This window comes from Halichoerus grypus, chromosome 12 (genome assembly GCF_964656455.1).
Source record: "Halichoerus grypus chromosome 12, mHalGry1.hap1.1, whole genome shotgun sequence".
In the NCBI taxonomy this organism is placed as follows: domain Eukaryota; kingdom Metazoa; phylum Chordata; class Mammalia; order Carnivora; family Phocidae; genus Halichoerus; species Halichoerus grypus.
In genome coordinates this window covers 61,987,106-62,057,638 of record NC_135723.1, presented here as the reverse complement: position 1 = coordinate 62,057,638, position 70,533 = coordinate 61,987,106, and the positions used below count along the sequence as shown (strand labels likewise).

Below are 70,533 nucleotides of genomic sequence, written 5' to 3'. Positions count from 1 at the left end.
TTCAAGCTGGCCTATCTGAAATGAGAATGGAAACAGGATTTCGCCTTATTAAGAAGGTCTAGGAAGTCAAGAATCAGAGAATCAAACATCTTGCAGGACCACAAAAGCTAAATGTCTGCCCCGTGTATCCTAAATCCCGTTTGAACAGAGGTAGGAAGTCGAAATATGGCAGGACATAAGATTCAGGCCATGGAAGAATCAAAGAAATGGCGGACATGAGATTCTCGGTCCCCTCCTGCCCCCTGCTGTGTGTCTGAGATAATGCCTGTTGCCGTCCGGGAGCACCAGCTGGAAATGGGGTCTGGAGGCTGGAACAGATGGCTTCTACCCTCCCCCACAAAACACAAACATATTTCCTAACCTTCGGAGGCAGAGGTCAGGAAAGTAGCCACCAAGCTGAGACCTAAGACAGAGCGAGAGCCTGTGCTAGGAGACAGGAACCGTAAGGGCGGGAGCCTGAGTCCGGGGCCACCGTGCATGATTTATGACATTGGAGAGCAGAGCACAGCATTTCCAAGAATCAGATTGTCAATCAGCCTTTTATCAAATCCCAAAAACTGGTAAATGGGGGTCAGGGATTACTAATCCCCAAGACCATCTCCTGGTTCCCAAAATGATGCCCACAGGAAGTAAGCTGCTGACGCACAACAGCACCTGGCGGAGGAGAATCCTCCCAGAGCTTGCTCTCCAAGGTAGCTATGGAAGGCAAGGCATGAGGAAAGTCCCTCCAGAGTGAAGCTGAGGGCAGCTGGGGATGGTGAATGGTGGGTCGGGAGAGGAGGTCAGGGAGAGAACCACAAGAATCTGGGAACACCATCCTTTCCAGAAGAGCTGAGAACATGTGCTGCCTGCAGTGGATCTGGACAGCTATTTTCAGCTGAGCCAGCCCGGCCCAAGTACCACTATCTCCTGAACCTGGTCTGGGCCATTCAATACTGGGAAGGCACTGGAATGGGGTGAAAACCCCAAAGAGCTTCCTGGGAGGTGGGGAAAGGACTTACATGATCAACTCTAACAACCAAATGAGGAAAAGTTCCAGATGTTCCAGAAACATCCCTGGCATTTGATGGTGCTGCCCAGGAAGGTATGCCGTACTCAGCCCTCTGGGCAGCAATGTGTTGCCCTGCGTCCCAGTCCTAGTGCCGCCATCAGAGACAGGGCCCTGGAGGATCTGGCCCTAGGAGCAATCCTTCAGCATGTGCTAATAAGAAAAACTCAGCTTAACAGAATCAGCTTTAGAAAATCAACTCAACAGAGCCAGGAAGCTACTCTTGATATTTCCCAGTTTGGATGGTATTAGGTAACCTGAAGAAGTGTAGAGCAGCATCCTTCTTCAGAAAGACTGGAGAGCTTTCAAGGAAGGAAATAAACCCACTCTCGAAGTCTACTTTGGAAGTTTCGGGGGGCATTTTTGATCATCACAACAATGAGAGCTGGAGTGCAACTGGCATCTATCAGGTAGGGGCCAAGAACAGTGGACATCCTGCGATACAGTCCGCACACTGAACCACTGCCCCACACACTGCACTGTTCTCCAACATCCTAACAGACCTTTGTGTTGGCAAAACATGCAGGTCTTTACTTAAAACCTGGGCCAAAAGAGGTTGACATTTAAACCTGGTCCGAGAACACAACTCCTGTTTATACTTAAATGAAAAGTATTAGGGACGTAGATTTAAAATATGTTGCATTTCCCAGGAAAGTAACTGCTTTGTTAATCAAAGGAGGATTAAACCCTTGTCAAAAACTCTATTGGGGCCCCTGGGTGGCTCAGTCAGTTAAGCATCTGACCCTTGATTTCAGCTCAGGTCATGATCTCAGGGTCCTGGAATGGAGCCCCGAGTCAGGCTCCATGCTCAGCTGGGAATCAGCTTGAGGATTTCTCTCCCTCTGCCCCTTTCCCTGCTTGTGCATGTCAAGCACGCAATCTCTCTCTCTAAAACAAAACAAAACAAACCCTACTGAGATGTGTTCCTAATCTTAGATAATCTTGCAGCGGCTGTATTTGTGGTGATAAGATGCACAGGGACAAGAATCTATTTCTGTATGTCTGCTAGGGTTGTCAGCTGAGGGCAGTTACTTATTGAATATATATCATTACACTTTAATGCCCCTTTCTTTCTCCTTTATATGGCAGTTAGACCATTATATTGCTTCTTAAAAATTTAAGTAAATATATATGCATATACATATAGACACATACATACTATGAATTTCATTTTAGGAAAGTAAAATGCGTGCATCAATCATAATGCGCTCATTATGCCGCAGAAATCAACAACGCTGTGTTAATCTCTGTGATTTAAAACAACTAAGGTTTAGGGGCACCTGGGTGGCTCAGATGGTTAAGCGTCTGCCTTCAGCTCAGGGCATGATCTCAGGGTCCTGGGATCGAGCCCCATATCAGGCTCCTGGCTCAGCGAGGAGTTTGCTTCTCCCTCTCCCTCTGCCTCTCTCCCCTGCTCATATTCCCTCTCTCTCTATCTCTCTCTCTGTCACATGAATTAAAAAAAAAAAATTTTTTTTAAAAAACAACTAAGGTTTATTTCTGGCACAAATGGCACGTCCACATTGATCTTTGCTCCAGCAGAGGGAATAAGAACATGACAAATCTCACAGGGCTCTTGAAAAGCTTCAGTAGCAAAGGGGCCCAGCTCACTTGTGTTCACGGGTCCTTGGCTAGTGCGTGTCGCGTGGCCATGCCTGACTTCAAGGACTGGGGTGAAAGCCATCCAATTTCTTCCCTATAAAGAGAAGGATCAGAATATTTAGGAGAGCCCTAACAGCCACCCAAATTGTGATGAGAAAAGAATGTTAGATTTCATAGGATTGGTAACTGCTGCATTAGGAAGATCCTATCCCATGCAAATTATAAAAGGAAAAAAAAAACCACAAAACATTGGCTCTAAGGTCAGTCTGCCATCCCAGCAATCATGAGAACTTTGTAGAAGAGGTGAGATTTGAAAGGTGGGTGCCTTTTGATTATTTGGAACTGAGGAGAATATTTCAAAAGCAGACTGGGTGGAAGATGGGAGCCGGAGAAAGAAATATGTCGAGCCCTTCTCTGTACAGGCAGGAGTGGGACACTCTACGTGAGATTTCTGTGTAGAAGCCATTTGCCCTAAGTCACATACTTTGAGATTCCAGTGCAGGCCAGAGGTTTCTTTAAATTCCCCAGGCAGCCACTGAACAAGAGAAGAGGCTGAGCAAAGGCACTGTGCTGCAAAGTGCATGGGGCTTGTCAGATGGAGAGAGGACTGTAGCCTGGCCTTCGGGATCATGAGTAAGGCAAGCAAGTAGGGATTAAAAAGTGTCCTGGAAGTCACTTATCTCCACAAATGTCCCTGGTTAACTCCTGTGCAGTAAAATCTGTTTTGTGCCCATCAGGCATAGAAAGATGATTAAAGCACACCCCCGCCTGGGAGAGTTTCCAGGCTAGTAGGAGGTTTTAGCTCCTAAGGCTACAGGTCTTGGGAAGGCTTATTTGATCAAAGAACAGTGCAGCCCCAGGGCACTGGCATGGAGAATGAGCTGATAGCCATGCAGGACGAGCAGAGCCTGGGCTCCCAGAGGGGCCCACTTGCCTCGGTGCCACTTGTCAGGTGACCACCAGTGGTGATCACTACCAGCAACGGCAGAGACTTGCCTCCTACTGGTTCACACCAACCCTGGTCCTCTAGAGGGACTCTGGGCTCTGAATCCAGAGACTAAATGAAATACTTCAGTGCCTTAAATGTGGAAAGTCTAGAGAATGTTCCAAGATCCCAAATACAGCGTTTGTTTGGAAGTGTTTGAAAATGCTTGGTGGTTAATGCCACGGTTTCACAACGCAGAGTACTAACCACTATACGATCACGGCAATGCCACGGTTTTAAATAACCATCCACAGCGGGAGTTGACACTGACTGAGACATGAACCATTATTTAAAAAAAAAAAAAAAAAAGGTTGTAAAGAATTAGAACATCTGTCCCCATGGATAAGTTTTTGGAAACTTATCTGACATTAAGTAGCTAGCATGTTTTATTTTCACTACGGAACCTACCTGGATTTATCTAATTGTCCGTCGTTTGTCTTCTCGTCTCTTTCCCTCCCACTAGAATGTACGAGCTAGTCATCACAAGACTTTGCCGTATTTGCCGCTGTGTGCCCAAGGCCTAGAAGAGTGCCCAGTTCAGAGAAGGCACTCAGTCAGTATGTGTTTGTGGAATGAACGGTCATCTCTAACGTGCTCAAATCTAACCGAACCTTCCGGGCACGTTTTCCTGACCCTGAGAATAGACATCATCTTTCCTGAACCTCTTCGATGGCACATGTTTTTGTTTGGATTCTATAGAAGCAGAGCCTGGAGAATCTGGAGCAAGTAACTTATCGAGGGGGTACCCTCTGGAGAAACTGTAGGGGAGTGAGGAAAGCCGGGAGGGGCAGAGGGAAGGGCTGGGCAGAGATGTCTTTTCAGCTGCATCAGCCCCCTCCGGCCCCTGCAGGGAGCTCTAATGTGTACACGGCACCACATAGCTTGTCCCACCCAGAGGCAAGGGGCCCGGCTGTCATACCCCTCCATTATTCGGTCGCTGCCACAGGCCACGCCAGAGGGAAGTGTGGAGGGAGGGTGGTGTTACCCCTCGGGCATCCCTCAGCGATCATCTGGGGAAGGGGGCAGGTGGGCGCCATTAGCAGCCCACACTTGCGGCAGCTGGACCTGGGTGGGCAGAATAGCACCTACCAGGGCACATCCCCCCGTGTGCCTTCCTTCAGCAGATTCATTAACTTCCTCACAAACAGCAAGCTCCTTGCGATCAGAGTCCTTATCTCTTTCACCTTCGTGTCCTTGAGGGAGGACATAGCAAACACCTCAGTGGAAATCTGAAGAACGAATGAATGAGTAAATGAGTGTATTCATGTTTACGACTGAGTGTGAAAATCCTTAAGCCCGTATTCACTTCCTAAATGACACCAAACATATGTTTCTTATATTTATGTGGTCTTCAGAAATAAGCTTTCTGTATGATCAAGAAAAAAAAAAATGTAAGCTAATGTTTCACAACCGAAAGTGGGTAAAACCCACTGCCAAATCCTCTCTGGACCACATTCTCTCCACAGGCGATTTCGGATATAAGTTTTTCCTCCAGATGTTAATTATAGTAAATATTTTAACTTGCTCTTGCCCCTCATTATCTCATTTATGAGTCATTGTGTGGAAACAAGCCTGGTTGGCTGAGAAATCAGCGCTGGGAAGGGCTCCTGCAATTTCCAGAAGGGAGTACCTCTGCCTTGTTGAGAACTGAGTGACCAGCAGGGGGCAGTGCAGACCCACGCACTGATTTTCCTCCAGCCATTTTGGCTGGAAGAGGAATTGGTTCTCAGTGCCTGGGCTTTTTTATATTTGCTCATTTGGGTTAAATGACAGGTTGGTTCATGACCTGTTTTAAGTATTTCTCTGCTCGAGATGCAGACGAATGAGGAGGCAGGGCCACCCACCAGGCACTCTGCAAATAAGGTAGGCACAGACTTCGTGGTGTTTCTAGAAACAGAAAAAAGACCAGTGTGGCTAGAACGTCTGGTCAAAAAGGCTGGTAAGCAAACTTCAATTTCAAATACATAGAAAATCTGGGGCGCCTGGGTGGCTCAGTTGGTTAAGCGACTGCCTTCGGCTCAGGTCATGATCCTGGAGTCCCAGGATCGAGTCCTGCATCGGGCTCCTTGCTCAGCGAGGAGTCTGCTTCTCCCTCTGACCCTCCCCCCCTCATGCTCTCTCTCTCTCTCTCTCTCATTCTCTCTCTCTCAAATAAATTAAAAAAAAAAAAATCTTTAAAAAAAAAACTTTCAAATACATAGAAAATCTGGATGAATTGTGAGATATATATATATTTAGAAATCTAGCAGAACTAATGCAAGAAAAGGAAATCTCCAGGTGTTGGAAATAAGGAGAGATTTAAAAGATAAGCGATGAGTGCAGCAAGTCAGGGGCAGGGTCATGATGTTTGAGAAGCAGAGCCCAGGACACCTATCTTCTGCACTCTCGGTGCTTCTATGTTGCCTGCTTTGTGGGCCATGGCCCAGTCTTGGATCCTGGTGTTGCTGGGGGACTCAGTGCAGCTTGGGTCGCACTCCTTCAGCCTTTCCAATGGTTCTGTGAGCCTCTAATGCTCCCTATTAAAACTCCTCATACTTAGAATACCCACAATAGCTTCTCTTTCCTGACTCCCGACTGATAGTCAGTGACATTACAGTAACAGAACTCTCCGAGTCTCCTTCCTAGTCTGCCCACCTGTCCTCCTCATCACCATGAATGGTACCCCCATCCCAGCCATTGCTCAAGCCAAGAACCTGATCATCGTCTTTCCCTTATCATGCCCAACCCAAAAGCAACTCCCACTGGTTTGAGCTCCAGATGTTCCCAATCCAGTCATTTCTTACCATGTCCACTGCTACAGCTCCACTCCAAGCTAAAAGATCATCCTTATCTGGACAATGGCAGCAGCCTCCAGATCAGCCCACAATCCGTTCTCTACAAGGCGGCCAGAGTGATTGGAACTGCACGGCCTAACTCTCCAGCTTAAAACTCTCCCAGGACTTTCCATTGCACTTAAATATTCCAGATTTTTTTTATCATGGCCTACAAGATGCTACTTGACCTGGTCACTGCGGGCTTCTCAAACATCATGACCCTCCCCCTGACTTGCTGCACTCATTGCTTTATCTTTTAAATCTCTCCTTATTTCCATCACCTGGAGATTTCCTTTTCTTGCATTAGTTCTGCTAGATTTATATATATATATCTCACAATTCATCTCACAATTCATCCAGAATTTCTATGTATTTGAAAGTGAAGTTTGCTTACCAGCCTTTTTGACCAGACATTCTAGCCACACTGGTCTTTTTTCTGTTTCTAGAAACACCACTAAGTCTGTGCCTACCTCAGGATCTTTGCACTTTTCAGATCATCACTCTTTTGATCTTTGAATGACCATATCTTTGTCTTTTAGGTCTCAACTCAAGTGTCACCTTCTTGAGAGGCCTGTCTGGAGCACCCTATTAAAATCTTCTCTATCCCATTACTCTGTTTTGTTTTATATATAGCACTACCTGAAATCATCTTATTATTTGTTTGCCTATATACTTTTTGCTTTCCTGATTAGAATGTATTCCCTCCAAGAAAAAAAATCTTATCCTTCACTCATGGTTTTATCCCAGGAATCTAAAGCGCATAGAACTTAATAGACATGCCATTAATATTTCTTGCACAAGTGCTCAAACTCAGTGTGACTTCAGTACAAAATTCTATGAGAAAACATCAGAGAGGCATTTAACCAGACTTGGGATCATGGGAAGCTTTTCAGAAGAAAGTGAAGAAGTCTTTGCTAATACTATTTCTCTGCTTCTAATGGCATTTTTTTTTCCCTCTCTCTCTTCATAGCCATTTGTTCATTAACACTCAGGCTCAAGAAATTCTCTTGGAAAAGTTTGCCTACCAAACCCCTCCTCCAGCTATTATCAGGTGCCTCTAACAGTCAAGATACTATATGTTACAAGAGACTGAAAACCTGACACCATCTCACATGGTGGGTAGTGTTGAACTGACCACGAGGATTTTGGGGATCTAGCTAAAGGGAAGTTAAGTTAGAGATACATTCAGTTTGGGTGATAATTAAATAGCATACTGTTGCTTCATTATATAGTTAGATTATTACTAAGTCATATAAGAATGCTCTTATATTTCATTCATCATTACATCCCAAAACAGAGAACTTGAGATCACATCATAATATGAAAGTGTCTGGCATTGTGATTAGTTGTGGAGAAACAAAATTTGACGTATACGGAGCCAGGCAATAGTCTGTGAATATAATCATCCAATCATCAGCTTTGTAAAATTTTAAATGGGGGATTCTGTTCTCATTGGTACTGAGTCCAAATTATCAATAATAAAACACATAATTTGATGAATCATGTGACTGAATTATATTTCAATTATCTATATAGAAAATGATAGAAAAATTATTATCCAATAAAGATAGAACCAAAGAGCAAATAACCCAAAAAACAGACAAAAGTGTCATAGAGTAATTAATACAAATATTATATAATTTTTTTGGATTTTGAAATATTTGTGATAGTTGTCAACTTTTCTCATTCTAAAAAGTCATTTTTATACCTGTTTTAATTTAAATCTTTACTTTTTTTATTAAAGAGGGCCCCCTCCCCAAAATTGTGTTTCAGACCCTATAAATCCTAGATCTGCCTTTGTTCAAGTCGGATAAATTGGCCACTCAAAGATTTGACTCTCAAGTAGGTCTAGTATCTTGGAACTGTCTGTGGTGCTGGACTTAAAGTTCACTCAGCTCTCTCCATGGTACTTACTGCACAAACCCCCCACCCCCCATGCCAATAGATTGTACCTGGAGATGAAGAGTCGGGATTATCAACTGATGTCATGGTTAATGAATACGAATGAGTGCTTTTGCCCATGGAGAGAGTGTCTAAAAAGGAGAAAACCACAGATGACTCTCAAGTGTCAGGGAAACCCAAAGGACCAAAGGACAAGGACACCAAAAGGGTATCATCTCAAGGAAAACATTGAACACCAAGCCATGCCTGACTCTAGATCAAAGGCAGAGAGGAGGGACTCAGGGTGAAGGAAAGCAAGTAAAGAGAATAGAATAAACTGGGGGTAGGGGATGTCTGGAAGGGGAACAAGAGAGAATGACTGAGAGGGGTGGCCTGAAAGCCCAGAGGGCCAGAACAAAGACCCTTTCCATTGAGTTGGTGGGACTTCACTCCCAAATCCCCATGTGAAAGTCTATATGAGTTGGAATAGATGTAAATTATGGTTTTGTACAAGTCTTCTGGCATTCATGAGTATATGTGGCTATCAGAATATTTTTTCAGTTTACCTTTGCTTCTGCTTTGGAATGGGCACTCAGTTTCTTGGAAAGCTGGGGTTATTTGGACAGTGAGAGAAGGTCAGTATCTAGCCTTCTTGAATGGATTTCATCCAACTTCACCTGCTGAGGCTGGGCCCCCTAAGCATTTGGATGCTGCTGTGGGAATTGTGATCTGGAAGGCAGTGGAATCTTAGAAGCCAGCCAATTTCCATGGGGAACATGAGAAATGCTCAACAAAGGACCAGAGTAGGGCTGGGTGGGCCAGCACTGATGCATGTTTATTACAGTGGCCTGGGAAGAAAAGTCGATTAAATCTTATGGTGCTGATGTCTGTGCTCGTCCTCCCCCTCTTAGGAAGCTAATCATTGTCCAGGTCCAAGGTTCACAAAAAGGGACTGTGATGTCCAGCCAGTGTCCTTGGTAGGCCGTCCAGAACAGTGGTTCTTAAAGTACTGTCTCCAGACCAAAGCAGCTACAGTAGCAGCACCTGGGAACTTTTTAGAAATGCAAATTATCAGGCAGGTCCTACCTCAGACCTACTGGATCAGAAATTTGGGTCCAGCAATCTGTGTTTTAACAGCCCCTCAGGTGATTCTGATGCATGCTAATGCTTGAGAACCACTGAGTACCCAAGAGGAATTGCTCACACTACCAGTAGCAAAGAGCATCATCAGGAATAACCAAGGTTGAAGGCATTCTTTTAAGAGGCTTGGGAGGAAAGAGGGCTGGAATAGTTGACAGATTTGGTGGAAGAGATAGGACAGGATTTAATAAGTGTTTATAGACTGAGTAGTTTGATGATTTTCACAGTTGCCAAGAAATTCAAGTCTAATACAGAATTCAAGGCTTTCAGCTTACTTTTGGCTCCTTATCTTTGCTTCTTGAATATGATCTCCCTCTAAGAATGAAACCTATAGAACCTCAATTTAGCATGGTCAAACCAATGAAGAAATCTTCTGCCTGAGTGGTCAGCAGTCTGACACACAAAGAAATTGATTTTCACCCATTGAGGATGGGTTCCATTTTGGAAGCAGATCAAGATATCTGCTAAGTGGGTCATATGATATAGCCTGGTAATATCCTTTAGGGTTCAAAGAAGAGGTGGACCTGGAGAGAAAAGAGCAGGGGTAATCTTAAGGAAGCAGAAACAGCTGGGGAACAGCCCCACTAGACACTTTGTGCATTTGGCAAGTGGCCTCTCTAGTTGTAGGGCTTGCATGTTATCTGGTTGGATTTATCTTTTCATTGTCTTGACTTCTTCATCGTGGCCCACCTGATCACTGGAGGGAGCTGGCTCTGCAACAGCCGTAGACCTCAGGCCTACTGTAATGGGCATTTGTTATTTTAAGGCTTTTAAATACTACTGTTAAGTTTAGAAAATTTCCAGATTTAGGAGCCTGACTTCCCCAAGGTAGAATCCAGAAACATCAAATTTCCAGCCTCCTTTGCAACCAGAACACAGCCAACCCAATGGACTCGTGTGAGGCTTTGACTCAGAAGTGAGAGCCTTGAGGAAAGAGGCTGCATGTGGAATCTGATCTGCTGGTTAGGATGGCAGCCAAGCTGTCCGCTCTCAAAACTGGTAACTATGAGGGTGGGTCCCTGGCACAGAGGAGACCTCTTCTGGCCTGGTGGCAGCAGCAGACAGCAGCTTTGTCATCAGGTCTGTGGCTTGTTCGGGCTTGAGACACTTTTGCTGGTTTCTGCAGCCTCGAGAGAGTTCTAGGAGATGCCCAATATCTTTCCCCTAAGCCCCGTTTCTGATTTGTCAGCCAAAATTATCTTCTGTGGCTAGCAACTGTAAATTCTGACTCATATAAAAATGGGCACTGGAGGTTATAACAATCAGTAGACATTCAAGGAAATGGAGGTTACCTGGAATTGGTTAACTGGTCTGGCATGGGCTGATGGCTCGGAATATCCAGATGAGGGGGTGGGACTCTGGCAGTCAATGATGCACCTGTGCTTACCTGGAATGAAATGCTCATATAGGCAAGCTTTGAGGTATCTGGTAGGCACGCTCATAAAACAACATAAGACCACAGGGCATCAAAAACCGGGGGGTAAATTACTTCCATTTCTAGGCACTCAAAACATCTAACAGGCCTTGATTCCACTCAGTGTGCATGATCCTTGCAGGTCCTTTTGAGGCCACGACTTTGCTCTTCCAAGCCCGTAGTTCTAAGCTCATTCATGCTTATTCTCACACTTTCCCTTGGAATCCAGAAGGCCACAGGACTGTGTGGACTGGATTACTCGGGGTGGTCAGATTTCCTCCCCTTCCACCTCCACTCCTCACTGCCCACCACTTCTGCCAAGTTACAGCCACCAGGCAAAATGATAAGACATTTATTGAGTCATCTACAGCACATTGACATCCTTAAAATCCCGGACAAGGTTATGAGCACAGCATTAATGGCGGCAGCGGGAGCAGTGAGGTCTTCAGGGTTTATCTTTATTGTGGGAGATGAAACACAGGGGGGCCTGGTTCCACAAGCGAGCCTGGAGGCACATCTGGGATGCTGGGGACTGGCCCACTTTAGCCCTCACAATGGGCAAACCACAGAACACGGACATAAGACAAGACAAAAATGGCCAAGCACAGACACATCCCAGGACCTCACAATTAGGGAAAGAAGAAAGGAGGACATAGCCCACTTGAGGAATGTCCCAGATCCTTGAAGGATTCCCATGGAGGTGACAGAGAAATCACCATCTACATGAAATTCTCCCCCTCCTAACCCCAAGAGCAAACTGAATCAGTTGACAGAGGAAAGCCTGGACTCCTGTGTCCATCACAGCCCACTGGCCTCCTCCCTGCCCCCAGTGCTGGTGGTTTTACAAATGGGGCAAAAGTTAACCCAGGATGGCTCAAAGCAGTTGACAAACAGCATGGGGTCCCTTTCAGGGCTCTTCACCCCAGTAACCAGCCCATACCTGTGTAGTTCCCAAAGCCCTTTTATACACAAGGATGTCTCACTTCAACCTCTTCCTGGGCTGGGGAGCAGATTGCAAATCATGTCCTCCCATTTCTCAGATTAGGAAGCAGAGGCTCAGAGAGACTGAGTCTTGGAGCACAGAGCAGGCAGAAAACCCCAGGCTAGAACACGGTTCGCCCCATGCCATATCGACTCCATTGCTCTTCCTGCAATTTGGAGTCCTAAGATCTTCTGTAGCCAGAGCCCCTTTCTTGCGCAAGACTGAATGTTTTCTGTATGGATGCTTTATTCCGGCTCACGCGCAGGGCTGGGCAAATGCTGGTGGGCCCATTGCCTCAGTCAGGCTCGTAAAGCATATTGGATTCCAACACAGTCCAGGCACCGTGCTAAGCCTGGTGGTAAGTGATTTCTTATCAGCCCAATGGGGAGGTTTGACCTGCAGAGCTGTTTTTATTCCCAGCTCTAGTGCTTTGTGAGTCTCCCTAAAGCTATATGGGGAAGGGGTCAAGGCCAAACAGCAGGTCACTGGCAAAGCTGGGAGAAGCCCAGGTTCCCCATTCCCTGTTCAGAGCTCTTCTGACAGGCATCCAGGGTCACTGGGCTCAAGGAGGAATTGATGATGACAAAGCACTCACTGCTTTCACTTTGGAGTGGCCTTGAGGGGGTCACGGGTACTCACAGAATCACAAAGAAAGCCTCTTCTAGCTTTCCTTCCAGGAAGGGAAAGGGTCAGATGGAAGAGGTGAGTCAGCACACTTGGTGGCTGATGATGTGTATTTCAAGCCTTGGGCCCAGCTCCAGCTCCCTGGCCCTGTTCCCCAAAGAAACTGGTTTGGGGAGGGGTGAGGGTAAGAAAAGGAATCACTGCAGACCACTGGATAGGTCAAGGAGGGTCACAGAGACACCCACTGAGATAGAAAATGTGGCCTGGCCTTAGGTATGGTAGGCGGTTAAGAAGCCCCCAGTGCTGGGGACCACCAAGAAGTTACTGAACCCCCCACCACCATCCCTGAATCACACACTCTCTCTTCTCACGGGTTTCTTGACAGGCTCAGCATCCCTAATTTGGAATCCCATTTCCCCCAGTGTTGGAGACTCTCTCCTAACATGGTCTGTCCCCTGGCGGAACATTCATAAAAAGAGGTTGAAAAATCTCTTCATTCCAAGAAGAACTCAGCTTCCCCTGGGTGACTGTTGCCCTTTAGAATTGCATAAAACAAGAAAAAAAAACCCTCCTGGTAATGATCTTCTAGAGCCATGGAGTAGGATAACTCCGCTCCTCTCCAGCCTGACCATTCCCAAAGCCCTCAAACCCCTCCCCGCTCACCAGCATTTCTTACCTTTTCCCAGGCAGACAAATAACAGTCTTTGCCTGGCGCCCATTCCCAGTAAGTAGATGACTGGTGTTTAGACAGAGAATTCCAGGGACGCAGTGGGCTAAACAAATCACCTAGTTCTACTACCCATTTTACAGATTTGAAAACAAAGACTCAGTGAGGGAAAGGTTTTGTCCAGACCTTATGCTATCCCCCCACCGCCTATGACCCTGCAGGCCAGCTGCCTAACCTTCTGGAACATTCAAAATACATGGGGTACATCTGTTCACAAGACGGTCAATAATTCGTTCAGATAGGGAAACCAAAAAACCAACAGGAACCTGGAAGCTCTACAAGGATGCAACCCAGGGCTCAGGTGGCAGTACAGCACATGGGATTCTGGGCTGATGATGTTTTTGCTGTTTTGTGATGACGTATGTATAAAATCAAAGTCTCTTTTTCCACAGTGAAGCAGAGCTGCTGGTGGGGACGGGGACTAAGAAATGAGGTCCACTCAGGGCACCGCTCCTAGGATCTGGAGGTGGCTACTGTCCAAGCAGCCTTGGCACCCTGCCCAGGCTAGGGACCCAGCTGGATCTGCACATCACGCCCGAGGCCCCTGTCCAATTGTCCCTGGCATGATCCCTCTCTCCAGCCCACCAGCTTCCCCTGTGGTGTCCCAATGGAAGAGACAGATGTTTCCTTTCTAAGAAAGGGCAAATAAACGGCATTCTCCCCTCCCTCCACATATACACAAACATGTACACTTCAAAACCTTAGGTGATACACATAACAATGATGCATGCCCTTTTATCATCTGCTTAGTTTTGAATGGGAGAATTACTGAAGTACAGAGCTTGGATAAGCTTTAGAAGCCACTGCATCTTACAAATGGAGCGACTGAGACCCCGAACAGGAAGCTCTGTGTCCACAGTCTCAGCAGTAGGAGCCCAAAGGGGGCAGATTCTAGGTCTGCCAAAGACCCAGGGTCCACAGTGCTTCACTGGCCAAGGACACAGGGCTCATCTCTAAACCACGCAACTAACTCCTTTTCCAGTCATCTCGAGGATCTCTCCAAACTTGGACCCGCAAATCCCCCAGGCCCCTTCCTCTTTATAAAACCAAGCTAAGCAGCATTTCCTCTCCACCCAAGTTCCCCAAGCATTCCAGAACACAATCACGAAACAGGTCTGCAAACACACGTGGACAGGAACAACACCGAAAGTTGACATGGAATGAAATGGGCCCCCCACACGGGCCATGGCACTCTAGCACTTTCTTCCACCCTCCCCCCAACCTGGTTCTGCCCCATTTTGAACTCTTAGGCTGTGGCCAAGCAACTTGCAACAGAGAACTAGGACGGGAACTGGGGAGCTGCCATGCCTTCCATCTGCAGCTTCTTCTAACAGGCATGGTGGGCGTGGCTCCCCTCCCAACACCCTAGGCCACTCAAGCATCTGTGGAGATTCAATGTCAAGAACACACGGAGGGAAGTCTTTGCAAAGGTCTCAGAGATAGTTCAGTAGCTGAGCCCAAGCCCAAGGAGCTGGTGGCTGGGGCTCCTCATTGTCCATGAGGGTGGGGGGAAGGGGAGTTCTGGGGGCCCTGACTCGGGCACATGGAGGTAAGGTGCTTCAGGATTCACTGACATCACAGGAAGGCGGCTGGTTCATCCTATTCATGGCTTTGACTTAAGGAGAAATGAGGAGGGGGAGGGCTTAGGGCTCCTCCTTAGGAGGGGAAGGGTTCCTTGTGGTAGGTATGGGTGGGGAGCAGTCTCTCTGAGGCATGAGTCTCTCACCTCCCGCAGCTGATGCCTGGGGATGGGAGGGGTAGAAGGGAGGCTACCAGAGGAACCCCCGCCCACCTTGAGTCGGGAGTAAAATAATGGAGCCAGTGAAGGTCTTCTTCCACGGGCCTCCAAACTCTTTCCATCTCCTTTCCAATCACATCCACATTGCTGGATCTTGGCAATTTTTCTTCCACCAAATGAAGAGCACCAGAATATTCCGGGACCCTTAGCCCCACACCCAAAATGAAGTCTCTGATTGGAAGAGCCCTGGAGCTGTCCACCGCCCTGATAACCAGGAGCTGGGCACCTGGACACCAAGATGCTGGGTGTGAAGGGTGAGGGAGTCTCAGCTCAGGTCTTGCCTCCACTAAAGGATGCTCTGGGTACACAAGCCGGACCTCTGGCATGCCTCAGGGACTGGGCCAGGCCTGAGAAGGGCCTCAGGTGGCAAGCAGACTCAAGGAGTCCACACTGAAAGTCAGACACTGTGGGGGCTGTCGGGCAGGCCCCACCCCAACCCCCCCAAAGCAAGGTCGTCAGCCTCAGCTCACAAGGCCTCACTCACAGGGTCAAGGAGATCACTAAGGCTGGTGGAAACAGGGTAGGGTGAAGCTGGGGACTTGCTTGAGGTGAGCAGGGGCAGTGGGGTCAAGGGGTAGGGATGAGACAACTTTTCAAAATTTGTGGAGTATTTACAGGTCTGGTATCAGGGCCCAGGGGCCCATGGTGAGTGGGGCTAGCGCCAAACGGGGAAGGACAATACCCGAGTGCGCCCTGCATCCTTCTCCCACCTCGGGGAGCCCGGCCTCCAGCCCAGAGCCTGCCCGAAGTGAGAAAAGAAGCTCAACATGCGTGGGCCAGCGCCTGCCCGCAGCCCCAGCCTGTGTACAGAGGAGAGAAGGAGGGGAGGCTGGGCTCAGGTGGCCAGGTTGTCAGCCGGGAGGCCGGACATGCGGATCTGGGAGCTGCTCTTGCTCAGGATGGAGAGCTGGGTGCCCCCATTCACCCCGCTGCTGGCCAGGGACGGGTGCCGGTGCTTGAAGTCCACGGTGAAGTAGCGGTTCACCTTCCAGCTCCGCCACTTGCGCTTGATCTCCGCCTGCACCTGCAGGGAGCAACGTGGACGGTCACTTCCGGACAGACAGCGGTCACTTCCGGGCAGACAGTGGTCACTTCCGGGCAGACAGCGTCTCCAGCCTCATCTACCTGACTGCTCTGCCGGGGCCCCTCCCAGGCTGCCACCACCACCTCCTGCAATACCCACCGACCCAAATGGCCGCTCGCAGCCCTCCAGGCCACCAATGGGAAAGGAATGCCTCTGAGGAGCTGACCTTAGCCCCTTTTCCCGTCACTGCCTGAGCAAGGCCTTCGAATGGCTTCTTGTTCACTCCACGGGCCTTGGCACTCCACGGGAAGTGACTAGCTCACAGGGTCTTTCAGGGAATCTTAAAAAGCAGGTGCTTGGGGCAGACAGATCAGGGAAGGAGTCCCCCTCTCTCAGACCATTAACAGTGGGCTGCGCATCAGAATTACCTGGAGAGCTTTACAAATCCAGATGCCCCGACCACATCCCAGAACAATGACAACAAAATCTCTGGGGTGAGGCATCCATATGTTGTAAAGCTTCCCTGGGGATTCCAATATGCAGTCAGGCTCGAGGATGGCTAACTAAGGTGCTCTCTGGGTGAACACATGCCCATGTTGCTCTTAGCATGGTATGCACACGGCATGGCCAGCTTCAGCCTCCACACACCCCCTCCACAGTCCAGCACCTCTGCGTGGAGCATGGACTGCACGACTGCAAGTGAGTGGTCCTAGCACCCAGCCCTCCAGTTCCAGCTGCCACCTCCCCCACAGGTCTCCTGGCAAGCTCCACGTGCTCCCACTCCCTGCCTCCCCCAGCTGCTCCCTGCTGGGCTCCGTCGCCTCTCCTTATCTGACCTTTCTAGAGGTTGTCTTGGCAATCTCTAAACCCAGCTTTCTTGTTTCTCAGATGCAGAAAGGGGAAGCACCTGCTGAGGTCACGCAGCCACAACCCAAGCACAGGTGCAAAGACTCCTACCCACTCTCCACACCCGTCTCCCCCAATCAGCCCCCACTCCTGTCCCAGCACCTCTGTTCTGGACTCTACTCAAAAGCATCACCCTAAAAGACTGGAGCAGGAGGCCCTAAGACCATAGCTCTGGAAATGGAAACTGCGAGAAGGTTCCAGGCCTCTCCCGGCGTCTCTCCCAGGTCCCCAGAGTCCCCACTCTACAGGGGATGGGTTTGGACGGGCAGGCGGGCCTGCTGGGATCAGTGCTGAACTTTGGGCAGCTCCCCACTCAGCACCCCTGCCTGGCACAGCCTCATAAACTATAGGTACCATTTTCTGTGCCTCGGCCTTCCTCTCTTTCCATTTCTCTTTACTAAGGTGTGTCTTACAGTGCAAGCCCTGCCAGGCAGGAGACACCTTTACAGGTCCAGTTGATGCCTTGCACAGCAGGCAATGTGGGAGAGATTCTGGCACAGGGTGGAGGCTGACAGGAAGGAGACCCTACTGCTGCCCTCCCCCAGGAGCCTGGCATTGCCCTGGTCAGGAGACTCCGCTCTGGTGGGCAGCAGGCTGTGCCCCTGTCTGCTCCCCAGCAATTCCCACCTCCATTGCTATGAAGCCAGAGGGCCAGAATCTTACCTCCCCATTCAGAAAACAGTAGAGAACAGCCACCACAAAGCCCTAGGGAGAGAGAGCAAAAATAACCTGAGAATGCTCGCCAGGGACCTTGTGCACAGGGAGCATAGGAAGCAGCGGAAATGGGGAATGACACCAGGAAGCAGAAACATACAATGACCTGGAATGGGGGGGGCGCCCTGCCCAGGAATCTGTGGTAAGATGGGAAATTTCTGCTGCACCAAGATGGCCACACCCAGGAGGCCAAGTGGCTACACCCCGGCTTTGGATCTCACATTCCCTGGGTCAGATCCTTCCCATTTCCAAGGGCCAGCTCTATCCAACTTTCTGCAAGAAGCCTTTCCTGGATGTCCCCAGGATGTTTTCTGGGCTCCCTAACCAGCTTGCAGGACCCTGAGGGTGGCACCACTCCAGGATAGAGCAGACCTGTCTCTTTATCCCCACTCCCTCCCCAGCCCACCCTTCCTTGGCCAGATACTCTTATACACAGCATACAAAACACCATGAGTAATTGCTTGACACAAAGTAGGCAGCTGGCTACCCGGCATATGGTCTTTACATGTACTCTTTGTATTTAGAATTCCTGTGCTAAGATAGGAATCCTGGGCTCTGACTCCCAGGCTGGGGCTGCATCCACACTACTCCCAGCCACACCAGGCTAAGAACCCTAACAGGTAAAATGGCCTTGAATTAAAATTGGGGGAGGGAGAGATTAAGTCAGATACACTGAATAAGCTTCTGACCATCAAGAAGCTGGATCAAAGAGCTGGGTTAGGGCAAGGTGCTCTATCTGGGGATACGCAAGGTTGCCACTGCTACCTTCACTGACCCACTTGTGCAGCCATCTGTTCATTAACTCGCTAGGCATCCTCACACCAACTCGCTCGCTCCTTCACTCACATGTTTACAATCCCATCTACTTACGCCTTCAGGCATGGATTCATGGTCCCCCCACTCGCTATTCCCTGGATCATTTATATTTCTGTTTGCTCATCCACATCTTCGGCTCTCTATGGCCAGGTCCTGTGCTGGGGACCCCAACGTGGGTAAGACAGAGCTCCAGTGCTCATAAGAGGCACGGTCTACAGGCTGGAGTCAGGATGTGGACATGGAGGTCTCTGGAGAGCACTCTGCTCAAACCCCAGGCTGAAGGTGAGGGATGGACAGCCCAAGGGAGGCCTTGCTCAAAACACCCAGATGTAGCCACAGGAAGATATCAGTGTGTGTTCTCATAGGAGCCCACAGGGTAGACAGCAGAAGGGGCTCTCCCAGCTCCCTTCTTTCTAGTGCTATTTCAGAGATGGAAACGCAAGGTTGAATCTAGGTTAAAGAACTTAGAACCACTGGCTGGTTAAGGGCCACAGCCCTGGCTCCCCATGAGCCCCCCACCTGCCATACCCACCACACCTACCTGGAAGGAGCCCAGCCCCAGCTCAAACACAAGTCTCTCCCTCTTGCTGACATTCTCCGGGGAGAAAGCAAATACCGTGTAGTGGATTCCAAATAGCGGGATGAGCAGCAGGGTGGACCGGGCTAGCCGTCTGTCAGGAGAGAGCAAGACATTGCTCTTGGGGCTGCCAGGTCTTGCTACTGGAGCCCTGGAAGGCAGAGATGCTAGTCCCAGCTCCCCGTTCTCCCCCAGAGCCGGGGCTCCTGTCCACAGACTCAGGATTCTCTCCCAGGGCGTGGGGCCTGGGAGAGATGATGGCCAACAAAGCAGGGCTTCCAGAACACCCTGGGAGGTTCTGGGCCCACATCCCATCCCTCTAGGCCATGTCAGTTTCCTGTAGAACCACTAAAAATGCACATGTGAGTGTGTGGTTTACAGACACCCCTCGTGGGAGGTGCAAAACCCTTGGGAAAAGTGAAATTGGGACCAATATGGAATTCAGAAGGTTTGTGACATGATGGACCCTCAAGCAAAGCAAACCGTCTCCTGCTCTGGATGGAAGTTCCACGTGCCTGAAAAGAGCTGCCCCTGGGGGGCCACAGAGGCAGTGGGTTTTTCTGAGTTGGGTTGTCAGGGACACTCATGGAGAGTGATGGGGAAGTACTGATGAGGGAAGGGGTGGGGGGCACAGGGGGTGGGCCACAGAAGGAGAGACTCAGGAGGGATCCAAGGAAGGATTTACTGACTCTGGGAATAAACAAGCACCAACTAAGCCAGAGGAACCTACCACCTGGGAAACAGTCAAGGGAAAGGAGGTTGTCTGCTTGGAACTTGAGGGGGAGGGGAGAGATAGAGCCAAAGGGACCGCCTTGTGTCCTGAGGCTGCTCTTCTGGGATTCCTCTGCTTTCCATTGGCTACTAGGCCCAGTGAAGTGGAGCTCTGCTCTGAGGGGCGGGGACACAGAAGCCATGGTATGGGGTCCAAAGGGTCCACATTGCATGTACTTGTGGGTCCTATTCTGTTGGAAGGGGTGTTCCCAGAGGGTCTCCAAGAGTGGGACCCCATCTTTGCCCACCACAGGGTACCAGCTCCCTCTGGATCTCCTGGAAGAGCCAGCCCTGCCCTTGCAGGTGTGGTGTGCCCCCTGGGCCATAGGAGTGGGAGTGGTAAGTGGGAGGTCCAGCTCCCCTCCCTCTCAGTTCCTGTCCATGGGGGTGGGCAGCAGGGGGTGGGGGCATGGTCCTTTGATTTGGGACAGTTACACATGTGCCCTGCCCTCTTCCCCATCCCAGCCTTTCTGGGAGTCAATGTTCTGTTGAATGTGGGGCCTCCAGATTTCAGGAGAAGGTGAATCCATGGGGTCTGCGTGAGGGCCTTGGCTTCCCAGTTTCGACTGAGAGAGAAGGAAAGAGTGAGGGGGAAGGGAAGAAAGAGAAGCAGAGAAGACACAGAGGAAGGGGGAGGAGAGACCTAAGAAAACCTTCAGGTGGACCAAGGCTCAGCCCTGGAAGGAGCCCAGCAAGGAGCCCCACGCGGGCTGGCGCCCGCCCCTTCCACCCCTGCCCACAGGCAGCCAGTTCTGCAGGGCCCGGGTGCCCTGGACCAGAGCTGACGCCAACCGGATGGGAGCAGGTCCCACTCTGAGCCCAGGTGTGGTCCTCGAGTGGTCTGTCCTCTCTCAGACTGTGGCTCCTTGAAGGTGGGCATGGTGCTTCCCTTACCAATTACCTTCCCCGCCCAGCTCGTGCCCGGCTGGGGGCTCACACTCAGAAGGTGCCTGCCCAGGAAGGGACAAACGAACACGCAGGCCATGGGAAAGCCTCGGGGTTCTGAAACCTGACTGTGACCCGGGGCTCGGGCCCTGCTCACCTCCGTGTGCCCCATGGCCGGCACCAGAGGCAGCAGGGGGTGATGGCTGGAGAACGAAAGCCCGAAAAGAAGTGGCAGGTGGCCTGGAAAGGCAGGCACGTGGGCACCTGTGGGCCCCTCTACGACCCTGCCCGAAGGGGCTACCTTACAAACAAAGTTTAAGTGAAGGGGCGCCTGGGTGGCTCAGTCGTTAAGCATCTGCCTTCGGCTCAGGTCATGATCCCAGGGTCCTGGGATCGAGCCCCACATCAGGCTCCCTGCTCCGCGGGAAGCCTGCTTCTCCCTCTCCCACTCCCTCTGCTTGTGTTCCCTCTCTTGCTGTGTCTCCCTCTGTCAAATAAATAAACAAAATCTTTAAAAAAAAAAAAAAAGGTTTAAGTGAAGGGGCTCAGGAGGAAAGGTGGCCCTGGGACATGCCTGTGGTCCCTGCTCTCCTCCCTCCCTCCCTCCGTGGGCCTGACTGCAGGGATTCGTCCCTGCAGTTTGACGGTTCTTGGAAACCAAAAGGCCAAACCTCTCCAGCTTTCTTGGCGAAGTGGATGGATGGGTTCAGTGTGTGAGAAGCAGGGACCTTCCAGACATGAGCCCAGGCCCTTCCAGTCCCTGGCCAGGTGGCAAATGGCAGCAAGGGCCACACTTTCCCTCCCTGGTGGCCCTGCAGCAGCCCTGGAATAGTCGGGGACTTCTGCCAGGGACCCAGGGCATCCCAGTCACCCCTTTGGTAGATAGGGAAGTGGGGAGGGGCAGACAAGAGGGTCCAAAGTTCTGGGACCTCTATACTTCAGAGCTGACCAGAGGCCTTGGAATGGGAACACGTGGTGTGAACCTAGGGACCCCTTTGAAGACAGTCACAGAATCACCCTACAATCTGATTAAGCCACAGAGACGGTGACACAGGCCTCGGCCTCTGTCCTTCTGCCCCAAGGAGGCATCGATGGGCAGAAGAGCCCTAAAAAACACAGGCAGAGCTTCTGATGGTCAGAGCTGCCCAAATTACGGTGGGCTCCCCCACTTCAAGGGATTTCCAAGCAAAGACTGGTCTTCAGTTTGAGATGCCCTGGGGCCTTAGTGCTGAGGACTCCCTGGGTTCAGATCCTCACCCGGCCAGGGATGTGACCTTGAGCGAGTACCTCCCCCCTCTGTGTTCAGTTCTCTCATCTGTACAATGAAGTTATTACAAGGACCCACCTCATAGGGTCACTGTGGGGATTAAGCCACTTGGCACACATTCCTTGGGGTGAGGGGTCCTGCCCCACGCAGGGGAACAGTCTATAGGAACTCAAGCTCTAAGGCTCTTAGAAAGAATCTGGTGGTTGCAAAGACTGAAGCCCAGAGAAGTGGGGGATTCAGAGAAAACCACATATCGCGGCAGCAGCAAGGAGGCTCCCAAGCCTCAGTGCTGGGCAAGCCCCACTGCTCCCACCGTGCCCACAGCTCCGTCCCCACAACACCCCCACCATCCCACCCCGATGGCTTGAGGTTGCAGAGAACTCACAAGACACACAGACACCAACATGCAACAGCGCAGAAAGCTCGCTCTGTGCCCTCATCCAGCCGGCAGGTGCAAGCTCCGGGCGGCGGCAGCATGCGGCCCCCTCCCCTCCGGGACTCCCGGCCACAGCCACACCACGCACACTTACAGAGTTATGGTGGACAGTTCTGACATCTTGCAGGAGTGCTGCTGAGCCCGCTGTGGCTTGCAGTAGCATTTCTGCACGCAGCTGCTGGGTATGACAAGATCAGCACTTCTGTCAGCTGGGGGCATCGGGCAATGAAGGAACTGAGGTGGACCTAGAGCGACGCGCGGCTCAGGGGAGGGCAGAGGAGCCCAGGTGCGATGACAGGGCGGGCGCGGTGACACGGAAGAGAATGAAGAAGCCAGGGGCCAAGACATGGTCAGCTCTGGACATAGAAACGCATGCCCAGACGTGGACAGGTGTGTGCATGGAGACATACGCACACAGCGAGCACTCGCACTGGGTCCACAGCAGGTAAGGGGAGCTGGAGGACGTGTGTTCTGAAGGTGGGGGCGGGCCTGGGTCTCAAGCAGGGGCCTGGAAGCTGTCCACTAAGTCAGCACCAGGCTCAGAGCATGGCCTTGCTGGGGGTCCCTCAGCAAGATGGGCAGCTCGAAACACATGCCTGGGCCGATCCAGTCTGAATCAGGCCAGTTCTGGCCTTGGCTGTTCACTGGTCTTTCTCCTCTACACCGCTCACTCTTCCGCCTGGACCTCCTCCTCTCTGAGCTCCCAGGCAGCTCAGCGTGGGCAAACTGGGGCAACAGAGGTGGGATGGATGGAAGAGATGGCTAATTAACCTAAATCTGCGCTATCCAATAGGACAGCCATGACCCATCTGCAGCTATTTGAATTAAAATTAAATTAAATTAGAAATCCACTTTCCTCAGTTAGCCTAGCCACATCGCAAGGGCTCAAGAGCCACACGTAGTTAGTGGCTCCCATGTTGGACAGCACGGTCTAGGGCATGTCGATCCCTGCTGAGAGTTCTACGGCACAGTGCTGGGCTAGACCTCCTGATCGAAGTCCAACAGGCAGGGGCTGAAGGCTGACAGGGGCACGTTTTGGGCACTGGCCCGCTGCCTGCAGAAACAAGTCATCTTAAAGGAGGCATCCACAGGGGAGCCCCGGGTGAAAGGCTTGCTCTATATTCTACTGGGTGAGGCAGAGAGCTTGTACTTCCTCAGAGAAGTCAGGCTGAATTTCCATCTGTTCTAGCTCGTCATAGGTCCTGCTTATGCTTGGGTGGGGACAAGCCGCAGAAACTTCTTTTCCTTCTCTCATAAACATGTAAGACCGGGATCGAGTGCTGTGTCACCTAGTCAGACGGCAGAAGAGTGGCGGCCTCCACAAACCCTCCTCGGGCACCATGTGGCATGGAGCCCCTAGTACCTGCAGGTGACCTGAGCTGAGGGGATCTAACGCACGTGAGAACAGAGACACACAAAGAGACCAGACCTTGGGCATTCACCGATTCATAATTTGTGATTCCAGCTCTTTGAGAGTAAGTCTGAAGGGCCTTGACGGGTGCAGACATGTCATTTTGCTGAGGCAAGAATCAGAGTCACACACTTAAAAGATGAGGCAAGCCGAGGTCCCCGCAGGACCCTTGCCTCTGTCAAGTGGGTGGTTTTCGTTTAAAAACTGGCACCTCTCGGTTCACACCGCACGGTGGGGTGGGCACTACTGGCCCACCTTACAGATGTGGGATGTGAGGGACGGCATGATGCTCTCCTGCCCAGACCAGCGGCATTAGCACCACCTGCGAGCTTCTCAGAGATGCAGAATCTTAGGTGCCACCCCAGCCCTGGAGACTCAGTATCCACCTTTTAACAAGATCCTGAGGTGATCCACAGACAACTCAAAGCTTGAGAAGCACTGTTGTGAGGAAGTCATGTATTTGAGAAGTTTCTTCATGTGTCCTCAGTAAATGTCAGAGGTCTGTTTCATATACATACGAAGAGATGGATGGACACATGTAAGTATGTTTTTCTCACAACTTAAAAGAACTTAATTGGACATTCAGGAATGGGAGCCATGCTCATCTCCAGATTTATCTCTGCCTGGCCCAGATCGAAAGTTGGCTACTTTCTCCTATAGCCAATGGCCTGATTCCTCAACTGTGGCCTGGTTGGTGCCCAGGAGCCTGAGAGCCCAAACCTCAGATGCGGCCCCTTTTGTGCCAGGCTTAAGCCCTCACCCTGAATTCTAAAGCTTCAGCTGCAGTCCTCTGAGACCGCTCCTCCTTGAGCTCCCAAACGGTTGTCCCTGCCCTTCCTGGGCCCTGGCCACAGTAAATACAGACTCCTCTGATTTCTTCAGAGTATGCTAAAGGCCACTTAGTGGCAAGTTAGCTGGGAGATCAGACCCCCGGTAAAGATGTGGGTCTCTGATGGGAGGGGCAGGACAAAGTAGGGGGGCGCTGATGCCTGGGAGGGCTCTCAGGAGAAGGATCTAGGGACAAAGGTAAGTGCCCTTCCTCCCAAACACTCCACTTCTCCCAAAACTTCAATGGCTCTGTGCAAAAGGGCCCACTGAAAAGAATACAAAATGGTGGCAGAAAAGCCAGAGACAGGTGTGACAAAGGCAGAGATGTTGTAACCTCCAAAATGTTACTACAATTGGTGAAAAAGGGGAAAGTAATTTAATCAAGAGGAAGACATAACCCTAGACTGGCTGGTGAGCTCAGTTCTGATTTGGACCCAAGGGAAGATAAGAAACAGGCAAAGGTGCTGGGTGGGAATGGATCAGAAGGCCGGAGAGCCCCACAGCAGGCACAAGGCCCATGCCTCCATCTGGAAACCAGGCAGCCTTGGCTCACAGGCCTGGTTCTGCCAAGGCTTTGCTGGGTATCTGCAGGGAGGTCAAAGCCGCCTCTGGGTCTCAGCACTCCCGTCTATAACCCAGAGAGGAAGCACATGGTTTCTTGGATCCCCGCTTTGGTCACAGGCTAACCTCCATGGATGCTTTGGTGCTTTTCGTGTGCAGAGCTCCCTGGGGCGGCTGTATGTAGCCCCGGGGAACAGCCGACAGAGTGCTAGACAGAGACCCCTGTGGGGGAGCTCCTGGAGGGCAGCACCCCTGTCTATTCCGCCCTGCTCCTAGTGATCAGTGCAGCGCTGGGTCACTTGGCAGGCCCCCAGAACATCTCAGTCTGAACTGAACCTTCTCCATAGGGCCCCTCGTGGTACTAAGATGCCGTATGCGCCCGGAACCCTGGCCCAGTGCCCAGGGAAGCACTGTACACCACGCTGGTACTCCGACCAGAAGCTCAGCTCAGTAGATCTTGGAGCTTCCCTGCCCACTGCTACCCCCTCCCCTACCACTGAGGATAAGCTCACGCTCTGTGCCCCCTCCCCAGCCCAGCAGGGATGGGCGGAGTCAGGGCTCCTGAGCTCAAGACTTTGTCTAGACACTGACTTGCTGGGTGGTCTCAGGTGGTGCCACTTTCCTTCTCTGGGCCTCGGTTTCTCCATCTGCAAAATAGGAGTAACCATTCCCCGCTGCTGATCCTTAACAGGAGTTGTGAGGGTGCTCCTAGACGGAGGAGGGGTGCTTTGGAAGTGGAAAATGGAGCCCCACGTGAACTGCAGGCCTTAGGCTGTGGGCTGAGTTCCTGGACTGACAGCTTCCTGGCTGCATTTCTGCCATGACAGAGCCTATCTTTAGAGTAGTTGCCATCCTGCAGACACTGGGTATGAAACAGCCCTGCTGACTATCAACATCACGGTGTCTCTTCTCTTTTCCTTCCTTTACCCCAAGAGGCCATGCAGACCTGCTCTGCGAGGTCCCCAAGGGAAATACATGTGGGGTTTCCCTCCCCCACGTCAGAGCCGAGAGGTGGCTTCCAACGCCCATCCTGCATCGGGGAGACCGCTGGGAGGACAGCCAGCTCCTGGAGGCAGGCGGTCTCAGCACACTCGGTGCCCGCCCGGGAAGCTCACTCTCCACTTTCTGAGCCAGCTGGCTTCTCACAGAGCTAAGGGCAGGAAAGGGCAGACTAACCCTGACCCCAGCCTCAGGCTGAGCCCTAGCCCCCACCCCAGAACAAAGGGAGCCAGAGCACATGCCAAGCCCTGACCCAGGCCCACACTCCATGCCTGGCCACTGCCCAAGGCCTGAGGCCAGCCCCTCATTCTGTCAGGAGCATCAGGTGAGAGTGTGGGTGGCTCAGCGCCGCCGCCCCCTGTGGAAGTCCAAGCCCCCAACAGAAGCCATGTCTCAAACCCTTATCATCTGAGCAGCTAGAACCAACCTACAGGAAAGGGAGTGAATGCTGGTCTGAGGGCACTGGCAGGGGGTCCTCTCGGGCTTTCTTGGGGACTCCCAGGCTTATATCTGTTCTGGAAACAGAGGAAAAAACCAGAAAGCTGTTGTGGGCAGATCCGAAGGGGCTTCTCAGCCCCGCACATACCTCTGGTGGCCCAAGGGGACTCGGGCACAGCCCTGAAACCTCCTCTTCCACCAGGTCCCACCCCTTCCCATCCCCCCCATAGTCTCCCCTCTCCGACAGCAGACACCTCCCGGGCCCAGAGCCTCCAGGTGGGGCAGTTCTCTACGAGGCTGGATCCCACTGGGGCCTCTTCTTCCAGGAAGCCTGTTTATACACGTATTTAGCACCATCTCTCGTCTGTAACCTCCTGGAGGACCGGAAAGACGGTGCAGTCCAGCTTAGAGCCAAGGGCCCTGCGGTACCAGAGCTATGGCTTCGCCTGTTCCCACTGCATTCATTTCACTTCACTGACAACTAATTCTCTCAGCTGGAAAATGGGGACTATCCTGAACAGTTGGTGACTCGGCCCACCAGATTCACTGGGTGTTTGTGAGCATTAAATGTGCATGGACTGAGCGCCAAGTGTTGCTAGGAGCTCTGCAGTCCCCAGCAGCATCGTCACTTTGATTATCCCTCACTGGGTCTCCCTGACCCTGCAAATGCTCAAATACGTTGCTAAATTTCATAGGATCAAGTTGGTCCCTTATCCCGCGTGAGACCTCCCCACTGGCTTGCAGACCATATCTGAGCTTTCCACCTCTGGGGCTTCAGACGAGCAACGGAAGCAAACCAACTAGCTAGTTCTTTAAACATTGGCACTTAAATGTATAAACCATTTGACAAACTGTCGTCTATGCATCAGGAAGCCCGGAAGACTCTACAGCTCCAGGTCTGTGGTAACTTGAAAGCTCCCAGCCCCACCCTTCTCTCCACCAGAGCCTGGGGCTTCTTGCTGCCTGAGCTGAAGTGTGTGTCCGGGGCCATGGAGTGTCCTTATTTAGGCTGCAGCTGGGCCCCTGTGTGTATCCCTGCCCAGGCGGGGGGAGAGGAAGCGGGGAGAGCCTCCCAGAGAAGAGATCCCAGGAACTGAAGAAGAAGAAACGCTTCCTACCAGGAAGCAGAGAGTGGGGGGGAACCAAGGCTAGAGCTCAAAGGAGAGAAGAGGCCGGCTTGGCTACTGCTAGCCTCAGATGTCTGAAATAACCGCGTGGGAGCAGACACCAGGGCATGAGGGCTGACGCCAGACGGGGAGGTGAAGGGAGCACAAGGGCCCTGTTTTGTGGTCCTGGAGACTAAGGCAAGGATGATCCTTCGAGGGCAGTTAGTTGCAGGGAGCCAGCCCCACGGATCCCCCAGTGCCAGGTCTCAGAGACTTTAAGACTTATATGCATGAACAATTTTTGACGACATAACACATACATATAAGCATGGGTTGGTAAAAACTTGCAAAAACATGGGGGAAAAAAAGAAGTAAATGGATGGGAAAAAAAAGACAGTAAATGGATAGCAAAAAAAAAAAAAAGAAGGTGGAGGGTCTTTTCCAATGTAATATAATCATCCTAAATGCAGGGAAAACAAGGCTGACCAACCCAGGCCCTGGGCAGATCCCTCACTCCCACAGGAAGGACTTCCACAAGGGGAGGTACCCAAGTTGAACCTACAGACCAAGGGCAAGCTCTGCCTCCCTGGGGAAGCCCCAGGGAGCAGAAGGATCTGGGACTCGTCTCTGGATCCTGCGTCCCCTTCTACCCAGGACAATGGTCAGCTGGGGAGAACCCTCTGCTGGGGTCTCTCTGCTGTCCCACTTATCCACTGGCAGCCATCAAGGCTCTGAGCCCCCGGGGTTGGGGTCACCGATGAAGGCAGGACCAATCCCCCACCAATGCCATGAAAAGACCTCGGCTCCTTCTAATCTGCCCCCTTCTTAAAAAACTGAGGAGGCAACGCATATGGTTTCTACCTTGCCCACAGAAAGAACCCTAGACTGCCCTCCAATGTTCTGTGCCCATCTGGCCCTTCCAGCCAACCACAGGGGATCAACCTTGCTCCCTGGCATCAGAAGTGTCCCCATACCCCATACACCCAGCTGGTCATTCTCCTGATCATCAGGCAAGATGGGTGAAATAGAAGGTACTTAGTCTGGTTCAGAACAGGTGGAGGGCTGGGGGAAGGCTGACAGAGCAAGTGGGACATGCTGGTAGGGATGTAACTACAAAAATACTTGTAGAAAACCAGCCAAATGGTCACAGAAATGGAGAAAATGCTACACACAATGTTAAGGGTTGCCCGCAAACCTGATTGATCTCACACATATCAGCTCTCCCTCTGCTCAGGGAGGAGGGAGTTGCAGGAGGAAGACCAGACCCAGAGATAGAGCTGCCCTGAAACAAGGTGGAGAAGAGAAAGGACTCCCCCATTCTAATACCCAGACCAGCAAAAATGTCCATCCGGCTTGCTAGTGGGGGTTGAGCAACTTGTACACGCTGGACTGGCGGTGGGGACATCAGGCAACAGTGCATCCAGTGGCATTCATGAACTTCCCATAGACCCAAAATCCCCAAAGGAAATCCAACTGCTAAACACCTAAGACCCTAATTACCCTAAGGAATCTGGTGTTTTCCATCTTGATTCCTAGTGTGACACAGGATCTGACCGTCTCATCCTCTCTCTCTTCCCTCCCATGTAATAACCATGCAGATTAGCAACTGGGATGGCTAAAGGATAGGCAGGCAACTACATTTTAAAGGCACTTTAATCAGAAAGAAATCTTGCAAATGCCCCTGCTAGTCTACCCTGTCAGCAAAACCTAGGCCTTCTCCTGTGACCTGAGTGCAGGGCCCACACAGCTGTTGGAAGTGACAATTGTGTTCACATAATGGTACTTACAAGTAGATGCTGGATTCATTGCCTCCCATGTCCGGAGACTGAAGTTTCTGCACAAGGATGATGATGATGCCAATGAAGAGCACAAAGTTAACCTGAAGAGCAAAGAAAAAGTAGATAGAAATGATTCTGGGCAAAGACTTTCCACACCCCTGCCTCTGCCTGGACTGTTACTGCCCCAACAGGACCCTCCACAATCCAGTCAAAATCCCTTCTAGACTTATAATCCAAGATGGTGGCATGAGAACACTCATTTACCTCACCACTTACTATTGCTAAAATGACAGAAAAGATAGAAGAAAAAGAATTTCATAGGAGTACTGAGGAATAGGAAAGATTATCATGAGTGAGCCAGAAAAGTAGGCAATTTCTAGAAGAGAAAGAGCAAATAGGATCAGGGTGATGGAAAACAATACCAAACAGATAGAGAAGAGGTTCCTGCAGAGGTGGGAACTGTCCTCTGGAGAAACTCCAAGTTCAGAGTAATGGAACATGGGGAACAAGAATGGACAACCATAAGCATTATTAATTAAAGGACTGCCTGGGAATGGCAATAACAGCATTTACCTTCAGAGAAAGATCAGGGACAAAAGTCTCTCTAAACAGTGAAAAGGGGGGGGAGGACGGGGAGCAAATAAATAGAAACAAGGCACAAGGAGAGGACCACAAGGCAACAGCCTCCGAATGTAGCCAAAGCAGCTACAGCTGGAGAAAAAAAATGTAGAGCTTGACACTAACTTATGAAAAAATAATAAATACTGAAGATAAAACAACTAAGCATTCAAATCAAAAGCTAGGGGGAAAGTGCCACACATTTTACTTTCACAAGAAGGAAATTAATAAAGATAAAAATTCATTATAAAAAATAGGGGAAAAAGTGGAGTTGATCAATAAAAACTTTATTTTGGAGTCTGGTTTTGTTGGTTTGTTTCCACATGCTCCACAAAAGCAGTTCTCTCAGGCTTCTTCCCCACCACAAGCCCAGTGCCTGACCAGTCCCGGGAATTCAGCACAGTGCCTGCTGCTCACTGCACAGGTTAGTCAAATCCAAAAGGAGAAAATACCATTAAATAAATTTAGGGATGAGAATGAGGACAAGACAACAGATGTATAGAATATTTTAAATCATAAGAGAAAATCAAACAAAATGGGAAAATAGAAAGAAACAAAATCAAATCAAGAAGATGTAGAAAATCTGAGAAATGACCTTAGGAGAAATTTAAAAAGCAATCAAAGATGTGTGCATTAAAAGGCATCGGGCCCAGATAACTTTACAGACCAGTTTCATAACACCTTTAGGGAAGATGTCATTTACAGACTACTTCATTGTTTAAAAGCAAATAAAAAGACAACCTCACAAATTGCTTATCAAGCTAACAAAACTCTGCTACAACAAAGAAAACATACAAATAGACACACACACACACACACAACCAGAGAACTTACAAAGAGCAATGCAAAAACTATAAACCAAATATTAACAAATAGAATTTAGTAGTGCATTAAAAGAACAAACAGATCATGGTCATAAAGGCTTATACCAGAAATGCAAAAAAAAAAAAAAAAAAAAAACCTCAAAAACAAAACCAAAAAAACCCAAATCTACTAGTATTTCTTACATTAACATATTAAAACAGTAAGCTACCCTTACCCCCATAAGATTGGTGAATAGTTCAATAATCAAAACATCAACAAAGACATGAGAAATGAACACTCTTGTCTTCTGCTCATTTGATATCTATGAAAATGTTAAATGTACATACCCTTGTCCCGGAAATTCCACTCCTAGAGATTTATTCTAAAGACATATTCACACATACTCAGATATGCATGAATATATCCATCGTAGCATTGTTCAGAAGAAGAAAAATTGGAAACTGTAAAAGTCCGTCACTAAGGGAAGGGACCACTCCAATAAATGTTTCCAAAACACATTTGATTTCCTGATTTTTAAAATACGCACTAAAATGAGCCAGGATTAGAAACTTTCCTAATTCAATGAAGAATGACTGCTCAAACCTATATAGCAAACACCATCCTCATGACCCCTAAACCAAGGAATAGGGATGCCTGGGTGGCTCAGTCAGTTAAGCATCTGGCTTCAGCTTCGGTCATGATTCCAGGGTTCTGGGATCGAGTCCCACATCGGGCTCCTTGCTCTGAGGGAAGCCTGCTTCTCCCTCTGCCTGCCAATCCCCCTTCTTGGGCGCACTCTCTCTCTCTCTCTCTGACAAATAAAGAAATAAAATCTTTATAAAAAATAAAATAAAATAAAACCAAGGAATAAATGGTATAAATACTGGAAAGAGTAAAACTATTTTCATATACAGATCATGTCATTTTCCTCCTGGAAAACCAATCAGAACCAACTGAAAAGGGACAAGAACTACTAAGACTTTAGAAAAGTAACCAAGAAAAGAAAAAATGCACAAAAACAAACAGCTTCCCTATGCACCAGCCATAACCCACTAGAACATACAATGACAGAATGAGTTCCAGACACAACACACACCCAAACTGGAAAACACTTTAAAGGTAAATTGAACAAGACAAAGGAAAAGCTGTACAAAATGACTCTACGGGAAAGACTGAATAAATGGAGAATCAGGCCATGTTCTTGGAGAGGAAGACTCCATATTTTAAGAAAATCACTTCTCCAAATTAATTTATAAATTTAACGCAATTTCTCTAAAAATCTCAACCACACTCTTTTTGTAACTTGACAAGGATATTTGACAGTTCACCTGAAAGAGTGAATGTATAAGAAAATTTTGAAGGAAAGAAGAATAAAGAAGGGGATATTAACATACCAGATATCAAAACCTGCTACCAGGTTATAATAACTAGCACGAGGGGGCATTCACTGTGGAAACAGCCAAACAGATTAGTAACATAGCATAGAATACAAGTAGACTATACTGAATGTTCATGATAAAGTGACATTTCAACATAATTGAGAAACAAGGGTCTATTTAATAAAAACAATTTAAAGGGTGGAATGTCTACCTACTGGGAGAAAAAGAAACTAAAGATGATTAGATATCATTTCAGATCAGACAAAGAAATAAAAATTTAGCTAGATTCAGAACATATCTATAATAGCCCAATCCATAAACATGTTATAAAACAACTAAGAATACTTTTATGTCTTAGGATTGGAAAAGCCTTCCATAATAAGAAATAAGTTTCAGAATTTACGAAGACAAAGCCTGACAGGTTGTATAAAATTATGCAGACTTGGAGATATACTTACAACATGCTTAACAGATAAAGCATTACTATCTTTCCAACAATTAGAAAGACAATTGAGCAAAGCAAGCAAAAGAGAAATGAGCAAGAGAAATAAACAGGTAATAATCAGAATAAAAACAAATTGTCAATAAATGTTTGGGGAAAAGTACCTCACTGCACTAGCAATATGGAGAAATTCACATTAAAACAATGAGCTACCATTATCCCCCAGGAGCCTGTGCAAAAATTTAAATGATTGATGTTCTAAGCACAGACAATGATAAGAGGTACGCTTTCCAACCCATCAATTCCATTTCTAGAGATTTAATCGAAAGAAATGCTCATGCTCAAAACAATGCACAGAATTGCTCCTAGTAGCATTTTTCATTACGAGGAAAAATGAGAAAATATAAATGTCCAACACATTTAACTAGTGTATCCATGTTGCCAGATATAATGCAGCCAGGAAAAAGGAGAAGGCTGGCTTGTGCAGTAACCTCTGTATTTGTCTCCTTCTCCTGCTTTCTGCCCAGGCCCCCGTCTCTTCCTCATCCTTGTCCCAAGGATACTCACCATTATAGAGCCAACCACAGGGCCTTTGATCACCCACCACAGAGCTGTGTTGTCGTTCATATCCCAGCAGCTGAAAGACAGACAGACGGAGAGAAAGAAGAGAGATTAAGCTCAGGTCTGGGATGCCTCCAAGCCAATGCCCCCGGCCCCACTGTGGCGCTTTGCCCCTGCAGCTCTCTGACCAGGGGCTGGCTGGAAAGAGAGTTTTCAGGCATGCTGCAGACCCAAGCCCAGTTCTGGTTCTTCTAGTGCCTTGGTCCTTCCCTCTGCTCCCTGTCAAGGCAGGGAGTGAAGCCCCATAGTTAGAATCACCAGTGGGCTCCTGGGCAAGGGCCATGTTCCCCCTTCAGGACTGGGAGGGTGTGACCTCACCCTGGACACCCTTCCTCCCATCCCTAAAAGGAAAACAGACACTCAGAGCTGGGCCCAGAGATACAGAGAGACTCTGAAAACCTTGCACATTCTCACTAGGTTCCGGCTGAGATGTGGCTGGGTGGGTCCAGCCGTGGTGCGATCAGGGTGCCGGCAGGGGCTGGGGATGGGCAGCCACTGAGACCCATCTGTAAGAACCTACTCGGGGCTCTGGCCCAGGCTCTTGGGCACGTACTCACCCTGTGTCATCGAAGTAGAGCCTCAGCATGGCCCACACAGACACACACACCGTTGGGGTCCCTGGGAGAACAAGAAAAGGAGCCTGGTGATAACAGGAAAACCAACAGGCCCGAGGGTCCTCTCAGATTTGGGGTCCCCGGGGGCCATTGTCCCCCAATCAAACAGGGGGTTCTGACCCATGGGGCAGGTCTCCCTTTCAGACCTGGAGTCTTGGGGACCCTAACTGTCCCTCACACCTGTGCCTCCTGGGGGTCCATGTATCCCCCCGGCCTTTGGCTATCTTACTTCTCACGATTCCTGAGCATATCACATCTTCCAGACAGTGGGCTTTCTATGGGCAGGAAGAGCAAGAAAGGGCCCAAGAACCAGAGGTGTGGCATCCACTACGGGACAGGACAGCGCCTCCCTCCTCTAACCTAACACTCCCTGCCAGCAGCACCGAGGACATACCTGGCCATGAGGCCTGAGTCTGTCCAGGCCACGGCCAGTGACCTACCCCAGCCTATAATGGTGTACCAGTAGAAGTATCTCCTCTCAGGAAAGAAGGTCTCCACTAGCAGGGTGAAGAGGTACAGACCCTCGATGAACAGCCAGAAGTAGTTCGACACGACACAGTAGTGGAAGAAAACCATGATGGCCTTGCATTCCACCTGCAGAGAGGGTGGGGAGGGTGAGGGAGGCAGGAAGCTCCCTCCGCTGGCCCCCACCCAGCCCTGAAAATCCCACCCAGCAGGAGCAGGGAGAATCCTGAGGGCCCTTCAGCTCTGGCATGCTTGGGCTCAAACATCCCATGGATCTGAAAGACTCCACAATCCTGGATTCGAAGAGTTAAAAATGGCAGCATCCTATGATTCTGAGTCAAAGCTGCCCATGGAGGCAACTCTACATGTGTCAGAAAAGGATGGGGGTAGGGTGAGCATGGGGCCCGCTCCCCTCCCTAGGCTCATTCTCCCCCAACTTTCCTGCTCCTTCTCCAGCCCCTCCAGGTAAGGGGAGTACAGAGGACCCCGCAGGAGGCTCCTGAGTCAAATGAAGATTTTAGGCATCAAGGGGGAGACTCCCGGTCCCCAGAAATCTCAGACAGATACCCCTGCCCCCTCCACATGTGCCCTCTTGGGTCAAGACCCTGTGCTCTGGGCTGTTCTTTCCATCTTATTCCATCAAAACCTATCTCCTCTGCTTACCTCCAAAGGTATGAGAACTGGGGAGATGGTCTGGAGAGACCCAAGCCAAGCAGCCCCTCGGCTCTGCCACGGGTTAGTTAAATGACCAGGGGCCCAGAAAACCCTCTCTCTGAGCCTAGTTCCCTTCTTGGGCAAGCGAGACTTGGCGTTTCCACCCGACCCTCCACATCTGCTCGGCCAAGTACATACACAGACTGAGGGACAGGAAAGGACATGGAGCAGGGGTCTCGCCGGTTACTAGCAACTCATGGTCATTCCCGGATTTCTGCATTCACTGGGGACAATGCCTTCACCTTCCGGAGAACACCTGGATGGCGGGGGGAGGGGGGGATCACAGGGAAGGGAGCCCCAGAAGGGCCTTCCTACCAGGGGTCAGCGCACTCACCGTGGAGATGAAGCAGTGGTTATTGTCCTGTTCCGCGTAGAGGATCCAGTCCTTGATGAAGACGGAGATGGCCCTCAGCATGAATGACACGAACAGGTTCATGTGGATGAAATTGCGGGTGCAATGTAGCTTCCTAGGCCAGCAAGCCGGGGGAGGGAGAGGCCTTGAAGCAACAACCCCACAGCAGCCCCTCCTCCGCTCCGAGGTCTGCTCTGGGCCAACTCCACGGCTCTGTCTCAGGGGCTCCGCACCTTCCCACCTCCTTTCCACCCCTCCAAATCCTCACTCACTGCCAGGCCTTTGTTGCCTGGCTCCACGACTCCGAGAGACCAGACCTTCCCCTCCTGTGGCCTTGGTCCATCTAGACCAGGAGGATAAACGTGAGGCATGGAGGTCTCCTGCCCAGGGTCCGTCCATGGCCCTGGACATGTCAGCTGCCCTCTCTCAGATCGAGTTTCCCATCTGTTATCAGAGGGGTGGGGGAACTGCCTTCTAAGGGACCTCCAGGGCTGACATCCAGGGGAGAAGGCAGGGGTGGGCGGGACACAGCAAGGGCTCTGAGCTAGGGGGTGCTGCACTGGCTCGAACACTGCTGGTATGTGTCGGGGGGTCCTTACCGGAAACGACACAGGATGACCATGGCAGTGGTGAGGGTGACAAGGGATGTGCTGTAGCCAACTGTGTACAGGGCCTTGACTGACAGGTAGTAATAATCCTGGAGCAAAGCACAAAACGTCCAGGGCTCCACATGGGGCTTGCCCCAGCTCCGGCGCCCTCGGGCCAGGGCCTGCCCACCCCAGGGGTCCACCACCCAGCTCCTCCCTCCTCTCTTCTCCTCTTGCTGATCTCACCTCCTCCTCTCCCCGCTCAGTGCCTCTACTACCCTGCCCCCCACCCCATCCCCCATGAGCTTCTTCCTCCCCTCCACAGTGTCTGTACTCTGCCTATGCTCAGTAAATGCTTGCTGAACGCAAGGGCACTGACCAATCAGAACAGGCATCAGCCTTAGCCTGAGAAGCTCCCAGGAGGCCCCCGGCTGGGCCCTGCCTCAACCCTTCAGTTGCTGGGCCACAGGAAGGATGCGTGTCCCGGAAGAGTAGCCAGGGAGGTAGGGGCCATGTAGTGGGGGCTGGGGGAACTCAGGAAGCAAGGCAGATGCTTCTTGGCCCAGAACGAGTGAATGAAGGCCTTGGTCTCTGTGCGTCTGGCTTGGGTACACAGCAGGGACTCACGTGCTGCCTAGGGACGCGTAGGCCCAACAGGAGCCAAGGCCTTTGGTGGGGACACCCGGTCACCAGCCTCCTCAGCCCTACCCCCGCCACCTCCCCGTGGGGACAGCCACTCACCTGGTCCCCAGGCTCATATTCATCATAGTCATCAAACCCACACGCGTCTACGTAATGAGGGAACGGCTCTGACCATCCATCCTCAGTGCAGTTCCGGCTCACCACCCTCACGTCTGCAGTAGAACAAAAACTCAGTGGGGCACGGGAATGATTTAAGAAAACCCTGCAATTCTTACTTGAAATTTACTTAAGTGAGAATTTCTAGAAACCCATATGCGCATCTGGGAAGCACAGTGATTGAAGGTTCATGAAATTTTGCCCCGTCCACGGGAACATAGGAATTGCTGGTGACCTCAAGCTCAGCCTTTACATGAAGGACACTGGGGAAGACAAGGCACAGCTGATCTCTTAACAAGGGCTGAGGGGACTGGGCCTCCCTCTCTTCTGGAACTGGCAAACGCTCACTGACGAAAGGCCTGAGCCTCTTCCCTAGGCCCTGGGTCAGCACTTGTCAAACGTCGGTGAACAGAGATGAATGATGTGCGATCACCATTGCAGACTCCAGCCGCCAGCGCACTCCAACCCTGGGATTCTGGTCCAGGAGTCAGCTCAGGTGACTCTGGAGCCGGAGTGCCCCTCAAACACCGGGAGCTCTGAGCCTTGCAACAGCTGCAAGATCCCGCACCAAGGGGATACATGCATGGCTTGCTTGATTAACAAGGACCAGACCTCCATTAACCTAGCGCCAGATCTTATTAAGATATGTATTTAGGTTTAAAAAAAAAAAAAAACTTTCGTCTTCCCAGGTTTAGAGGTCTGTTTCCTGTCACTAATGTACTTTAATTTCCTTTTGATAGACTGTAAAGGCCATTTTGTAGGACACCAAAGGGGAAGGAGTCATTTACGGTCTGTAGGGTGGAATCTAGATTGGTTTTGGCCCTGCCTGGGGCCTTTTAGCCTTTAATGATTGCTCATTTTATCTTCCCCTCTCCCAATTGTCTGTAAGGGTAAACCATGGCCATCCCGTGGAGGGGAGAAGGCAAGCAGCCCCCTCTGCCTCCAGCCCTGGACTGTGGCCCCAGACCGACCCCTGTTCCCAGACTGGCTTCCTGGAAGTTTACCTGTTATCTTAGGGCACGTGGCAATGGTTCTTTCTTTCACAAGATTCAGGGGCCAGGAACTTGTGTAAAACAAGACACTTCCACAGAAAAGGAGCTCCAGCACCCGTGTTGCTGGAAAGTTCCCCCTGCTGTGGCCAAGGCCACCTCTGGGGAGGTCGGGAAGGAGGCAAGGGCAGAGGCCAAGACAGGAAACCCCTCTACTTTTCCAAACCCGTGTCCTCGCCAGCTGAGTTGGAAGAGCTGAGGCCAAGTCTTTTCTTGCCAAGAGAGTCAGAAACACACTTCCTGGGACTCTGGGAAGAAGCAGAGGGTGAGTGACCCTGCCACAGAAGACAGCTCTGCCCAGAGTGGGGAGACTACTGGTCTCTACCGCTTCTCGAATTTGGAGTCCTGTGACATAGGACAAGGAGGATGCCTGACAGGCCCAGGGAGAGGAGGAGTCAATTCTGTCCCCCATTTTGATGCCAAATTCCTCCTTCTTCCAGCAAATCCATGTCAGGCTGTTACTAGTGACCTCCTTCCAAGTCCCTCTGAAAGTCTGCATGTCCCAGGGGAGTCATGGCCTTGGCCAAGTCCCTTCCCATTCCTGGGCCTCCTCTCCTCTCTGCTTTGCCCACAGCAGGGTGGTGGGAAGAGGAAAGGGAAGCTGTTTTGAAAAGCAATTATTTAAAAGTGTCCCAGAGGTAGAAGCCATTTCCTTTCTTTTATTTTCCTCCTTTCTCCGTTTCTTTTTATAAGACAGTGTGGGCACAGAGGCATATAAACTTTTTTGTTCAAAACTATTCCACGAATTTGCCGCTCTATTGTTCTGATGGAAATCTCCAGAAGATGGAGTACTCTCTAGATTGTCAAAACCTTGCCATGACTGCGCCCACTTCACTAGACTATTTTGCCCCAGCAATTTCGTAGGAGCACAGGATTTTAGGGCACTGGTTCTCAAAGTGGGCACCCTACCCAGACAAGCCCATCAGCATCACTGGGAAGACTGGCTAGATATGCACATTCTCAGGCCCCACCCCAGGCCCACTAAATCAGCGACTCTGGGGGCGGGGAATCCGAGTTTTAACGAGCCCCCTAGGTGACTGAGGTCACACTGAAAGTCGGAGAACCACCGTTGCACCTGGGAGTTCCAAACTATCAGAGGTCATCGAATCCAGGGGATTTGTACTTGGAGTCCACAGTGTGGCTTCGAGAGATCTGTGCTCCCAGAAATTGTCCGCACAACGTTCTGTCTGAGCACGTGAGTGCAAGTTTCTGTGGAGAAAATCCACAGCTTTTCCAGAGATCACACAGCCACAGAAAGGCCCTGCTTGCCCTGGAACGGGGCCCCCAAGCTCCCGTGTCAGCACATGCCCTCCCTCCAGCCAGCCCATGGTGGGCCCCAGTTTATCCCCTCACCTGAGAGATCCAAGGAGTTACTGTCAGGGAAATCGAACTCCCCTGCAAAGCACAGAAGTGGGCATGAGTCAGCACGCACAGCCATCAGCATGCCAGGGCTGTGCGTGGTATACTCTCTACCCTGGAAGGTCAAGGCCATCCCTGGTCTGAAGGACAGAGGTGGGGTCTCAGCCAAAAGGCTGCAGCACACACAGCAGCCACACACCTTTCTGACACACACACACACACACACACACACACACACACACACACCCCGTGCCTTCTGGCATCAATCCCATTTGCTCTGTACTTCTGTGATGCTGATGATGGCCCATGACTCAGTTCTCCCCACTGGGCCACAGGAAGTGGAAATGGGATATCGTCAGGAAGGTGGGAGGGCCTCCGGACTGGGAGAGGAATGGAAAAGGATGACTGGGCCTTTTCCAGAAAAAGGCAGGAACAGCAACACGGGTCCTGGACTTGGGTTTCTTCTTGGGTCTACAAGCCTCCATCTCAGCCCCCAACTGTCTCATCCAAGGGAGCCCAGGACTTCATCCATGGACATTTTTTCTCTCTCTCTCCTGACTCTTTATACCACCTCCATCCTTTTCTTATGACGAACCCCCTGCTAGCAATGAGCCCTCGTTTCCTTTCTACTTCTCAAAATCCTCTGTTTCCAACACATAGCTGACATGCCACCCCCTCCAAGAAGCCTCTCCTGACCTTTTCATTACCCTGCCTGCATGCTGCATAGTTAGGTCTCTCAAGCTTGCGTCCATTCCAGCGTCAAACCACTGAGGATGTCAGTATCTACACGGGCTCACACACACATTCAGGCCCGTACAATGCTCATTTTCTATCCCATCCACCAGTGTGTCTCAGCCTCCCAAATCAGCCCATGAGCACCCCGAGGCCAAGCGCTGTGTCTGCCATCTGCCTGTGTCCCCCACCTCCCCAGATGGCTAAGGGCAGGCGGTAGGGGTGGGGAATCTGGTCCCTGAGGAGCCTCTCATGCCACCCCCACCCATTCCCAGCAGTCAGAACTGGGCTCCCGCTGGATGGACAGATGGACAGATGATCAGCAGCCTGTCCTCTCCAAGGTTCCTCTTACCAATGGTTTCTAGCTTCCACACTGAAACAGAGAAAGAGAGAGAACCCAGAGGTGAACGAGGGAGCTAGAGTTGGGTCTGCTCTCATTGGGTCCTGCTGAATTCCTCCCTCCCCCACTCCCCATGCCCAAACTCTGCCGGGGACCCAGGGGCATGAGGACTGTAGGCTGGGGGTGGGCCAGACACGGGAGACTTCTACCTCTCCCTCCAGAATGCGACCCAGCTGCGGAGAGATGAGTAGAGGCATTTGAGAGGAGGAGGGGAGCTCAGTGCCCCTGTATCTTCAGACTACTACAGCAAACAGATTCGGCCCTGGGAGCCACGACATAGAAGGAGAAACGCCATTCTCAACTTTCTCAGCATGTAAGGCAAGTCTCACTAATCCAGCTTTGTGAACAGAGACACTAAAGGGCCCTGCCTTAATGAGCCATTAAGGATCAGGTGTAAATAACACATTCATGGTGCAGTTGCCAAAGGGAGGGACAGAGTGTGAAGGAAAGTTTTCCTTAAAATCTTAGTTCACCACTGAGTCATTTTGCCTTTTTGGTTGTTGTCGAAAAGAAGCAGTCTCGCCGTGGTACCTGACCCAAAGTAGATGTTCAAGAAGCCTCAGGTAAATGATGAATGAGAGGAGTACATGAATGGAGGAAGTGGGGAAGGCGGTTTCCATAGGAATGCAGCAGGATGTGGCTGAGTCACCAGCTGCCACCGCACCGAGGCCCCCCATGCACACTGTAGCCCGAGTTTGTCTCTGATTCCAAATTCACTTCCTGTCTGGCTCTGGGGCCACACCCAGCCCCCCAGCTGTCAGGATGGAAGAGCCTAAAGCCATCCTCCTTCTGGGCTGGCAGGTCTGGAGGTGGGAGGTGTGGCTAAACAACCAGAAGGGGAAGTGGGAGGAGGGGAAGGGAGGCATCTTAGCTAAACCTTGCCTCCCCTGGTCTTCGGATGGGGCCCTGCACCCCAACATACTGCCCCTCTCCCCTCTGCCACCTCCCACAAGCACCTGCCCCTCCAGGCAGAGTCCCGGTTGCTAGAGTTCCAGAAGTGAAAGAGAATATGCCTTCTGCCTCTGCTAGACAGGTCGGAGGATGGAGGGAGGCAGGACTCCGTAGTGGAGTGGAGTTCGAACACTCTCCAGGTCTAGAAGGACACTGGCCTAAGCCTTAGGTAGGTGAAAGAGGAAGCTGAAGACCAGGTCACAAGGTCCTGTGCATGAGCACACAAGTGACTCAGATGTCTCTAATCCCCTCAAGAGTCCCTGCCATCCATCCTCCCCTAAACAAGGCCCCAACCCAGGGCTCAGCAGTCAGTGGGGCGGTTCTCAGGACATCACCTGCCTGAAGCCCAGCCCCGCCTAACTTGGTGTCCTGGTTCCCTCCACAGCCACAAGGAGTGGGGTGGAAGACCAGGGTCCAACTCTAGGCCCTTCCCAGAGTTAGGGCAGTCTGGCTGGAGAATAGCCCTTCTTAGGAGACTACAAGGTCCCAGCTGAAAGGTGGGAACTGGCCTAGAGAGGCCAGCTCACACCTAAAGAAGAGATCTGCACGAACCCCTCTTTGTCAGACCCTTCCCCTTGGAGATGTGGTCATTAAGGCCTTGTGCCTTTTCTCAGAGCACTGCCCCCCTCACTTCTGCCCCCTGTCCCGACATCCTGAGTCACACAGCTCAGACACCGCCCACCCCTAGGACTCTCAAATGGGTCTGGGGCCCTGAATATCTCCACAGCACATCAGTGGCCCCCCCGAGACCTCAAACACAGACATGTCCCAAGCTGAGCTCTCTGTGATACCGTACCTAGTATCTAAGTGGGTATGTGGGTGTGCACATGAGGGAGTGTCTTGTGCCCAGCTGCCTGAAGGCGTCTCATTGTGTGTCCATCTTTGGGTATCTCTCTGGGCCTCTGAGCATCCCTGTATGTGTGATACTGATAGTAACACCAACTAACACTACTGACCATTAAAATGTGCCAAGACCTGGGCTACCATGTGCATTCCTCCACACGATTCCCCAGTCACTATGCCACATTGCCATTTGACAGACCAGGGAATGGGGGGCAGGGGACAGAGGGGTGAATTGCCTCACTCAAGGTCCAAATTGGGTAAGTGACAGAGCCCACATCCAAGGGCACAGCCTGGCCTCACACCCAAGGGCGCATCTCGACATCACCCTGGGAGCCATGTCTGCAGGTGCTTCCATGTCCCTGTGCGGACCAGGGTCTATAGTTTCATGCTCCCACTAGCATGGGAGCTCTGGAACAGGGAATACTGGCCTGCAGGGGGCCCCAGGTCCTTGGTACTTGCGTCCCAGGAAGGCCTGGGGCCCAAGTGTGGGGAGCAGATTAGACCAATCATGGCCTAGGGAAGCCCCAGGGGGAAACTCACCTTGGTCCGGGTTGAAGATTCGGAAGAGTTCAGGGCAACTGACCAGGACCATCTCACCCACGCGGGCAGGCTTCCAACACGTGAGGTTGTCCCACATCCCAGGGCAGCCTGTGCAGGAGAGAACCCTGGTGAGAGGGGGCCCCACCGCCTGCATGCACAGACACTGCACACACCACACACATGTGGGTGGGCACACACACCCTGGTGAGCCAGGCCCTTGCAGGGGGAGGGAACGGTTTCAGGGAGAGAAGGTGAGGCTCACTGTGTGAGGCAGGGCTCAGCCTCATCCCTGGAAGACCCATCAAGGAGGAGCTGGACATTTCAGGAGCTCCTGGGGTGGAGAGGGAGCTCTCACCTAACTTTACATCTCCCACAGCCCCACGGTGCTGGAAGGATTGTGGGGAAGGGAGAAGCAGGCCAATACCAGGCCAGGGCGGGATCACTAAGCATGAGATGTTGGGGGTCTTTGGAGCACCCCACCATCACCCCACACCAGCTCCCCCTAGTCCTCCCAGCCTCTGCCATCATTATGGGGTCCCGCTTCAGCTCGGTCTCCTTGGTGGGCCCTCCCTGCCCCTAGGGGAGGGCCAGGAACTGTCTGGCCTAAGGGTGCTGCTCGAGGCCCGCACCTGCCTTCCAGATGGCGAGGCTCTGAGACTTGGAGGGGGAGCAGCAACCGGCCCGACGGGGAGGAGGGGAATGCCGTCCAGGCAGAGGCCTGCATGGCCAAGGCCCAGGACTGTGAAGGGACGCAGAGCCCAGAGACAGAAGAGGCCAGTGCCGTGGTGGCGCAGGCCCAGCTTAGGCGAGGCAGAGGGCTGGAGGGGGAGCAAGGACAGACCGAGGGGTGTTTAGGAATCATCAACACTTGGTGCCTCGCTGCATATGCGCTGCTGGGAGCAAAAGAAGGATGACAAGCTTGACGACCAGGTATTAATTTGGGGGCTCAGCAGACCCTCCTGCCCCTCTGCCTACCATGCAATCTCTCTCTCCTTCCAGCCTTGGCCAGCCTCGCCCAGGAGCTCTCTGCACCCCCCATGGCCACTTCCTCACCTCCCTTCGTGCTCCACCCCTTCCTCTGGCTCTATCCCTCTTCTCTCCGCTGAAATGCCTCTGGCCACCAGCTGGCCACCTCTCCACCTTCCCTAACCGGGCCTGAACACAGACGCTGGCAGCTGTCCTGCCCCGGCACCTCACCCCTCCCACCTCGGACAAGATCACTGGCTCATGGACTTAGGGACAGAGCTACACACAGACAACCCCCGATCCTGACACCTGCACTCCCTGAAAACAGCCTCCCGTGGCTGCGTATCCCCACCACGAAAGGCCCGAGGTAATCCAAACCCAGCCTGTCCAAGACTCAGCTCAGCATCTCCCACTAGAGTCCCATTTCCTGTCTCGGCCCCAGCTAGACACACTTGAAGCCACTTCGGCCCCTATGGCCAAGCTAGTAGTCTTCAGGCTTTAGCAAGCTCCCTTAACCCACGTGATTAACGAAACCTTTCTTTGTATACCTACAGATGACGCATTCTTTCCTAGAAAGAACACAGTCCTTCTGCAGCAGTCGCCAGACTCTCCTGTATGACCCCTGAGCACCCCGATAACATCTGCAGCTGGCGTCTGTGCTGGGCACGCAATCAAGAAATGTTACAGACCACTGCACTCCCTTAACTGATTAACTGCCCTAGACCCTTTAAAAAATCTCTAGGCTGGCAGAAACCTCAGAGTTGGCCTTTGGACAAGACTGCCTTCTTCCCAAGTGGTCGGCGTCCTGAATAAAGCTCATATTCCTTTCCAAGCAAAACTCATCTCTTGAGTATTGGCTTTTCGAACAAAGGGCAGCCGAAGTTGGGTTTCGGTAACAGACCGCCCTTGCTATGTCTCCTCCTTCTTTTCCCATATCCAACTGGCCACCATGTCCCGCCGGTCTGACCTCCAGGTATTTGTGAAATCCATGCCCTATTCTCCATCCCCCTACCCCCACTGAGTTAAGGGGTAAGTTACCTTTTACTAGCACCATGGTCTCCTCACTTGACCCCACAAGGCTGTGACAGTGATCTTTTCAAAAGGAAGATCTGGTCGGGACATCCAGCCCACCCCCAGCAGTGCACACCTTTCAGAGAACCTACCACCTCAAGTCCTCAACATGGCTCCCAAGGCCCAGGCCTTGCCTCCCTCTCTGGCACATGGGGAGGGGGTGAGGCCCTGGGAAAGGGCATGAAGTGAGAAGGGCATGGAGAAGGGAGCCCCAGGGAACCCCACATTTATCACGTGGGCAGAGGAAGTGCATGCGGTGATAGAATTCCTAAGGCGGGGGGCAAAGGCGGAAGAGGGAGGCAGCCACGTGGAGGGTCTGATGGCAGAGTACAGTTTCAGGAAGGGACCCACATCCTGCTGAGGGGTCTATAAATATGGGCTTTGGAGAGGCTTCTTTACCAGATAAAGGACAATCAGCAGGTAACTGAGAGAGTGTCCCACCTCCCAGAGCTGTCGTGAGGATTAATGAATTCATACATGTAAAGCTCTTGGAACTCCAGGCTCACTCAATGCATGGTCACTGCTGTTATTGGCATTAATTTCATTATTTCAATTAGGTGTCCCTGAGAATCATTCCCCTGAGAGAGGCCCAGACAAGGAGATGAAGCAGAGCCCTGCAAGGTGAGGAGAAATTCCAGTGGAGTGCCACCAACCGGTCACAGAGGATGCCTGGGCAGGCTCTAGGCAGGGCAAGGGGGCCTAGGGCAGGCCTCATGGGCTCCCAGCCTCTCTGTTGGGGTCCATGATGGACTTACGGGTAGCCTTTGGACAAGAAGGCACCCCAAACTTCCAAATGCAGAAAACCTGGTCTCTCAGAATTCAGACCTGGCTATTTTGGAATTCACACCCAGTCACATTGACCTATGGTCTCCTGGCTCCTGGGATGACCAAGTTTGGGAGCTGGAAGCACCATAGAAAACTCAGAGGGTAACAAACCAAGAAGACAAGGACGCCAGGGCCACATGAGGGGAGCAGCATCCCAGGTCTCACAGCAGTAGTCAGTTACTGCTGATTCCTGCCCACCCTTCACAGCAGGAAACCAGCTGGCACGTGGCTGGTTATGACGTCATGTCCTTGAAAGAGACCCAGTGGCACATCTTTGGCTGCCGTGGTCCACTAAGACCAACCGTGGAACGGCCGTGGAGCACGGCTGTGTCTGGCCCATGCCCTAGAAGCCCCAGCCAACAGATGCTCCCAAAATATGGAACATTAGGCCCTGGCACAACCAGCTGCTGCAGCCAGCTGACGTTCCTCGGGGCACTTCAGATAGAGGGAGCATGATCCCGAGGGTTGAGGTGCAAGGAAAGATGCAGGCCCCAGGCAGAGATGCCATGAGGGGAGCGGGGGGCTCCCAGGTTGGAGGCATGGTGGGGAATCCATGCTCTTAACAACTACTTACTCAACACCTGCCCCACCTCCCACACCCATCAGGCCCGGGGCCACGGTGCGGCAGAAAACAAATTTGAGAAGTTTGCCTGTGAGGGCAGAGGAAGCAGAAGGGCACCTGCATGTCCCTTCAGCACCTGCAAGGCAGCCTGAAGACTTGAATTTGGGTTGACTTCTGCCAAGGGCTCACTTCACGACTCTGACTCAGTTTCCCTGTGTGCACTGCAAGGGCAGGGTGTCTCTGAGCATATGCCCAACTCTGGGTGACCAGAGCTCAAATTTGGAACAGAGATTCACTCACGACCTGCTGGTGCCCAGAGGGTGGCTAAGGAGTCCGGGGCTGCACTCTCTGGCCCCACTGCCAAGACAAACATCTCCCAGGGGGTACCTGCCAAGGTGCCCCACCCTACCCCATGGCCTGCCACACTATAGGAGCCCTCCTGGTGCCCTCCTTAGGTTCCCAGCCTGGTTCCCCTCCAGGGACTAAGGTTCCTAGGGGCAATTCCTACAGCACCAGGGCAGGTGGAAAGACTAGAACTGAAATCCATAATTCGAGGGCCCAATCCCAGTGTCTGGGTTTAGGGAACCGCACTACCATGACATAGTAAGAATTATGTATTTGGTCTTAGTCCCAGCTTCCAGGCAAAGTTCCTAAACCTGTGGAATTTCCTAATAAGGGTGAGGGGCGTGTCTTTAGTTATTCATAAGCCTCTTTCAACCACACCTGAATTTATGCTAATGAGGTGACTCTGGGGTCTTGGTGGTTGGTTGCCAGGGAACTTTCAGCCCCACCCACCAACCCCAGGGGAGGGGGGAGGAGCTAGAAATTGGGCTAATCACCAATGGCTTAGGATTTAGTTAATCATACCTACATAACAGAACTTCCATAAAAACCCTAAACGATGAGGTTCAAAGAGCTTCTGGGTTGGTGCACCCCGAACTGCACAGGGACAGAAGCTCTTGCACTTGGGATCCTTCTGGACCTCACTCTATGAGCCCCTTCATCTGGCTGTTCTTGTATATCCTTTATAGTAAACCAGTACATGGGTTTCCCTGAGTTCTGTGAGCCATTACTGCAAATTATTGAAACTGAGGAGGAGGTAGGTCATGGGAACCCCCAATTCGTAGTTAAGTCAGACAGAAGTGTGGATGACATGGGGACCCATGATTTACAACTGGCGTCTGAAGTGGGGGAGGAGACAGTCTTCAGACCAAGCTCTTAGCCAGGAGGGTCTGTGCTAACTCCAGGTAGTTAGTGTCAGAAGTGAATTAAATTGTAGGGACACCAGTCGGTGTCCACAGAAACCTGGAAAACCCACACGTTCAATGTCAGAAATGCTGTGAGCAGAAAAACAGTTTTCCTTTAGGGGACAATGTCCCTGACCCCATCGGGAGCTTAAAGCCCTCCGACCACCCCTCTGGCCCGCATCACTGGGGTCGCAGGAGACTCAGGTCGCCACCTCGGGGCTTCCCAGAATGCCCCACGCACACTTCCACAGTTCTCACCTCTCAGAGGTGGTGTGGGCTCTATCTCGTCTCCCATCCTTCATGGGGCCTGCTCTGAATCCCCCCAGAAACCGCTTCCGGGGAGATGAGGAGGATGGGAAAGAGCCTTGGGTTTCTCTAACTGAGGACAGCAACTCATTTTCCTTCCACCCCCACAGAATACATCCAGCTTCTCTATCCCCATCTGTTCCAGACTCTAGTCCCAACAAAGCTTGGTGTTGTTGGGACTGGAGGATTTCAAGACGCCTTTTCTCCTCCTCCCCCTCCTCCTTTTACCCTATTTTTCTTCTCACTTTCCCTCCCCTCCCTCTTATTCTGTGTCAGTAATGAGTCCGACGCTGCACAGCAATACAGGAGTGAATAGAACAGCCCCGGTCTCTGCCTACATAGAGCTTACCGTCCGGTGGTCCAAGGGAAAGATCTTGCACTTTAGGCTAAATGCTAAGAGAAGCCCTTAGATGATGAATTACCTTCCTCGTTGCTACTGCAACAAAGCCAACTCAAGGGCTTAAGCGCCACAATTTCTTATCTTGCAGTTCTGGAGGTCCGAAAGTCCAAAGTTGACCTCCCTGGGCTAAAATCAAGATGTTTACAGGGCTGCGTTTCTTCTGGAGGCTCTAGCGTGAATCCATTTCCTTATCTCTTCCAGATTCAAGACATTCCTTGCCCAGTGGCCCCTTTCACCATCTTCAAAGCCAATAGCATAGCATCCTCAACTCTCTCCTTCTCTGACCCTCCTGCCACCTTCCTTCCCTTAAAAGGACCCTTGCGATTATATTGGATCCACCTGAATAATCCAGATCCTTAACCTAATTACACCTGCCAAGTACCTTTTGCCATGTAAGATAACACATTCTCGGGCTTTGGGGATTAGGACGTGGACACCACTGTTTTGCCTCCCACAGATGCGTTTTAAGACAAGGAGTCCCATGATCTGATTCAGCTGTGTGGGAAGGTAATACATTTCAAGAGCAGCAAATCAAAACGGAGACGTATCTGTTAGGATATGGCAGAAGTCCAGGGGAGGGCAGAGGGGCTTGATTTGGAGCCAGGACAGCCAAGACGGAAAGGCCTGCTGTGTGGGGGAGCCTGGAGGCGGCAGAACTGGAGGGCCCAGTGACAGACCAGCTGTGGCCAGCCAGCCTGCCAGTGACCGTTAATGCTCACCCATATCCCGTGACTGAGTTCTCACCAATGGTAAGTAAGTGGAGGTGATGGACTGCTCTCAGAGGCGCCCCTCACAGGCTCCATGCCCGTTCTCTCCCTCTCCCCTCTCTGCAGCATCCTTGGGAGGCCACAGGTTGGGGGTGGCAGTGTTCTAAGATGGAAGGAGCCCGGGGCTCTGAATGACGGTGCAGAGTCAAGCTCCGCCTCCCGCCTCTGCCAACCACGCCGGCCTGTAACCCGTGTGTGCAAGCGATAAAGGCTGTTGTGCTGCGTCCCTAAAATCTTAAGGTCTTTATTTTTATTATTATTTTTTTTTTTTTTTGGTTACTGCAGTGACATCTAGGCTACCCTGACTGATGCAGTGAAAGGGAGAGAGGGACCAAAGATGGCACCTGGGCTTCTGGCTTGAGTGTCTGTGTGGTTGGAGGGGTCAGCCTTTCCCCACAGTGGAGAGAAACCGGATGAGAAGCAAATGGTGGACGGCACGAGGCAGGCTGGAGCTCAAGGGCTTCGTCTGGAGTGTGTTCAGTCTGAGATGGTGCCGGGAGCCAAGTGGAGGTGGATTTCCCACAGGCGGTTAGATACAAGTCTGGAGTGCAGACGGGGAGTCGGAACAGGGGGAAGAGAACCGGGGGTGGTTGGCACAGGGGTGCTAGGTAGGACCCATCGCGGACCAGGACGATGGGTCTAGTGAGAGGGTGTGCACTAGAGAGGAGAAGAGAATAAGGCTTGGTCCCAACAGAAGAAGGAATGCAGCATTCAGAAGAGGGGCTGGCAAAAAAGACTGAGGAGGGGTGGCCAGAAACCCGGGGAAAACCAGGACAGGTTAGCGACACAGCAGCCGGGAAAGCCTGCTTCAAGGAAGACATGGTCAAGTGCATCAGTCCCTGTTCCCCTCCTCTCCTCCCCCGCAAAAGAGGTTGAAAATCAGAATGGCTCTTCTCCCCTGGGAGAGCTCTCTGCTTTTACACCCCCAAGTCTCCTTATTCACCTGTCCTCTGGTTCCCCAATTCTACACGAAGTCCACCTGTGCCCTCCTGGCTCAGTCTGTTCCCCACCCCCCGAAAGCCTGAAAGCCTCTACAGAACCTGGTGCGAGGAACCCAGGCGCAGCAGGGATCTTGCTCAGGGGAGAGCGCTGTGCACACTCTGGGGGTGTGGGAGGGTGCTGCTCACACTAAGACACTAGACACAAAGCAGCCAAGGAGACGCAGTGCCTTGCGACAGCAGGAGGGGAAAAGACCACTTGGGCACACTGAACAGAGAGAGAACACAAGGACCATTAGCCTCGACTGGAACAAAATAAGGAGCTAATCGCAGGTTGTCATGGTGATGATTTTGTCCAGTTCCACACAGTGTTCAAAACCCATGAGACCAGGGACACCAAAGGCACTCAGACAAAGACGCAGTCCTCCCTTTGAGGATGCTCGGGTATTGTTAGAACAAGCCCCTCATTTTAGCATCACAATTCAAGGGTAAAAAAATAAGATTCCATTTCCTGAAATTTACTTCCCAGCCAATATTTCCGATCCATAAAATGGGGACCAGCTGTGAGCTCAGTGCTGGGGGTGGGGGGCGGTGGGGAAGGAGTGAAGATGCAGTCCTCTCCTCTGGAAGTCAGTGATCCTCAGAGTGGGGTCCCCAGCCCAGGAATACCACAGGGAACTTGCCAGAGATGCAGATGTTCATCTGCACCACTGAGATGCACCCCACTCAGACCCACTGAGTCAGAAACTCTGGGGCTGGGTCCAAGAATACTGTGTTTTCACAGCCTTCCAGGAAGTTCTATGCAGGCTTGAGTCTGAGAACTGCGGGACTAAAGGAAAACCAGTTTGGACAGAAATGGAACCCTTTGTCAGAAGTGAGGGTGCCTGTGGACCCCACCCCTTCCCATGCTGAGTGCCTGTTCTGTGGCAGAGCGGCTGGCAGATGCAGTCAAGAAGCCGATCTTGCTCCAGGGCTGGGGAGCCTGGGCCCAGCCCTGAGGTGGCCCCCTCCTCCAGGCCTCTCTTCTCGTGGTGAGAGTGGAGGTGGGGGCTGGGGCGAAGCACTCTGCACCCCAGACAGGGCTCAGAGGCTGGGGCAGAATAGCAATGAGCAGGCTTCCTCATCTTCCCTCCAAATCTCCTCCCTCCTGCCCCCGCCAAAGCCACCGCAGGCCTCTTTCATCTTCTCTGGAGTAGGGGGACCCCTAGTAGGACCACACACAAGCAGCTCCGCTTAAATGCAGGGGAGGCCTCCAGGCTGACGGAAGCCCACGGTCCCGCAAAGAAGAGGCGCTGGCCGGACCCGCCCCGCGCAGGCTGGCCACTCGGGCTGAGCAGCCCGTGCCTGTGACCTGTGTGGGACCGGCGACTCTTAAGAGTGGAGACCCCGTTCCCACGCACAGGACTCCTTTCTCCTTCTCTCTGGGCACAAGAGCACCGCCACACAAAGGGCACCCCCCCCGGCTGGGATGGCAGACCTGGGTCCTGTCCCAGAGCTGGCTCCAGCGCTCCGTGTGGCTGAGCCAGTGACTGCCACATCTAGCCTCAACCTCTCTCTGGGTCACATGACAGAGCTCTTGTCTCTAGTCCCATTTAGCATTCAGGGGTTTGGGATGAGATACAAAACCACTAAACGGATCGCCTCAATAACGGTCCCAATAAACATCTAAAACACACCAAGGATGTTGTGAACAAAGCCACGCAGTCAGCAAGCTTGCTTTCACTCTGCCGGCCTCACCTGGCTTTTCTACCCTCTTTAGCTGGCTGCGGAGCTCTGGTCCCACCCCACCCCCCCACCCCCGCATCTCTCTGTTCCTTGGCTTCCACCCCAAAGGCCACTCTGTGCATTACCATCCCATGTTCTCTTTGGGGTGTCCCACTGACAGGGTTTAAGAGGAAGCAGGTGCCTTCCTGGGAGCACCCCCCCACCCCAGCCACACACACAGTAGCATGGATACACCTCACCTCCAGCAGATGAGTGTCCTCATTCCAATGCACTCACTTCATTGGATTTAAAAAATTATGGGGAAATATATAAAATACATAGAAATATATTTTTCAATTATAGCAAAGCATGATGGTGAGTTCGTAACTCACAGTTACTAGAACAAGCGGAGAGATTTTCTTTTTCCACTTTCAAGTGCACTTCAGGGACATCAGCCAGCCTTTGGCCAGAGTTCTGTGCATGGTGCATGTGCTTAGGCACAGAAGGGGCAGGGGAGGGGCAAAGAAGGGATGCGGGGGGAGGGCTGACCTCTCAGGTCACCCCAGCACAGGCTGGCAACACCATGCCAACTGCCAATTCTCCTTGTCGTTCCCATTTGACTCTTGGCTAGGAATGAGCTCCCAGCCTGGCTTACCCGCACCCTGGGGGCTGCCCTCTGGTCCAAGATGGCATGAGCATCCAGTGGATGCTGTCCTCTGGCCACAACAATGGCTCTCAAACTTGGATATGCTTTAGAATCATCTGAAGGCTTTTAACACATGCCTTCAACAAACTCCACCACCAAATGCTGATCACGTTGGTCTGGGAAGGGCCTGGCCATCAGCATCTTTAAGTGCTCCTGGGGGTTCTAAGGCGCTGCACAGTGCAAGGAGATCAACGGCTGCCTGGATTTCACAAGCAGGTTTAATATGAAGCCAAGAGGCCTGGCTCAACTGCAATGACAAGGATGCCCCAAGGACCTTTTGGGAAAGGGAGACAGAGCTCCAGGTGGGGGATGACCCGATGGAGGGAGGAAGGGCACAGTGAGTATGGTGGGCGGGACTGTAACAACTCGCACTTAAACACCTGAATGAAGGTGTTTGAGTGAGTGAGTGAATGAATGGGTGAGTGAATGAATGAATGGGTGAATGAATGAATGAGTGAATGAAGGAGTGAATGAACGAGTGAATGAACAAGTGAGTGAATGAATGAGTGAGTGAACGAATGAGTGAATGACCGAGTGAGTGAATGAATGAGTGAGTAGGTCAGTGGATGAGTGAATTTGTTCCACAGGCCTGGGGTCCCTCACCCACGTCCAGGTTTGAGGGTGACCTGTGGTCAGCCATGACTCACAGGGCCCCTGGGACCCTCAGCCAGACCCTCGCTATAGCCCACTCGCACCCACCCTAATTCCGGGTTCCACATACAGGGAGGTACCCATTCCCCTCCCCCACCTCTTCCTGCTGGGGTTCCCTCAGCATAGAAGGTTCTCCCCACTCATCCAGCCCTCAGCTCTCACCTGCCAGCAAGTGCCTGCTTGTCCCTAAGCCTCACTCAGGGGTTTCAGCCTAGCTTCTCATTGGAATCTCCTGGGGAGCCTTTAAACATCCTGATGGACGGCGGTACTGATTTAATGGGTTTGGATTGCAGCTTGGGTACATTTTTCTAAAAGCTCCTGGTGATTCTGATGTGCAGCCAGGTTTGAGAACCAAGGATCTGGTTTAAATACCACCTTTTCCGTGAATCCTTGCCCACTTTCCCCACAGAGGACTCCTTCTTCCTCTCCCGAGCATCACTTGGGGGTGAGACCCACCCCCACCCAGCACTGGCCTGCCCCTTCCTGGGAGGGTGTCCATCCTTATATCTGTCTCACTCATGCTTCTGCGAGGACACCCCTGTGGCCAGGCCCTCATGTCCTCTCCCAACCCAGGGCTCCCCAAACCGCTGTGCAATTAATCTGTACACAGCTCCCCAGGCCTGGTTCCCACCACACCTCTACTCTTCCCTTCTGGATGCGTCTCTTTGCTCAACCCCCAGTGTATCTGAGACCTGCGATGGAGGAGCCACGGCCCTAGGCGGGGAGGCAGGACACCTCAGACTGCCACCCACTCCTCCCTGTGTGGTCTAACGAGTCACTGCCCCCAGGGCTCCCCTCTTCCCACCCCCTCAACTAGAGGCTTGGACCAGGTATTCTTTTGGTCTCCTGCAGCTATGCCCATCTGGGCCCCCTGCTTAGCTTCCCTGGGTGGTGGGGCCTAGAATCCACTTTCGGCCTTGGTTAGGGCTGAGCCAGCGCGCGGCCCAGAGGGAAAGGCCAGCATGGCCAGGAGCAGCTTCATTACCAGTTAATGTTCACTGACTGTACACGGAGCTCAGCCCGCAGGGACCATTACACTTAACTGGGCTGCCGATTAATCAAGTATTTAAACAGATGGTGCTCAGAAGAGCTCCTCAGAAATGGGGAGGATCCAGAGGGAAAAGTAGAGCCCTCTAGTCGGGGCAGAGAGCCCCACCCTCTAGCAACTTAGGAACGGGTGAGGTTGGCAAGGCCTCCAGGCATGCCCCCAGCCCCAAATCCCCAAGCTCCCACACCCCCCCTCTTCTGCCCCGTAGGCCTCAGCGTCCCATCTGCACAGTGGGGAGTCAATCAGCAGGAACGGCCTCACATAGACCTCTGGTTCTCAGCCAGGGGCCCTGCCATGAGGGAACTTGGACAAGTTGGGGTTGTCACTGGGACTGGGGTGTCCTGGGCATCTAACGGGGAGAGCTATGATTGCTAAGTGTCCTGCAGTGCATGGCCCCATCCAGCACCGGGAAGCAGTACCCCCACCCCCCAATGCTAACAGCAGCCCCAAGAGAAGCATTTTGCACCCAGCAGGCTCAGGAGTGGGGTTCCTGCTACAGGCCTGTTCTCTGGTCTCTGGTGGAGTGAGCCCAGAAAGAGGGAAATGACCCCACCCTGCCTGCCCTGGGTTGGCCAGGTGCTCTCCAGCTCGGCCACTGGCAACAGCTGCGTCCCTGCTGCCACCAGGCCCAGGCTGCTTGCTAATAAGCTTTCTAACGGCCGCCGCACAGCCCAGACACCAGCCCGATCTCAGCCCCCATGGGATCAGACGCAGCCACATCCAGCCGCCCAGAACAGCCTCCTCCAGAATGAGGCATCCAGGGCAGGCTGTCCCCGAGGAGGGCAACCCCAGGGTCACTGCCCAGAGCAGATCCAGGACTCCATCACCCCGGAGGGTTTTCAGAAGGACCCAGGGACCTGTACCCTCCACCACTCTCTACAAAATGGCCAGAGGCTGGGACGCCAGTTTCTAAAGGCTGGCCTGGTTGTGCTGGGGACGCCGTGACCTCTTCACCACCCTACTCACCTGGGGAGGAGTCGTTCAAGCCCATCAGGTCATTCGCCCTCTGGATCTTCTCCAGGCACATGGCTTGCTCCTTCTTGAAGATGCAGTCAGAGTGCATGGTGGTGGCCTGCGAGGGACACATGGGATGGATGGGAGGCGAGAGCAGGAGGCTCCCCCACAAGCCCTGCTACCTAAGCCCCGGGGCAGTGTGGGCGGAAGCAGGAAGAGGACAGTCCCAGAGAGATTTCGGGGCCAGCAGGGGCCACAGATACCATGAGGGCTCTCTCCTTCACCAATTCAGCATGTGGCCTTCAGTGGATTCCACTCCTCCTTGGGTCTCAGTTTCCATGTGTTGTAATAATATTAGCAAACACATATATAGCACTGTACCGTGTGCGTGCATTATTCTATCTTATACATACATCACTCAAGAGCATTACAAAGTGCGTACTATTTTCATCGTTCTTCATTGGACAGATGTGAACCTAAGCACAGAGACATTAAGTGACTTTCTCAAAGTCACATAGCTTAGTAGGCTCTACAGCCAGGATCCGAACCTAGGCAGTCTGGCTCCAGAGACCACGAGGCTATTACTGTACTTCAGGGAAGCAAGCAGAGGGTGGGAGAGAGAGGAGGCTGAGGGAGCTCATCTTCTCTCTCCTCTGGGGGCTCAGGAGGAGGTGCACCCCCAGGGGCTGTGGGCAAAGGAGCACTGGTTGCATTCAGTGGGACCCACAAGCTGCTCTCATTCACTCCTGCCCCCATTTTACAAAAGCAGAAACCAAGACTCAGAAAAATTAAATGTTCCTGCCCAAGGTCACACAGCTAGTTAGTGGCAGACACTGGATTTAAGCACAGGACGAAGTAACTTCAAAGTCCGTGACAGCTGTGTTCTTATGCTGTCACTGTAAGGTAAAACTCGGGGGCAGGGATGGCTCCTCAAGGGGATGTCTGCAAGTGCGGAGGCAGGCTCAGGCATCTGAGCCACCAAGGACAGTGCTGAGGGATCCGGTTGAGTTTTGACTATTCACAGCTGTGCTGGCTTCCCGGGAGAGGGGCGAGGTTCTCTGTGGTCACACAGTAAGGCAGAACAGAGACAGGACTGGCATCCAGGTCTCTGAAGACAGCTGCATCGACTGCTGGTCTAAATTCCCAAGTTGAGGGGCAGAGGTCAATGCCGAGGAGCCCTCCTCCCCTACCCTCCCCTTGTTAGGGAAGAGGCATAAGTAAAGAGCAGGCTTCTGAGCTCTAACCTGGCAGAGACTATGGGCTAGGGCCTGGGATCAAAAAGCTTTCTGCAGCTGTGACTAGGGCCCCTGCATACGGTTGAACAGGTTGTACACTGTACAACTCTAAAGATTGCTACACATGCACCATCATAATAGACTTGTAAATTGTGTCAAAATTTCTAATCAAATCAGTACAGGGTTTTGAGGAAGGGGCACCCTTTGTAACGCACCCAAAGGCACTGAATGACCCAGTAGGGGTTCAGGCAGAGATACCAGCCAGCAGAACTGAGCTTGGCTGAGGACACACAAGACACAGGTTCTCTGGGGTGTGGGCTCCGGTGAGCCTGGGGCTCCAGTGGGTCATGGAGGGGAGGGTCCTGGGCCCTTACCATAGGCAGCAGGAGGAAAGCAGCCAGGGAGGCCTGCAAGATGCTGGCCATGACGCCTCTCAATCCGGAAGGAGACTCAGGCCAGCGCTGCCGGCCTCCCACTCAGAGCAGCCGCTGGTCAGCCCCACGGTGTCTACGGGCTAGAGAGAAAGGAAGACAGGAGTGCCGTGGGTCCCCTGGCAGGGACAGCCCTTCCTCCTGACAACCCCTTACCTGCAGCAAGGCTCTCACTCCAAGGGTAAGCCCCTCCCTGCCTTTGTTCTTCTTCCAAACAAACACCTGCTGGGCGCCTACGCAGTGCTAGGCACTGGGGATACGGTGCGGAGCACATGGGCTTGGGCCCCCAGCAGGCCACCAGAAGGGTCTGCATTTCCCCTCAGTAGCAGACAACTGCCTCCCCATCTCTCCCTCCACGCGACAGAATTTTAGCCGGCACATGTGTGCCGACCTGGAGAGGACATTCCTTAGTCCTTCCTGCCCGCAGGTGTGGGCCTGTGACGAAGGTCCCACCTATGGAATACGGGTGGGAGTGACAGGTGCCACCTCTGGACCCCTTGTCCACGAGGCAGTACCTGCTCTTGGCTTCTGCTCTCTCACCCTGCCCAAACGCCAGGGCTAATCCCTGGGGCGTGGGGAGCCACGCACCGAAAGGAACCGGATCACCGCGAGCACCCCACCAGCCTGGAAGGCCTCCCTAGCTCCAGACTGCTACGTGAGAAAGAACTGCACTTCAACTCATGTGCTCACCACAGAGCATTGCTTCGTTCCAGCTGCCGAGCCGGCCTGCTAATAGACGTAACCTCCTTTCCCCCTGCCTCAGCCCACTCGGCCTCCAGGAGAAAGCCTCTACCATCGTGACATGCCAGACAGCGACTGCTGAAGAGCATGCTCCAAGGGGGGAGGTCCCTGAGGACTGGGGCTGCTGGTGGGGACCGGACAGGGGACCAGGAGTCCAGCAGGGAGAATGTGGGAGCCCTGGCACATTCCCAGGGGGTAGAACCTGGTCTGCTTCTAAAATTGATCGTTAGCATGCATTCCCTTCAACCCAGCAATTCCACATCTGGGTTTTTATGGAGAAATATTTGCACTCGCCCGAAAAAAAAGCATGTGCAACGATAGTTACTGCACCATCACCTAAAATAGCATCCACAGCAGAAAATGAAGCAAGAGAGCATCCATCAGGCAGGCCCGGTTAAGAGGCCCCGGCAGCCATGCTAGGGAATACTACACAGTAATTTAAAAATTATTATTTGTATTCCTATTAAATTATTATTAAAACAATTCAGTCGGCCGGTGTCAGGGCCCCCACCATAGGTGCCCGGTTCAGAGACCCATGGGGGGCTGCACCCCAGCCATTAGTCTCCGCATAACGCCCCTCACTAGGCAGAGCTGCCATGACCCTGGTTCCCTTTGTGCCCCTGGCTTGCTGCCGACCCTCTCTCCTAGCTTCTCCAAGCTCACTCTGGTGACCAGCAAGTACCCAAAAAGGAGAAAGAAAACGAGCCCAGGATAGCTCAACAAAAGGGAGCCCTGTCTTACCCACCTGTTGCTCTACCCACTCAGGGTCCACTCAGAGATGTGGAGGGAGGCCTCAGGTATCCCCAAGAAATGCTCTGAGAAGCCCAGGGGGCCCTGAGGATGCTGGTGTAGGCTCTCCCTTATGGGTCAGGAAGGACTGGGCAGGCTGGGGGGAGCACCGGCCCCAGCATCCCTGGGCACCCCGAGGCACCATCTATGCTGGACTCTCAGGCCTGGGTTTCTATGCCCACTCCCAGGGCCCCCCCACACCTCTACTGGGCATGGGCTGCTTCTGGCATGACCCGGCACTGCTGGTCCCCAGTGGGCTCGGTCACCTCCGCTCTCCCTGGGGAGCCTAAAGCCCTGTGTGCTGAGGCAGGAGCTGACACTCTGACCCGCCTGGCTGGAACAGAGGGATGCCTAGCCCCCTGCCCCACAGCAGAACCCGCAGGCTGTCTCTCTCGGCCAGGGAAGGGCTTAGAGAAGCCACCACAAGGCAGCAAATGTCTGCGATCTGCAGCTGACTCTTCCACACCTAGGACAATGTCAGGCCAAAGGCCGGTGAGATGTGAAGTCAGGTGGGCCCCCACCCAGGACCATGCCAGGTGGCCCCAGCACCTCCATCCGCCCATCTGGGGGGTGGGTGTCAGCAGCCCCAGCCTACAGCCTGCGCCTGGGCTCTGGCCCCGCACCCAGCCACAGTCTAGACCCTTGGCTTCTGTGGATCTCAGCTGTCTTAGCCAGGAGGAAGGTGACTCCTCATCTCAGCTCCCTCCTGGCCAGCAGGGCCCAGACAAGAGCCAGAGAAGGGATATGGGTGCACAGTCCGTATCACCAAGCAGACACAGCGCTCCTTCCTCAGGGGCCACCTCCCTCGTATTCCCAGCAAGGTGCCACCAGAAACAGGGGCCAGCGGCTGTTTCTGTCCCTTGGGGGAGACCTCTGCCCTGGGGCACAGAGCAAAGTTCCTGGAGAAGGACATGTGGCAAGAGCACTCAGACATGAAATCAGGGCTCCCTGCTCTCAGCGACATCCTGAGATGGCAACAGCACTCCTGCCTCCTTCAGGACGGGTATCCCGCAAACGGAGACTGGCTGCCCCCTCCCTGAGCCCCAACCCCAGTCTGAAGACGTGCTCTGACCTCTTAGCCCACACTCAGCCCGGACCACCCATCGGGACCACCGAGGAGTGAGGAGCATTTAAAAACACCCCTGCCGAACTGAGTCAGTCTCTCTGGGGCGGGGGCCCGGACATCGATGCTGGTTTTGGCTCTCCAGGTAACTCTCATGGAGAGTAGGATTTTAAAGCCCCTGTTTTGACCTTTATTAGAACTCAGGGAGCTGGTCTGGAAGACCAAGCAGCTTCCACGACTCCGGTTGCTCTAAGGGCAAGTGGGGGGCAGCAAGCAGGCAGAGAATGAATCTGTGTTTGAGAGCTGGCTGATCTCTGATTATCTCCTCCCTCCCTCTCTCTCTCTCTCTCTCCCTCCCTCCCTCTCTCTCTCACACACACACACATACACAAACATAGAAACAGGTCCACAGAGAAGAGCATAAACACATGTCAACCCCACAGAGACAAAGAGAGACATTTACCCCCAGGGCACCCACTTGAGGCATCAGTACACTGCCATGCATGGAATACGCAAAGGGGCAGATTCCTTCAGGGGCTGGCAGACAACTCCACACACACTCTTGCACACTCGCCTTCACAGAAACGCAGAAGCACATGCAGAACACAGAATGAAGATACGTACAGATGCAATCAGACGGCAGCGCAGAGACTCGCGTATGTTTATCAGATTCTCGATCTATGTAGTGACACACACCCCGATTCTGCAAAGGCATTCAGATACACAGAGGCAATTAGCTCTATCTGGATTCAGGCACAGGCGCACACACAAACATGCGCACATGCCCACGCGAGCACGCACACGCTCACGCACTCACACGGGGACGCCGGGCTCGCAGGACGCTCCTGCCCGCTCTCGGCAGGCCCCGTTCCTCGGCCACAGCTGCACTGATTCAAAACAAGCCGAAGCGGAGGCCCCAGCCCAACCATCCCCCAGCTCTGCTTTGTCACTAGGCTGCTTCGGCAAGGATGGGAAGCAGCCCAGTGATGCAGGGTGGAGGGGCTCTGGTATGCTCAACACAGGGCCTTATCTGGAACTAGACCCGGGTTCCCCATTCCCACCGTTGCCCTCTTTTTTTTTTTTTAAGTGACATATAATTGACATATAAGGTTATGTTAGTTCCAGGTACACGACGTAACGATTTGATATTTGTATATATTGTCACCACAGTAAGCCGAGTTAACGTCGTCACCACACGGTTACAACATTTTTCTCACGATGAGAACTCTTAATATCTACTCCCTTAGCCCACTATTGTCTCTTGTTCACTCTCCCCACCACTCCCCTGCCCACTAGACTCACCCGCGAGAGAGAGCGTGGGAGCTCCCGGGCCTAGATCGTCCCACGCCCCCACGCTGGCTGGGGACCTCAGGGATTACCTTCTCCAGCTTCTCCAAGACGACAGTCTCCTCAGCCCCTTCTGGCACTTCTGCCCGCCCTGCTGTCCACGCTCTGACGCCTCCCTGCCCCATCCTTGTTGGACAGCACTCAGAGTTTACAGCTGGAGGCCACCTGCCCCAAACCTGCTCCTCTTGTGGGCCACAGGCATGGTGCCCCTGAATGCGTCCCCCGGGCCTGTCACCTGCAGCCCTGTCAGTTGCTCCTCCTCCCCGTCGTCCTGGCTGCCTCCTCCCTCTGCACTCCCCCAGCCTGCCAGTGACCCTCGCCCAGGACGAGGCTAGGCCCGGCCACTGCAGTCTGGGGTTGGACTCTCCCCTCCCTGAGGATGAACACCGGGCTCTTTCGGCCCAGCCACGCAGCTGGCTCAGGACGACCTGGTCACCAGTATTCCTAGGCTCGCTCTCTTGGGTCCAGGCTCTGCTGGGGCAATTGGCTTTTGCAACTGATCTGAGAACAATTAAACTCTACTCCCTGGCATTTATGGTGGTGGACGTGGGGACCATTTTGCCAGCCTTTTAAGCCTTAGGACTTCAGGCATGCCTGTTTTTCCTGTGCCTCAATTTGACTGTCTGTAAAATGGAAATAATAGTAATGCCTATCTCATAGACACTACTGTGAGACACCAACAAATTCACATAAGTAAACTACAGAGTATATAATATAGCCTGGTTCCCAGTAGGGCATTAACCGTTACTAATTTCTTACTATTGTGTTCAGGTTTTTGCACCTCTTGCTGTCACCTCTGTCCCCATAGCCCTGTGTCACTTTCAAAATGGGAGCAGCAGGACCACTGCACCTTTATTTGCTAATGACTAACATTTATTAAACACTCAGTATGTGCCACGCACTCTTCCAAGCCATCAGTTTGCATTAACTCCTTTCACCTGCCCCAAACCTTGAAGTAGTTACTAGCATTATCCTCATTCTATAGCTAAGGTGACTAAGGCACAGAGAGATTAAATAACTTCTCCAAGGTCACACAGCAAATAGGTGGTAGAGCTGGGAAGGGAACCCAAGCAGTCTAGCTCTAAAGCTTGAACACTCCATCCTTACCCTCCTGCCATTCTCTGTCTCTGGTAAAAGGAAGATCAGCTCAGAACTCATTGTATGTTATTAGTGATCCTTCTCACACCTTTGGGGATTGGTCAGACCTTCTGCTACCCCCTGCCCATATTTCTACATCTGTAATACCTTCCTTAGAAAGAGTTCATTATAGACACACCATTTCACACCTGAGATGGACCTTAAAGGCCACCTTCCATTATTACTACTGAGTTCCCCTGTGGGGAAACTGAGCCCAGAGAAGAGGAGATACTTCCCAAGGTCCCACAGCAGAGAGTACTAGAGCCCTGCCTGGCAGGAATGGATGTGTGACAGATACATGGTCCAGAGGGGAGTCTGCTCCCCTGTCCACACTCGGGAGGCCCTCTTCGGGCCCCACCAGCCCAGTGACTGATGGCAGCGGGAAGAGACGAGAGCAGCCGTGCCCTCCGGGGAGCCACTGCACCAAGCACACAGGAAGACAGCAGCAGCAGTCAGCACACCGGAGCTCGTGGTGACTCACAGGGCTCCCACTTTCCCCTCGGAGTGGGAGGGGACTCTGACACCCTCCAACCACTCCCCTCTGCCCTGCACCCTGCAGGACCCTTTCTGCTGCACCCCAGCTGAGGATGGCCCAGCTCCTGGGATGGGGTGCTCACCCCCCTCCAGCGGCTGGTCCAAGGCCCTCAGAGGAAAGCTCTGATGTCTCTCCACCATGGCCTTCCGGGCCAACCTTTGCCTTCTGGACGCCCCCACAGTGGGAGGGGAGCATTCCACCCTCCCTCTCCCTTGGGCCACATAGATCTAGGTCCTTCTTCTGCCCTCATGGGGCTGGGGCCCCATGAACTCCTCTGGCTGCTCAGCATCCCTCCCTGTCACCAGGCAGTGCCAAGCCTGACACGAGACAGATGACCCACGAGAAGTGGCTCACTGGCCTCCCTTGCTCACCACATACTCCTTCTAATGCACCTGAGCAGGACCTGTCCCCCACTTCCTCCTCTCCCTCCCATGGCAGGAAAGCAGGGAGGGAAGACTGAAAGATAAAATGTTACTCACCCCACCCCCGCCAAGTTCACCCCTCAAAAGTAGGGAACTACACTTGCTTCTGGGAAGGAACAGGGAAACCTCTAGAACCTCTTTCCTCCTCGACAGAGTCAGAGCTGATAAAGGACAGAGCCCAATGCTGAGTAAAGGGCATCCTGTCAATCGCAGGATTAATCACTAATGCTGATACTCTTCCGGGTGTTCAAACCTTCCCCTTTCAAAGCCTGGCTACTGGGGTCCTGTGCACAGTAGGTGACAGAACCCAGGTCCCTGGAAGGATCCCTCATGATTCCACCCACACCCTCCACTGGGACATGTGGGAAACTGGGGCTCAGGGCAGGGAAGGGCTGGGCTGGAACGCACATGTGCACGTTGGTGGTGTTACCCCGTCATACTTGTGAGGGTCTGAGGCCCCGAGAAACCAGGAGACTTTCCCAAGGTCATGCTGCAAAGCCTTTCCAGCTGACTAGTCCAGGCACCTCTGCTGTCCTGGAAGGGGTGCTGGGAGTTCAATGCCAGGGGAGACCTGCCCCCCTCCACCCATCGAGAGTGAGAGGGGAGAGGAGGGGAAGGATTTAGCAGAAGATAACAGAAGGGGGGGAAAGAGTCCATATAGCAGGGAGGGGTCTGGTGGAAGGTGGTGGGAGGCATGGAGGGAGAGGGTGGAAAGGAGGGGACCGGAAGCCAGGAGCAGACTCTTGTTTGTTGACAGTCTCCTGAGCACCTCGCAGGCAGGGAGGGACTGAGAGTGCCTCTCTATCTGCTGACCCTTGTCAACCAGCAGTCCCTCCTGAGTGGGTATGAGCCCCTAAAAGGGAGGGCCAGCTCTGATTCGCATGGGCCCCCGACATACAGTGGGGGCCTGGAGATCTCAGCCAAGCGCCTGGTGGATGGGCTTGGGAAGGTGACTGGGGGGTGCTGAGGGGCTCAGCAAGATGTCAGGAGGTAGGGGTGGATGAGAGGATGGGAGGTTGGTGCCAGTTGGCGGGTGCCAGGGACACTGTAGCCTTGGTCCCGGGGTAGGACAGAAGCACTGAAGAGCCCTAAGCTGGGGAGTGAAGTGATAAGTTTTCCATTGAGGCAATATTCCTCAGAAGGCTGGCAAGCCAAGCAGAAGAGGAAAAACCCACATTGAGGCCATTTTCTGGATTCAGGGTAGAGGTGAGGGTGGCCTGGGCGGGGAAGGGCAGCTGGAATGGAAAGCAGGGAACAGAATCCAGAGACACAGGGAAAATGGGAGAGGAAAGTCTCCCTGGCCCACCTCAGACAAAATGGCAGGAAGGAAATGTCAGAAGGGAACAGGAGGGAAGGGAAGAAACCAAAGGCAAGACCTGGTTCACTACACAGCCTTAAATCAGAAGTTGGGAAATGTGCAGGAGCCTACAAAGGAGCTATGTTTTGTTTTGTTTTGTTTTGTTTTGTTTTGTTTTGTTTTGTTTTGTTTTGTTTTTTCTCAGCCAAGCCTCTGAGGTGCCTATTTGTCAGGGCGGAAGGTTGAGGACAATGAAGGCAATGCATGGCACTGGGATAAGAGCATCCAGGTATTCCTCAAGGTCAAAGCCACCTCCCACCACCATCTCTAGGAAGCCCACCCTGGCTGCATCTGCCTCCACTGATCTCACCCTTGTCTGAGAAACACCAGCCCTAGCTAAGGAGACCCTCCCTCCTGCCTGGGCTGTTTCAGGTCCCATCCTGCTCACTGAATTTCAAATCTTGTTGGAAACATGGCGCATGTCCAGGTGTCCCTGCATCTCCCTCCTGGTGGAAGTGGGCGTGGACCTGGACACAGAGGGTGAATGGGAAAGGGGAACTCGGGACCTATTTGGTGAGCTCAAGTGACACAATGTCATTTCATGTTCATGAATGCTGTCTCCAGGTGTCCTTAGAGTAGATTTACCACACGGACACAGCAAAGGCCTGTCTGGGGTGGGGTGCTGAGACCAGGCAGGGAGGCTCTCCTGGCACTGGCCCATTAAGCAGATGGGCACCCCGAGCTCCAGGCAGAGTGGAGGGAAGCATCCAAGGCCCCCTAGGGCAGCTCGGGCTCCCAAGGACCAAGCCCTCCCTCCTTTAATCTTTTAAACCACTTTTCTTCTCTAACGTTCCTCCAGCCCGGAGGTTGGCAAACACTTCCAGCAGGTCAGACCTAACCTGTCACTTACTTTTGGACGGCCAGGGAGCTAAGAATGGTTTTTACATTTTTAAATGCTCAGAAAAATTAAAAGACTCATATTTCATGACACATAAAAACTGTATGAAATTCAAACATCAGCGTCCCTAAGCAGAGTTTATCAGAACCCAGACATGCTCATTTGCTTACGTATCACCTATGGTTGCTTTCCCACTACGACAGCAGAACCGAGTAGGTACCACAGGGTGAACGGCCAGCAAAGCCAAAGTGTTTACTGTCTAGCCCTTTACAGAAAAAGTGTGTCAGCCCTCCATCGAATCTCATGCCACACATACACTTTCTCTGTCCGATGCCGCGTGCATCTGGACTTTCATTACGGAAGACTGTCGTGATCTTCCTAGGGCAAGTGTCTGAGTCCCCAGGTATGCCCAGATCTGGGTGAGACAGTGTGTCCCAAAGCCCGTACGTCTTTCTGCTGTTGCGTGTCCCATCCCAGCTCTCTGGCAGGTGTCACTGGAAACCTACATGCCTTCCCAGCAGTGTGTCACTCCCTCTTTGTGTGTCACTGTGGGGGTGGCTGTCACCATGTGCCTCTGACGGCATCCAGGGCTCAGTACAAATGTCGCTGCTGAGGAGTTTCCAAGCCTTTATGTTGCCAGGCAGCTGGACCACTAGGCCCAGCACGTTCAGTCTCTGGACTCAGATTCCTCTGTCCGGGGGCAGCCAAGGTTTCAGGCCCTACCAAGTGTAGAAAGCCCCCAGGCAGCCCCGTTTGGGGTATCAGACCTCTGCTCACATACCTCCCGAGACAGGAAACCCACTGTCACCCCAGGGGTGGGCTCTGCGCTGGGCAGCTCTCAGGGAAGCGAGGCCTTCCTGGCACCGAGCGGAGCTCCGGCTTTGTGCTTGGCACACCTCGGCTCTGCCCTCCGGCAGACAGCACGAAGTGCCCTCCACTTAATCGGAGCCAGCCCTCGGTCACGGAAGACTTCGTCCCTGGGTCGCCAGAGGCCTGGGACACTCAGTCTGAGGCCACATCCCCAGGAAGAAAGCCACCCTGTAGCCTGAGCTCTTGTTCTTCCTAGCCTCTCAGCTGCACATACTGATCTGTAAATACCCATTTTATGTGTTTGTTTAGTCAACGCGAATTGAGGGAGTGTCCCAAAGTAGGGGCATGGCAGGGAGGGGTGGCCACATGAAAAAAAAAAGGGGGAGTCCCAAAGTGTTTCTCCAATCAACCCCCTGCCAGACTAAACTTTACACAGAAGGGGACTTTAATGGAAGCTCTAGCCTGATTAGTCCTCAGAATGCAAGGAAGAGTCCCTCGAGAGGCTCCCCACAGAGACCTGTCCTCACTACACACAGGGGCAAACAGACCAGAGGGAGCCTGCCCAGATACAGACCCACCAATTAATTATCCATAGAGGAAGGGACCAGGTCCACATCCCTGGTCACCTCACAACCTGTTGATGGACTGGCTGGAAGATTTGGCTATGGGCCCACCCCAATGTGTTCTGTCTCTAATCTGTATGTTCCAATTTCGGTTGTATCCAGACTGGCACCTCTGCTTGCCCTCCCCAAGGTCAGCAGGGAGCAGGAGCCCCAGAGTCAGCTGGGCATCGGGGGCTCTGCCAACCCCACCTGCAGCCAGCACCCAACTGAGATTGGAGCCTCCTGAGAAAATCTGGGTGCTGCTGGGGCCCACCCCCCAAGCTCAAAAATAGGTTTTCATCCTCTTCATTAGTTCACATACACTCAAAAGCCTCTAGCCTGACCTGATGCTTGTCTCTCTCTGCCCAGCAGCAGTCCCAAGGCAAGTGGCCCTCCAGAGACCCTGTGTAGCCCCATCCCATCCCCCAACCACCACCACCACCCCCACACACACAGGGCTGTTCACCAGAAAAGCTAAATGCTGTGTCTTTTCTTTTTCAAGGGGGAGGGGGGATGCTTGTGGGACACTGTAACGTGGGGGTAAAGTCAGGGAGACTAACTGCACTAAAAGCATAGAAATGGTCTGGAAAAGTCACAGGGGTCCCCCACCCCTCCCCCCAGGCAGTTTCCTAAGGGGGCCTGAACTCCTTCCAGTGGTGAGGTTCCACTCCCCTGCTCCGTGTGAAATGCAATCAGCTTCTGGCCGGGCTCCCTCCTGAGCAGCTAGCTTCATCCACTGGAGCCCTGGCCCCTTCTGACCCGCTCAAAGCGCCAACGTCCCGCCCAGGATGTGGCCCCCACCTCCCGCAGCTGCAGCAGGAGCCTGTGCCTTTAAGGCGGCCGGCAGGGGTCTCGGGCTAGCCCACTTCGGCCCAGGGAAGCCGGAGCCTTTCTCCCACAGGCCCCCTTAGGGCGTTCCCTGAGAGACCACCTAAGCCCAAGCATGAAGACCCCATCCCCTCTGCGCCGCGGGAAACCGAGAGACGATGCTCTTTTGAACCATCCCAAATGTGTCACTATAGGCGGACATTCTAGGCTGGCCCCTACACCCCCCACCCACCCACCCAGCACATCGCTTGCCCACCCCTCAAACCCCGTGAGGACCGCGGTAGCCAGCACCCAGAGACCCTCCAGCGTTGCCTTCCCGATCCGCGTAGGCGCGTCCCTCTGCCTTGGGAGTAGGGAGACAGGTCCCTCTGGGTCCCTCTGGCCGCAGTGCCTTTCCTGCCCCTGGTCCTCGCTCTGGCACGGGGAGGGGCGAGAGGAAGCCCCTGGGGGCTGCAGGGATCGGCTGCCCAAAGTACTATCCCAGATACTGGGGGGTGGGGGGAAGAGGGGGCGTTGTCAGACTGTCGCGCAGGAAGGGAGCAGCAGCGGGAGGGGGCTTCATTTCGGATTCGTCAGGTTGGCCCGCGCTGGCCCCGGCCCCGCTATCAGTCGGTGGAGGACGCGGCTTGAGGGGATCACCGAGCTGGAGGAAGGGGTCAGCTGTCCCCCGGGAAGGGGGGGGAGCGGGAGGGCGAGGGTTCTGGATCGGGAGGGGGCGGGCGGGCCGTGGAGGGGCAGGGGCGGCTGGGCGGCCCTTACCTGCTCACAGCCGGGCCTCGCCGCGGGGCTGTGGGCTGCGGGGCGGCCCGGGGCAGACTCCGCGGGGGAAGGGCGCACAGCCCCGAGTCCGCGCCCCGCGCCGCCCGGGGATGGGGAGCGTGTGCGCCGAGGAGCGCGCGCCGAGCACGAGTCTCCGCGTCCGTGTGTCCGCCGGCGGCCGGTGTCCGCGGTCCCTGCGCGGCGGCGTGTGCGTGTGCGCACGCGGGGACCGCGCTCGCCTAGAGCCGCCGCCGCCGCCGCCGCCGCCGCCGCCGTCAGTCCCCGCCCGGGGCCCGAGCGCGGCGCCCCCCGCCTGCCCTCGCCCGCCCCGCGCCGCGCGCCGCCCAGCCGGCTCTGCCCTGCGGGAGAGGCGCCGCCTCCGCCGCGAAGCCAGGCCGGGGGCCGGAGGGAGGCGACCGACCACCGCCTCTGCGGCGCACTTCGCAGGGTTGGGGGCGGGTGTAGACCAATGGGCGCCCGGGGGAGGGGTTAGGCCGGGGTTGTGCGGAGGAGCGGGACCCAGCCCGGCGCGTTCGCCCGGCCTCTCGACAGACACCAGCAAAAGCTGCGGTGGAGACCCCTGGGCCGGCGGAGGCGAAGACCCCCTCTGTCGCTGGGCTTCCGCAGCTCAGAGTCCGGTCTTCGCTGGAGCTCACTGCCCTCCTTTCCACCCTCCCCAGGATACCTAGAGTGAGAAAGCCCTCTTCCTTTTCCCTTCCGCGTCCTCACGAGTCCCTGTCCCTCTGTCTGAGCCTGTGTTTCCTCCTCCGGGAAGCCTTCCTTACCGGGCAAGTCCCAGACTCTGCTTGGGTTACTCTTTGCCCCCACAGCCGGGGCCTGGGAAGGGCAGCTAGCTTTGGCCTGCCTGGATGTCCTCAAATGTGACCCCCCGGAAAACATCTCTATGGCTAGAAAGGGGCAGGGGGCTTACAACAACTTAAAATGATACTGCCCTGGAGTCAGCTTGTGCTCCAGTCCCCAGGGCTAGCTCTGCGAGCTTGGACTGGTGACTTGACCTCTCTGAGCCTCAGCTTCTTCACCTGTACATGGGAATACCTACCCCCCCCCCATCTTGACAGCAGCATTAACTAAGAATGGTACATATACCCCATACTAGGTTTTCACTGATTTTATTTACTCATTAATGAATAAATTACTACTGCTACTGTTACTGTAGTCCTACTCAGCCTCTTCTAGTACTGGATAAATGAGGCTTAATGAGGGGAACTGAACGGGTCAAGGTCCTGTGGCCAGTCAGTAGTGGAGCCAAAGCCTAACTGAAAACAGTTACCCATTCCCAGGCAAAGTACTTAACCCCTGCCCACCCACAGCCCCCACTGCTGTCTGCCGCTGCTGCTCTCCGTTTCTGGTCACACCCCAGGCTTGAGCATCCCAAGAGCTCCCTCCATACCCCCATCCACAGTCCTGCAGCCAGGCTGTCCTCCCCCATCCCAATAAGTTACTGTCCAGCCTCCCATGGGCCAAGCCTTGGGGGTGGCCGCCTTATTAAGGAAGCCTCAAGAAGGAGGGGGCAGGAGGAAGAGATGAGTCTTTCCCTGGGGATTCCAGTCCAACTGAGAAGAGGAATCCATAATGGAGACTTAGAAGAGGTATCTGAGGCCCCAGAAAGAGGCAAGGAGCTCCTAGGTCCATACAGTGACTTGGTGGTGTCTCTTCACTGCAAGGGAACACTAGCCCCTGCTGGTTCTCCACACTGTTGGTCTGCATGAATCTCATTCCTTTCAATCCAGGAAAACTTTCTGGAGGAAGAGAATGCCAGTCCTTCTCTGTCAATAAAGAATGGGACCTCTCTGGAGAGAAGAGGGCCAGGTGCTGTGCTAGAGTTAGACAAACAGACAGGACCTCCCTCTGGACCTGGCTAATCCCCTGCCTAGCTCCTTGCCCTAACCCCTGGGAGCCTGCTTCCTTCTGCTGTGAAGATCAAATGAGATGCTATGTATGAAGGTGCTCCGTAAACTGTGAAATGTCAGGAGAGGGAAGGAAAGGCTGTCTCAGAGTCAGGAGGGAAGCAGGACGTTCAGGATGCTGGGGGCCTGGGAGCGTGAGGAAGGGTGGAAATCAAGAGTCACCCACGGCAGACCAGCTCAACCTGGAAATGTCAATGGCCAAGGCCCCGGAAGAGGTCCCTTTGGCTCTGAGCTTCTTCATTCTGTTCCAGGTTTATTCCCTTTTTTATACCTAGTGCTCTAGGTCCCACTCAGGGTTCTGTATCCCCTGCTGTCTGTTCTGTGTCCCCACATGTATGCCTTGGTGTGGGCAGTGAGCACTTTGTTAATTGGTACTGGAGGGGGCAGCTCTCCAGTTCTCCCCAAAGTGCTGTATGGGCCAGCCAGCCTTGTAGGTGGACTCTAATCCCAGCCCTACCTAGGGACCATCAGCCTGGGTGAGGCATGGAGGTGACCATCAGAGCTCGGATCCAGGAGGGCTGTCCAGTCCCCTTCCCTGTAAATGAAGTGCCTGTGTCCAGAGGGACGAGAGGACTAGGCTGAGGACACACAGGCAACTCTCTCATCAGATTGGGGACCAGAGCCTGGGTCCCGGTGTTCAACTTAGCGGTGTTCTACCTGGTGGACTGCCTCCATCATGCTGGAGGCCCAGGCTGGGTTCTCACATCCTGGACTCTTCTCTGCTCTTCCAGACAGAGGCTCTGGTCTCTCCAAACAAACGTGGTTCT

The 70,533-nt window shown here is 52.9% G+C and overlaps 1 protein-coding gene across 5 annotated transcripts; it reads right to left on the bottom strand.

Annotated features, from left to right (window-relative positions):
- Positions 1 to 11,219: 11,219 nt before the first annotated feature.
- ADCYAP1R1 (ADCYAP receptor type I) lies at positions 11,220 to 68,102 on the bottom strand. 5 transcript variants are annotated; one of them, XM_036118102.2, is made up of 18 exons: positions 67,839 to 68,102; positions 59,828 to 59,906; positions 56,554 to 56,693; positions 54,957 to 55,062; positions 42,800 to 42,907; positions 40,418 to 40,438; positions 39,328 to 39,369; positions 36,869 to 36,981; positions 36,140 to 36,237; positions 35,523 to 35,655; positions 34,450 to 34,603; positions 33,953 to 34,013; positions 33,342 to 33,411; positions 29,541 to 29,632; positions 22,505 to 22,585; positions 19,016 to 19,145; positions 17,608 to 17,649; positions 11,220 to 16,038 (listed from the first exon to the last, which is right to left on the bottom strand). In XM_036118102.2, exons 3-18 carry the CDS (start codon positions 56,602 to 56,604, stop codon positions 15,850 to 15,852), a joined length of 1,491 nt encoding a protein of 496 aa, XP_035973995.1. In that variant the 5' UTR covers positions 56,605 to 56,693; positions 59,828 to 59,906; positions 67,839 to 68,102; the 3' UTR covers positions 11,220 to 15,849. The 5 variants fall into 5 exon arrangements, with proteins under 5 accessions (XP_035973995.1, XP_035973993.1, XP_035973996.1 ...); XM_036118100.2 differs by having other exon boundaries at positions 22,505 to 22,588; positions 67,839 to 68,101; XM_036118103.2 differs by lacking the exon at positions 40,418 to 40,438 and having other exon boundaries at positions 22,505 to 22,588.
- Positions 68,103 to 70,533: the final 2,431 nt, after the last annotated feature.

Bases quoted from the DNA above. Each gene is read 5' to 3' on its own strand.
- ADCYAP1R1 (XM_036118100.2), bottom strand. From the start codon at position 56,604: ATGGCCAGCATCTTGCAGGCCTCCCTGGCTGCTTTCCTCCTGCTGCCT. The intron at 42,908-54,956 runs GTGAGTAGGGTG...TCTCCTGCACAG, and splicing joins CTTGAACGACTCCTCCCCAG to GCTGCCCTGGGATGTGGGAC. The intron at 39,370-40,417 runs GTAAGAGGAACC...TGTGCTTTGCAG, and splicing joins GTGGAAGCTAGAAACCATTG to GGGAGTTCGATTTCCCTGAC.